General features: G+C 50.5%; 1 protein-coding gene across 4 annotated transcripts; it reads right to left on the bottom strand.

Annotated features, from left to right (window-relative positions):
• Positions 1–34,040: 34,040 nt before the first annotated feature.
• BDH1 (3-hydroxybutyrate dehydrogenase 1) lies at positions 34,041–63,095 on the bottom strand. 4 transcript variants are annotated; one of them, XM_008151623.3, is made up of 7 exons: positions 62,555–63,095; positions 54,435–54,561; positions 50,342–50,414; positions 49,493–49,603; positions 42,924–43,065; positions 36,019–36,171; positions 34,041–34,846 (listed from the first exon to the last, which is right to left on the bottom strand). In XM_008151623.3, the coding sequence occupies exons 2-7, from the start codon at positions 54,515–54,517 to the stop codon at positions 34,377–34,379; spliced, it is 1,032 nt and encodes a 343-aa protein (XP_008149845.2). In that variant the 5' UTR covers positions 54,518–54,561; positions 62,555–63,095; the 3' UTR covers positions 34,041–34,376. The 4 variants fall into 4 exon arrangements, with proteins under 4 accessions (XP_008149845.2, XP_054569825.1, XP_028016550.2 ...); XM_054713850.1 differs by lacking the exon at positions 62,555–63,095 and adding an exon at positions 61,763–62,344; XM_028160749.2 differs by lacking the exon at positions 62,555–63,095 and adding an exon at positions 61,103–61,267.
• Positions 63,096–70,892: the final 7,797 nt, after the last annotated feature.

Raw genomic sequence — 70,892 nt, 5'->3', positions numbered from 1 at the left:
GACATGGGTTCTAATCCCAGCATAGCATTAAAAATTGCTGTGTATCTTTGACTAATTCATTTAACTTCTCGGCATTGAACTTCTCTGGCAATTAAGCAAGCTGGTGTGTATGAATGTGTTTTGTAAAAGATAAAATACTACACAAATCCTTATTGTTAGAAATCATACAAGGACTGCTTCATGGGGTTGCTATGAGTCTTCTTTGAAAGTGCTAGTCAAAAGAAAGTTATTATTATAAAAAAATAATAATTTTTTTTATTTGGGAGTTCACTCCAGGTTTGTGGACCAGGGTCGGGGGCAAAAGGAGAATGTAGGAAGTAGGATGGTGATTAGAACCACTGAAACCTACCCAAGGGGGAAAAACAACAAAAGAAGTAGGAAACCAAGAAGAACTGCAGATGTAATAAAGGTTTATCGAATTATTAACAACTGAAGGGAAAATGGAAGCCCAGAACACACTGTATGAGGTTAACTAGAATTACAGCCGGCAGAAACATATTTCTTATTAAATAAAAGGAGAGCCTTTTCAGTGAGACAAAATCAAGTTCTCTACTGATGCTTATAAATCAATTTTTAAGGTAAAGAACTTGCTATCATAATTGTTCATTTTTCCTGCCACTGCTTGGCAGGGCAAATCTCATAAATTCACGACCTTTTGTGTTGGTACACATACATCCATCTTCTCAGATTATCTCTGCAGTTTAGGATCTGCCGTGCAAATGTGTACCAACACTGGTGAGCATGGGCTCCCATTATGTCCTTTTCTAAATCGGCCAAGAGCTTCATGAGATCGTTTCTGATAAACCTCATCAATAAAACAAGCTCCCTTTAAATATATCCCTCAAACTGAAGAAAAAGCGAGATTCCCAATTAAAAACAGCCACAGACCACAGAACTTGACAGTACATAAATGGAAAGTAGTTTAGTTTGCTAAGCCTGCCATAACGAAGTATCACAGACTGAGTGATTTAAACAATAGAAACTCCCCACCCCACCACCACCACCAGGGTGTGGAGGATGGAAAGACAAGATACAGGGCCAATAGCATTGGTTTCTATTGAGGCTTCTCTCCTGTTCTTGTAGTTGGCCATCTTTTCCCTGTGTCTTCACATGGTCTTTCTCTTTGTGCCCAAATTTCCTCTTCTTCTAAAGACACCAGTCATATTGGATTAGGGCCCATTCATACGACCTCATTGTACCTTAATTAGCTCTTAAAAAGTCTTATCTCCAAATACAGTCACATTCTGAGGTACTGGGGGTTAGGACTCCAATGTATGAATTTGAGTGTGTGTGTGTGGGGGGGGGTGGGTGTGTCATGATTCATCCTGTGAGAGGAAGGCACTCAGTACCTCATGTAATCTCTGAAAAAGCAAAAAGCCCCTAGGTGACCTCCACAGTGCCAGTGGAAGACGAAGACATTCACACCTTCTCCTGCACAAATTGCACACATCTGTAATATGTGCTTTGTCCACGCTTGGGGCTGTGTGTGGCCCATGCAAGGGCACAAATGGCACCATGCAGTACCTTTCAGTTGCAGCAGCCGCATGGAATGGGTCATGGGAGAGGAGGAGGGGTTTGTCAAGGTCAGCTGCGCTGGCATCTGAACAGCAGCTGCAGGAGCAGTGGGAGGGAATGGGGAAAGGAGAGAGGGGAGCCATGCAGCTTTACCAAGAACCATGTGGGTTCTCTTTCCCCTGACAATTTTGTTTTCCTAAAGGAATTCCCCCTGGCCAGGTAGGAAGCCAGGGAGCAGATCCTGAGTCCCTGGGGGATCTGATCCCCTTCCCACCCCCAAGCCTGATAGATGCCATCTGATGGGGAAGACGGAGGTGGAAAACACTGTCTCGTTAACAACAAGCTCTGCCCTTTCAGATTTCCAAAGAAATCTGCAAAGAAAAACAAGTGTGTTCAAACACCACTTCACCCCCCACCCCACCCCCCACAGCCGGGGGCCTGGGCCCCACAGTCCGGAAGCTCCTGATTTTCCTATGGGAACGGTGTCTGTGCTTTAAGGCATGCTCCACAGGGCCTGTAATTTTCCACCTGTGGACCTCCCTGACAGATACAAGCCTAAACAGGAGTGACAAAGGGAATCGGGGGAGCACAGCTTCCAGTCTAATGAAATAGGATCGCCAGGAGATGCTTGGCATTAAACCAGTCAGAACAATGACCAGAATTACTGAATGCCTCCTGTGTGCAGGCATTTACATACATGGCACAACCTAATCCCCTCACTCTGAGGGAGAGATCATTACCTTCATTTCACAGAGGAGGAGGCCCCAGGGCAGCAAGGTTTTTCCCCAGGACCAACAGCTATAAGTGACAGCGCTGGGGTTTGAAACAAAGCGGGGACAGCTGTTCACGGGACGGTGCTACCTCCCCCAGCACCCAGGCTACTGGTAGCGCGGCCCCTGGAGTCAGCACCAAATGGTCTTCCTTTCACCTCTGCCAAGGGTGGCCACGCAGGGCCCTGCTCAAGAAAGCACCTGGAAGGCCCATAACAAAGGGATATTGAACTCAAGTGTCACTAGGTCATGACAGAAGCCACACTGGGTCATGGGGTGGATGCCAGCGCCCTGGTTCCGGACAAAGTTACTGGAAGGCCCCGGAGAGTCCTGGCTGGATTAGTGACGTGCTGGCCTGTCGGCCACAGATAACCACTCAGATTCAGTCCTGCTGCGCGAGGGACAACGTGGACAGAATCGGATTTCCAGACCCTGAAGGAACGGCCCCCTGAGATCTATGGGGCCCCTCTTCTTCCCCCTTTAAAATGTCGGTGCTAAATCCAGAGACTTTACAGTGATTTCTAGTCTGAAACAGCAATTGAACCAAGAAGACAGAAAGTGTAGAGCAGTGATGCCTCACGCTGTCACTGTTCTCTTGGACAAACTGTTTCTCTGTCACATGCTTTGCTTCTCTGGCTGCCAAACTGGGCCAATAAAGCTGACCACCGCTTTCCTGGAGGGGAAAGGAGAAGGTGTTTACATTCAGCAGAGCTCGGAGCTCCTGGAGAAAAGTGTTAGCTAAACACGGTGCCTTTCAAATGGAGTCTGGGCTTGTTTTTACTTTCACTGCCAAACTCGAAGTATGCGGCGTTCCAGATGTGTCCTGTGGAGCTTTAGGAACCATTTTTATTTCCTGAGTGTTCTGAGAATGAAGGTACTAATGTGTTGTAGGAAAACTATGTATTATCTCTTTTTGAAATTTGGAAGCTTTAGAATGGTAAGGGAAAATCCGATTAAGAAGTCAATCGAGTCGTTAATTTCTATTCACACACAGACCCTCCTTCTTGGCAGGTGTCGATCAAAAGTTTATAGAAACACTGTCAATCTAGGGGAAACCCTGCCTCAATCTCTCATCCTCATGGAGAGTAAGTATTTATTTTTCCCTTTTCTTGATCAAAACTAGTTTCCTCCCCCAAAGCCCTTTCTAAACAGCATTGATTTTCCCTGGCTTGAACTGGCCATTAATAATGCTGAGTCCTCCGGAGTCCCTTGAATGCCTCGTCTTTGTTTGGGGTTGTATTTGTTTGCTGAGGCCTCTGGGAGTCTGCCTCCCAGCTGAAGGTGGGTAACCCAAGATGGGCTTTCAGGGTGATTCACATCACAGCCACATCCCAACCTGGGTCAGGGGGTGCGGGAGTGAGTTTGACTGAGGCTCACCCTACCCTCAGCCCCTCCACCTCCAACCAGGTCCAATCAGTGCCCGTCTCCTGCTCTCAGCGCTTTGCCAGCAGGCAGGCACCTGCTACAGAGCTCACAGGTAACCAAGGTGTGACCTGCTAACGAGATGAAGGACTGTCCCTGAACCAGATACTGTTTAGGGATCTCTAGGAACTCTCTGGCTTCTCCAGGGGCCACTTGTTTCAGCCCCAATCTTCACTGCAGCCACCAATTCTGTGCGGGTCCCAATAACCTTCACCTGGCCTGACCCAGGCCACACAGTTCACCTCCAGTCCTGGGGCTTCCCTGTTGATCCTGACACAAAACGCCTCCTGGACCACCTGGTGTTCATGCGCGCGCACCGTGGAGGAGTGGGGGAATTCACACTCCGTGGGCCAATGTCTCCTCCGGTAGATGGGAGCCAGTCGATACGTTGTTCTCTTCCTCCTCCAGACTGAGAAGGAATGTTGTATGTAGCTGTTATGTGGCCTCAGAAGATGGTCTCATAAAATGAGCAGTTGTAGTTTACACAGGCTGTGGCCAGCTGAAAATATGCCCTTCTCCTGGCTCTCCCTCAGCTGTGCTCCCCATTTCCCTTACTCCTGCTGCTTGGGATTGCCTCCCTGATAAAGCAGATATACTTAGCACTTACATCAGGCCTGCTTTCTGAGGAATCCAGGGTAGACAGTCCTTCATTAGTATGTGAGCATGTTAAAAGGGGCATCTAGAAGGAGGAGCTATTAAGACTAAAAAAAAAAAAAGGCATTCTAATGATGGAATCATGGACAGCGTGGTTGAAAGAGGGTGATGTCAATCCAGATTTTCAAAGAGAGTGTGTGTTGGGGGGAAAGGTGAAAAGGGTTTCCTGACCCAATATCAGCAAGTACGGAGGCTCCCCTACACCAACAAGCAATTCTCGAACCCCAGCAGGGTGTCCAAGAATTCAACTCAATTCTGACACTGTCCACCCAGAGGTAGAATCAGACTCCACAGGTTGAGGGCTCAATTCTATAAGATTGCCCCTGCTCCCAACTTCAGACCCCAGTGTGAAGCCCAGGTACCTATACTTCTGGCAACTGACTGTAAATCAGAGGGTCCTATGACCCCTCTTGGGGTCTGATTAATTTGCTAGAATGGCTCACAGAGCTTAGGGAACCCATTTACTCTCTAGATTACTGATTAATTACAAAGGATATTAAAACATACAAATCAGCAGTCCGATGAAGAGATGCATAGGGTGAGGTCCTGAACACAGGAGCTTCTGTCCTCTTGCAACTTGGGGAAGCCACGTGGAAGCGCTCAGAAAGAAAGGACCTCCTCAGAAAGAAAGGACCTCACTATCCTTCTGGGTTTGTATGAAGGCTTCAAGGTCATGACTGACTAAGTCATTGGCCATTGGAAATTGAACTAAATCTCCCGCCCCTCTCCCCTCCCTGGAGGCCCTGGGGGGTGGGATTGAAAGTTCCACACTTGTAATCACAGGGTACCTAAGGAAGGGGGCCCAAAAGTACCTCATTAACATAACAAAGACACCTCAATCCCTTTCAATTTAGGAAACTCCAAAGGTTTTTCAGAACTCTGTGCCCAAAACTAGGACTACAACCAAACATATATTCCTTATTATACATCACAATGTCACAAAAGGGGATAACGCTCTAGTCTCCTCTTCCTTCTGCCATTGCCTTGACCCAAGCTCCTCTCTGCCTGGCTGTGCTGTGACACACTTTCTTCCCGCTTGTACATTCTGCTTCCCAAGGTGTTTCATCCCAGAGCAACACCTGCTCCCTCTGAAGGAGGCTGCCTGAATTATAAATGAGCCTCCAACAGAGAAAGATGTGCTCCAGAGAGGGAAAGGAGGAAAACGGGTAAACAAGTGGGTCACCATGTTTCTCTGAGTATCTCAGGATGACGCAAACTTCACTTTCCCTTGGGCCCCTGGTTTGAACCCTGAGACCCTCGGGATGGTCTGCAGCCACCTTGACCACCACTTCCTTCACGTGCTCTGGGCTTCTCCACCTCCGTTCCTCCCCTCAGCCTCTTTCCTCTGCTCACGTGTGTCCCTTTGCTCTCCTGTCTCTACATGTCCAAATCCTCGGTGTTCTTCGGAACAAAGTGCCAGCTCCTCCAGGAAGCCTTTCTGGATTCCCAGTTGGGCTTGATCTCTCGGGCCTCAATCTTGTCCCTTCTTAACTTTCTTACCTCTGACTGTAAGCATCCTATTTGCAGGTCTCTGGCTAATTCTCCTCTGTGAGTTGGTCAGGAAATAATGAGGAAAGGCAGGAAGGAGACTCCGTGGCCCAGACAAGTGTCTCCTGAGTCTGGGGAACGCAGGGTCAGTGGCCAGTTTTCTTTGCTTCCTCTTTCGTGTGCATTTCAGATGTTGCTAATGACAAGTCTCAGTGGAAAATCTCAAATGTGCTGCTCCCAGGTAATGTGTTGCCCGAGGTAGTTCTCTCTTGTTGCCTCCCTTCACCTTGCTGAAAAGCCTGTGTGCCCAAAGCCCATTACTGACTCCAGTATGGACTTTGTAGAGAAAAGCTGCCCAAGGACGTGACAGGTGCTATGGCTGGGCACCAAGCGCCCAGGGGGAAAGAGGCTGTGCTGGGGGATGGGAGGCCCCTGAACCTTACTTTCTCCTCAGTCCTCCTCCCCAGCCCATACTCTTGTAGTTCCCTTTGAGTCTGCTCTCCTCTCCTTCCTTTAACACTGAGGTTTAAATCCATGGGGACTAGATCTATTGTCTTGCACATTTGGACAATACTCTTTTGCACATAGGGAACTCTCAAACATCTGCATTGAGTTAGTAAAGACAGACCATTTCCCTAATCCAAATTGCTTGAAGAGTAAGGAGACATGGGTGAGGCATATTGGAGATCCTAGTTGCCTTCTAGACCTGCTGAATCCTGTACTTGATGTGACCCAATAGAGTTGCCAGAATAAATATAGGATACTCTCCCAGACTCCTACCCCCTAGCACAGCACAGGAAGGTGGACAATCACGATCTGTTTCATAGTTGGGGAACCTGAGGCCCAGGTTGTTCAATGACTTGCTGCCAGAGCCGGGAATAGTGCTGGGGGAGCCAAAACAAGCCCTGGGTCTTAGGCTCCTGGTGCAATGCTCCTCCCTCCTGTGTAGCCCGCCTCCAGCTCAGGCCACTGGGCTCCAAATTAATTAGGCAACAATGAAGTCTTCGGAGGAAGCTGAAAGTGAGAGCAAGTGCCCTGAAGGGACTGGTGTGGGGAGAGCAAACCAGAATGGCATGTTTTCATTGATCTTTGATTGTGCCAATAACTGCCAGCTCCCAGGGCAAGCAGCTGCTATTACTGAGTCAGCACCCTTGGGTGAGACTAGGCCTGCCCAGAGTTCAGGCATTTCTGGCTCTTTTTATTCCCTCAAGTTCTTTGTGTGGGAAGTGGGTCTATGCAAAGCAAAAGGTTTCTGCTTTCTTAATTAGCCAAGCAGCTTGGAGCCTGGAGTCCTGGGAATACTGTCCAGGGTCACCTACAGCTCCTCCTCCCGCTTTCATTCAGTTTATTGTAGAATCCCCAAGAGACCCACTCTGCTGATGGAGCTAGATACAGCTCTGAAGATGCTGCAGGAAGCTTTGAAGCACAAATATTTTGTGAAGGAGTTTGAAAACGCTCATGCTGCTTAGCAAGTTTCTTAGCATTAGCAGTTATTCGGGGCCACCCAGGGTGCATATCCCTGGGAGAAAGAGAAGGCTTCCAACAGGAAAAAATAAATAAATTCTCCAATCCATTGGCTGTCTTGGAACAGTGAGAAGGACCCTGGACTTGGGAGTCCTCTTGCCACTGAACTCACATAGCTAGTGGCTTGCCTGCATCCACACAAAGATGTCTAACCCACATCTCAAACCTAACAGAACCCTTGATTCCCTCCCTCTCACCTCAATATGCATCTCCCCTAATCTTCCCCATTTAAATAAATGGCCTCATTATCTACTCCAAAATAAATGGTCTGGGCTTAAACCAAAAATCTAGATTCATCCTCAATTCCTGATTTTCTTACATCTCCAAAGCACATCTTTGGCTCCATCATCACAAAATATACTGAATCTGTTCATTTCTCTTCATCTCCATTGCTACCATTCTCTTCCAAGCAGCCATCATCCATTCGAACAACCCGTTTGGGTCTGTCCACAGCCACCCTGGCTCCATGACAATCTCTTTCATCATGCTAGCATAGTAGATGCTCAAAAAATATTTTGGGCATAAGTGAATATTTTCAACTGGAGTCAGTAGACTACAGTGAGCTGACTCCCAGAGGAGCAAATACAAGGGCCTAAGAGCTGAAGCTGCAAGTAGAAGGGAACCTGTAACTGTACGAAGCCAAAGCAACTCTCTGAAAAGAGAACATTCAGATAAACCAGTTATTTGGTATCACACAATTTTTTTTAAATCTTAAAACTGAATTTAAAATTTCCCCCACTGATTTCAGTAAGCTGGTCAAGAAGGCAGCCTGCAGTTTATAAATGCCTCTACCTCCATCCTGTATTTGACTTCTCACTGCGGAGTGGGCATGGTATTGGCTGAAGAGGCAGAAGCTCTGAGGGAAAACATGGCTTGTTCAGGAAAGAGCAGACTGGGATGGAGGCCCAGCCCAGTCAGACTCCTTGGCCAGTACCCCTGAAGGCAGCAACTGTGTTGGTTTCACAGGCCCTGGTCAAGGTCCACCAGACACAGTGTTTGTGTGGATCTGCGTGATAAATACTTGAGAATAAGGATGAGGACAAGATGGGAGAAACTTCGTTTAGCTTTAAAAGAATCTAACTAGCCAGGACTTGGGTATTCAGCTATAAGACTGATTCTATACATCAATTCCATTAAGAGAAAGAAGACTCTAGAGAGTGGTCGGCAAACTCATCAGTCAACAGAGCCAAATATCAACAGTACAACGATTGAAATTTCTTTTGAGAGCCAAATTCTTTAAACTTAAACTTCTTCTAACGCCACTTCTTCAAAATAGACTCGCCCAGGCCGTGGTATTTTGTGGAAGAGCCACACTCAAGGGGCCAAAGAGCCGCATGTGGCTCGTGAGCCGCAGTTTGCCGACCACTGCTCTAGAGTAACACCTTTTGAGGTCATAGCTCCATAGTATTTTGGAGCTGGAAGAACTGTGTTAGGTTCTGGGAAGAGCCCTTGTCCTCAAGAAGAATACAATCACCAGAGTGGGATTAAGCCCCCAAATGGCTCTAAGACAAAGCAGAACATCCTAAGAGTGTCACCAAAGTTTCCAAAAGCAAGTCATTTTAGCCATGATTCTTAAGGAAAGTTTCATGGGGGAGGGAAGATCCTTGTGACCTAGCTCCAGAGGAAAAAAGTGCAAGTTTCACAGGCAGAAATACATTCTGAGAAGAGGGAAGATCTTGAGCAAAGGAGACCAGAAACATCAGGGTGTGTTAGCAACATGGGGAACAGTGGTGACATGACCACAAAGTGAATTGGGACAATCAGCTCATTCTTCACAAGGACTCTTCAGTGGGAGTACCACTGGCTTGGGTTCCAGCTCCAGCACAGTCACTGATTCCCTGAGGGACCTCTCTCTCTGGACTTCTTGGCCTGTATCATCATCCTTTATAATAAAAGGCTAATATGCAAATCGACCGAAGGGGGGAATGACCGGTCACTATGATGCACACTGACCACCAGGGGGCAGATGCTCAATGCAGGAGCTGCCCCCTGGTGGTCAGTGCGCTCCCACAGGGGGAGCACCACTCAGCCAGAAGCCAGGCTCATGGCTGCGAGCGCAGTGGCAGTGGCAGGAGCCTCTCCCACCTCTGCAGCAGCACTAAGGATGTTTGACTGCCATCAGACATCCCCCAAAGGCTCCTGGACTGTGAGAGGGTGCAGGCCAGGCTGAGGGGACCCCCCCACAACGAGTGTACGAATTTAGTGCACCGGGCCTCTAGTCTATAAATAAGAGGGTTTTCCGAAGATGCTGAGTGAGGTTTCAACTTCTACAGAGCTGCTGCTTTGATAAGCTTTCATATTGAGCTGCCTGGTGAGACTTATTTTAAGAATGGCTTTTGTGCTTGAAAAATGTTTAAAAGCCACTCATCTGAGTAAATGAGTTCCCTCCAACTGTATAATTCTATTTCTGCTGCAGGCTTGAGAGTTCCTCTGGTTTGTCATTCAAATGAAGTATGACTCATTTAGGATTCACTAGGTCCCTCTGAATTGTCTATGGCTATATTAAGTCATTTGACCTGTTTTTAGCAGAAAATCCAATTTTTATTTATATCCTTAGGAGAAAGGAGCCTGGTGCAGCTAAAAGAGTCTTAGAAAGCAAGTCAGCAGATCTGGCTGGTTCCATGCTGTAATAACAAATGTCATTCATAATAAGCATAAATAAAAGAATGAATATTTGTTGACTAAATGCTAACTAGCTACCCCATCTGAGGAAGTCTCCCTGCCTCTCTGATATTTATTTTTACCATCTCCAAAATGCCTGCCTGGCCTGCCTTCGAGCACTTTTAGGAAGATCAAATGAGAGAATATGCTTGAAAGCTCTTTACAAACTGTGAAGTGCTCTATGGGTGTAATGTACCGGGTGGTGCTGAGGGAGCATGGGTTTGCGACAGCAGCTCTCCCTGGTGACTACAGAGGCGTGGTTTGACTCTGAGATCTCAGGAAGTGGCTGATTTTCTCAGACAAGCCTTTCTCAGCTTGTTGGTAAGAAAAAGGTAAGCAAAAATAAATTTAAAGCTAAAAAATAAAGACTCATGCTGCCCATTTTAGATGTTTCGTCTCACTCCAAGTCCCAGCTAGACTTCTCAGCCACAAGGTAATGGTAGAAGCCTAGAGGAAGGAGCCTTGGCCAAGACAAACTCGGGGGAAGTCAGAGGTGGAAGGTCTTGTTTGGCTTCTAAAGAGATGTATCAGTTCTTTGCATTGTTTGTGAGCTCAAGATGGGGCTTTTAAAGTTATTTTTGAATTCCTAATCAAAGCCACATCATTAGGCAAATAAATTAATGGGCACATTTTCTGTGTCAGTTTAAGGAAACACTAATTCTTCCATCAAACGTATTCATTGATAATTCATCTATCAAAACTTCACCAATGACATCTGTTTCTCTTTAGCCCAAACTACCATCCCCACAGGTTTCTTCGACCCTGCATTGCCGGAGCTATTTCACAGACTATTCAGATATGCTGGTCTTCTCAACCAAGGGGTTGAAACATCAAGGGACTGCAGTGCTACCTGGGAGGCCAGAAAGAATGCCTTCGCTCAGACACATTCCGTGGCTCTGGAACCTACACTGCTTGGCCTGGCTGAAGGTCTCTCCAGTCTGGCCCCATTCTGGTTGTAGTAAAGTTTACTGGCAAAAGTCCTAAGCTGAGGAGAGGAGACAGACCTCAATTCTTGTCTGCCTCTGCTCCTGATAGCAAATGAGCTTTAGCATGTCCCTTCTGTTGTCTGTGCCTCAGTTTCCCCGTGGGTCCAAGAAGGAGGTTGAACTAGTCCAGGCTCCATTAATTCTTGGGAGTGGGGAGTGAACTCTGGGGTAAGAGGGACGTTGAGACGACAGAGCAGTTCTGTTTTTAGCAGGTTGACATATTCTGAGTAAGGTTTCCTTTAAGAAGGATTCCATTTCTTAAAAAGAAAAAATGCTTGAAAAACATTGGCCTTCACCCCATGACTCTGAGGCTGTCCAACTTTCCTTCCCTCTGCCCCTGCAAGAACCCCTATGTACTCTTGCTGCAATGACTTTACTCAAACCCCCCCCTCCCAACGTGTAATGTTTGGACTCCAATTCCAGCCTCACCTCCTCCAAGAAGCCAACGTGTCAGCAAGGCTCTCTGTTTCTCCTGAACTGGGTGTACGTGGAGCCATGCCTGCTTTGGAGTGCCCCGTGCTGGGTGTCTCAATGTGCCTTACTTCCCCAAGAAACTCTTAAGACTGCTGGGCACAGGAACCAAACTCTGGCCCCAGCATCAATCCGGAGACACCAGGGATACCCAGTAAGTGTCCCCTGCAGGGGCTGAGGGAAGGAAAGTTGGGACAGTCTCAGAGTCATGGGGTGAAGGCCAATGTTTTTCAAGCATTTTTATTTTATATTTTTTAGCAGCGGAATCCTTCTTAAAGGAAACCTTACTCAGAATATGTCAAGGGGTACCCAGAAAGTGACATCACTGTCAGGGCCCTGAGGTTGGAGGCTGCTTAGAAGAGGATGCCTACCCACCCCTAAAGTGGGGGCAGTGAAAAGGACAAAGACCAGGTGGACTCCCAGGGCTGGCAGAAAGTGGAGCAAGTCTGAGACAACACAGAGCCATCTAGACCTGCTCACTCCCTTACTAGCTTCCCACGCCCCACCCCACTCCCGGCATGCCTTGGGCGAGGCTGCTGCTGCCCTATAGTCAGACTCTGCAGCTGCACTGCATTTCCTCCAGCTCCCTCTCCTCCTCTCCCTCCTATAAAGAGACAGACCCTGCCTATAATCCGTGCCTGCCCCTGACAGTGAATGGACTTGAGCGGGTCCCTTCTGCTTTCTGAACCTATTTCCTAGGTCCTACCTCACTGACTTTTCCAGAATTCTGCCACCCCTTTGCACATGCCTTGCTAGGCTCTATCCTGCCTGTGCCCAGGGTGCGTCTCTCTAGGCTCTCCTTAAGCTACAGCCCTGGGTCCTGCCCAACCATAGACATCAGCGGTAAGTTGATACCCTAGACCTAGCCCCTCCAGCAGGAGCGTTGGGATGAAGGCAGTCTTGGCTCCTCTGATGTTTACATCACAAACCAGGGGACCATGGCCCACAGGGTCCCTGCTGTGGAACAGCATATGCCTTGGGGTCTGAAGGTATCAGTGACTCTTTCTGGGCAAGAGCGACAGCCAGCCTGACCTGCTGACAGCATTGCCTAGAGCTGGCAGCGCTGAGAGGCTGATTGATGAGCGGCTCCCAGTGGCCAGCAGGCCTCCCGAGAGAGGCCTGTGGAGTGAGTTCCAGCTCTGCCACTGGCACCTGTGTGACCTTGGGCAAGTCCCCTTCCTGCCGGAAGCTAATTCCAGCATGTCATAAATGCAAGAGTTTCATCAAAAGGTTGGTGGAACTTGGAGACTCAGCAGGGGCTGAATCACATTTGTTATTGCCTGTTGGAAATGGCTAAGGGCATTTCCCCAAACCTGAAAAAGATGCATAAATGATTCCTTGCTGCCAGACAGCTGAGGGCATTTCAATCTACATGTTATTGCCTCCTGCTGGCCAAACACCTGAACAGCCATAGGCAGTTTCTCCCAAACCAACAATGCCTCTGTATACTGAACCTTAAGCCTTTGATGTGTATATCTACCTTGCCTTAGGACAATTTGTGTGAATAAAGAGCAAGGGGTCCAGAGAAACAGGAGAACTTGGTTCCTTTAGCTAAGTCTTCTCTGGCTCCCCAAAATGCCTTCCAAAATTATGTTTTGTCTCTGGACTCTTGATTAATTTACACACAGCACCTTCTCCAGATACCTGAAACCTTTCAAGATGCTGGATTAAGACCCCCGGCACCTCCCCTCCCTTTCTTCCTTTCTTCCTTCCACAAAAATTTATTGAGCATTTTCTGCTAGGCTTTGAGGCTTCAAAAACCTATTCCTGACTCTAGAGAATCTTGTAATCTAATCATAGAAGCAGAAACGTGAACCAATAACTATAATATTTTCCACCCGGTGCCTCAGTTTCCTTATCTGAAAAATGAAGGAGTTCCAGCCCTGACAATCCTCTCGATTCCAATGTTACTCTTTGATGCTCTCACCACATTAGACAATCTGTTCCCGCCAGCTTGGTGAAGTGGTTGGCCACATTCACAGGTAAGCCACAGGGAAGGGTTAGTCATAAATGGTGATTTGAATTGCATTTAAGGCAGTTTGCAGTGTGGCTTATTGTAGCCAACAGATTGCTGTGGTCTAGTTCTTGCTCTCCAAATTTCCATTCTCTCAGCTACTTCATCCAGCACACCATCCTAAAACTGCCAAAGATCATTTCTAGCAGGTCCAGGGGATCCAAGAGAGATTCTATTAAAGACAGATAATGCTGTCGGTGACTGAACCAGCACCACACTTAAGCTCCCTCTGATGGTTGGCCCAGGCTAGCTGCAAGCCCACTAGGTCTATATCTTTCCCTTCCTTGGCTCGGGACTGAGGACTATGTCTGGGTGAGTAGGAGGCTGGAAATTGTTCCACAGGATTTCTGAGGTCCCTGCATTAGGTGGCCCAGGGTAGTGCTTAACTAATGTTTTTCTGGATGGTAGTCAACCTCAGATGTTAGCTGGAGAATTACTTTCTCTCACATCCACATCTTTCTCTCTCACACACCCCCACACCAACCATCCTCTCTCTTCTCTGTGTCTCAAGGTGAAACCCAACGAAGGCCAAAGAAGACACCCAGGTTATTGGACACACCCAGGATGTCTTCACAATCCAACAGAGGCCTTCAGCCTGGGCTGAGAACCAGTAGCATAATGAGCTCCTCTTGGGAACAGGTGTCATTCTTCCAATTCTGTGTTTAATGTATTCATCTTGGTCACTTGTCTTTTCTTTTCCTCCACTTGTGTCTTCATGATATCTTCCAGAATTTGGTTTTCAAGGCCCTTGTCTTACATTTGCAATACCTGCAGAGGAGGTGGTCCTAGCCAGTCTAGCTCCCAAGAGCTAGTAGATCTAGTTCTCTAGCCAAGGGGGGGGGGCGGGCTGGGGGCACACCTTTCAAGTACACAGAAATGCAGTGACTGCCAGAGTATCGGACCAGAGACAGGGACACGACCTAGTAGTTGTGGAGCTATCAAAATTCTTGTGATGAAAAATGGATCTAGAGACTTCCACTACTAAATGTGCAGTGTGGCTACTGCCCATACTGTCCAAAAGGGAGCCATACCAGCTTCTTCCCTGAGAGCTTCCAGAGATGAGAGGGCCTGTGGAAGCTGGTGGGACAGAGTTACCTTTACCCCGCACACCAGCTGAACATCAGCCCTGGTCACCAGGAGCTGAGGAAGGCTCCAGGAGGGGCTTCCAGAGTGGCACTGCTGCACCTATGATATCCAAGTATCCAGCCTGACCAGTGGAATACCACAGGGTTGTATGTGTTTGGCTTTACTTTTAGCTTTGGAAGCTACTCTCATCTTCAATGGCGCTGTTGCTTTGCAGGGTAGCTTTGATTAGGCATAGAACAATATCTTGCAGTTTCTTCCTGAAGTTGCTGAATGAACACTGAGGCTAATAATGAAGTATGCCGGGACACTCTGAGATGCTGCATGGGTCCCGGCTGCCGGGAGAGTGACTCGCAGAGGAAACCCAGGCCTGCCTGGGAGGCAGGAAGGGTAGCATTTAGGAACTGATGGGTCCTGAGCTATGACAGACAGAAGCAGATGGGATGAGGCCCACAGGGACATTGTGTCGTTCTGGGGGTGACCTGAACATTGCCAAAGGCAGACAGAACTGTCAGGAGGAGCACTGTTCTCTCACCGGGTGGATTTTGCAAATCACTGTTTTCTTAAAAGAAAACTCTTCTGAATTCTGTCTGTAGTTAGGCTTTAGCCAAGATTTCTTTTAAAAATAGGGCACATTACATGGTTATTGAATTATCAAGCTTTTGTCAACATCAACATCATCATTATCAAAATTAGATCCAGGTGTTCGGCTGTGCAGATCTTTGCAACAAAGCAATGTAAAGGAATAAACACACTTCTTTCAATTCCTTGGGAATTTAGCTGAGAAGCAAAAAACAAAACTGATATGGATGAAAATGTTAAAAGACATGCCCCATATACACAAAATCTGAGCACACAACATCCTGAAGGAATAAAAGGGGAGGGTGCCTAAACTTCAATCAGATCTGTGTCCAGTTGATGATTATCACTTGGGCTGGTGGAGAGAGAAGAGTGGATTTTGAGGATCATTTCAAACTCTTTTGAGTCTAAATGACCCAGATTCAGAACTCTTGAGGACAGAGAGCATGTCTGGTTTGTGTTTGAACCCTCACAGTCCAAAACAGGGCTCAGCACTTAGGCTGTAATTTGATCATAAGAACTATTATTTTATTGTTGCTATAATCTCTGTTGTGAAGCTCCTGTATCACCTACGAACTATCCTACCGGGTGAGGCTGTCATAATGAGGAGCGATGCTCACAGACATCTTCAACTTACTTATGTGGGGAGTACACCATCTCACTGTCTGGAAGCCCTTTCCCCAGAATTCTATAAGCTGGGACAACTATTTATGAACCCCATTTATTAAGAGATAACAATTACCAATACAATGAAACAGATGCCTTAAAAATTTTTAGTGTTCTGATCAATTAATTAAATAAATGTACAGGGCAGAATAAGTTTTTACATCTACCTACCTTAGTCCTTTTGGGCTGCTATAGCAAAATACCATAGTCTGGGTGGCTCATAAACAGCAGACATTTATTTATTTATTTATTTATTTATTTTTATTTTTTAAATTTCTTTATTGATTAAGGTGTCACATATTTGTCCTCATCCCCCCATTCCCATCCCACCCCCCTCCCCACGCATGCCCCAACCCCCTGTTGAACTTAACCGTTGGATAGGCTCATATGCATGCACACAAGTCCTTTAGTTGAACTCTCCCCCTCCCCCCACCCTCCCCTATCCTCCCTCTGAGGCCCGATAGTCCGATCGATGCCTCCTTGTTTCTGGTTCTGTTCTTGTTCCTCAGTCTATGTTGTTCATCATTTCCCCTAGATGAGCGAGATCATATGTCACTAGATATATACTTATAAGAACTGAATGTGAGACGAGCAATAATATTTATGCTGACAGGCAAATGAATCAGTCTGTAGTGAGTTTCTTTCTGGACCAACAGTTCTTTTGAGACCCAATTTCAATGTCCACCAGTTCCTTATGTGTACATGTCAGCACTGACCCCTCAGCTCTGGATGGTGGACAAATGGTGGTAACGGAGGTCCGACTCCCTCTGGTTTGGTCTCGGCCGGACCCAGGGGCACGGCTTCACCCGGACTAAGGGGCACGTGGCCTCACCCATACCCAAGGGGCGCGTGGCCTCACCCGGGCCCGGGACCCAGCCTCACCCGGATGGATCCAGGGGCACACGGCCTCACCCGGACCCAGGATCCAGCTTCACCCGTACCCAGGGGCGCAAGGCCTCACCCGGACCCAGGGGCACATGGCCTCACCCGGGCCCAGGGACCCAGCCACACCCGGGTCCAGGGGCGCGTGGCCTCTCCCAGACCTAGGGGCACGTGGCCTCACCCGGACCAGGGGCGCGTGGCCTCTCCCAGACCCAGGGAGCAGACATTTATTGATCACAGTTCTGGAGGCTGGAAGTCCAGGATTAGGGTGCCAGCATGGCAGAAGGGGCTAGGGCAGTGGTCGGCAAACTCATTAGTCAACAGAGCCAAATATCAACAGTACAACGATTGAAATTTCTTTTGAGAGCCAAATTCTTTAAACTTAAACTTCTTCTAACGCCACTTCTTCAAAATAGACTCGCCCAGGCCGTGGTATTTTGTGGAAGAGCCACACTCAAGGGGCCAAAGAGCCGCATGTGGCTCGCGAGCCACAGTTTGCCGACCACTGGGAAGTCCTGTCGGATCTTTTATATGAGCACTAATCCCATTCGTGAGGGTTTCACCCTCATGACTTAAGCATCTCCCAAAGGCCCCACCTACTAGTACACAGCCTTTGGAGTTTTAGAATTTCAACATATGAATTTAGGAGGGGGACACAAACATTCAGGCTGTAACCGACCTCCACCCCACTCCACTGCCTTTTCCTAAGGCCTGACAAACCAAAGCTAGGCCAACTCAAGGGGAGGGAGAGCAGAGATTCTATAAGCACATCACTGTACAGGAGATACGCCAAAGAGGACATAGGTGGCCAAATGCCTAAGAGGCTGAGGGCACAAGGCAGTGGGAGCAGTGGGGTGGGAGACTGAAGGGGCAGATAGGGGTGGGGGTGCTGAAAGGAGAGAGGGCCAAACGCAAGGGGCCCTCGGCCTAGCTTAAAAACCTAGGGCTTCCTGACTGGAGTACAAGAGCCACTTTGACTTCCAATCTAACAGCCTCTGACTGGTTTGGAAGATACAACTCACACTTGAAGAGCTGTTTTGTGCATTTTTCTGGACTCCATGGTACAAGGATAGGCTAAGAATAAAATATATAAGAAACTGAACACTGCTCTTCCCTTTCCCTCTTTCCACTCCCAGATCCTGCCTTGTGCCCTCAACCTCTTAGGCATTTGGCCACCTATGTCCTCTTTGGCGTATCTCCTGCACAGTGATGTGCTTATAGAATCTCTGCTCTCCCTCCCCTTGAGTTGGCCTAGCTTTGGTTTGTCAGGCCTTAGGAAAAGGCAGTGGAGTGGGGTGGGGGTCTATTACAGCCTGAATGTTTGTGTCCCCCTCCTAAATTCATATGTTGAAATTCTAGAACCCCAAATGGACTTGTCTTATGTGCATTTTTCCCTTTCTTCCCTAAAATAAAAAGAATCCTATTGTAATCAGTTTCTAAAGTTGGTGTTCAACTCCTTCCACTTTTTCTGTGTCTGATGAGGCCAGTCAGTCGCCTGGGCCTTTCTAAGTGGACACTTGTGGGTATTGGTTGGGCAGGAGGGTCAGAGAAACACACAGCATCCCAAGCATCAGCCTCTCCTCTGCCCAGGGCACACACCCCTCCCTCCCCTGCCCCCCCAGACTTCGGCCTTCTCCCCTTGAGCTGAAGGTGCCTCGTCACTGCTGGTGGAGATTTACCCTGTTGGCCCCTGTGGAGAGAAGGGAAGAGGCTTATAAGTCATCACGAAGAAGGAAAAAGCAAGATTTGAGCAGCTGCCTCTGCTGGTCAAATTCAAAGGAAAGGTGTTTCGGGACCTATGAGTCAGGTGGACAGGCAGGAAGAAGAGAGCTGATGGCCAGTGGAGATAACACTCCTGGAAGTTCTGCTTCCCGCACCCAGGGCAGGCCCCAGGCTAGCTGGAGGGGCCTGGGCTAGAAAAAATATACCTGAGAGACAGCCCAACGAATTCCAAGGAGAGGTGGGAGGCGGGGCAGGGAAGCTCATGATAAGCAGTTCCTTTTGCAAACCAGGGTGAGCCGCTAACCTGGAATTGGGTGGGGAGAGAGGGACTACATGATATCAACTCTGCTAGTGAATTGCATTTTACAAAGCATGGTCACAACCATGGCGCCACAGAATAGGACAACAGACTTCGGAAGCCGTGCCATCATTGCATCACACCTATTTTACAGACGAGGAAACTGAGCGGGGTGCCAGCACTTGCCTACAGGGTGTTCCCCAAAAGAGAGAGGACCACTGCTTGGTGACGAGATGAATTCGTGCTACAGGGGAGCATACATCAGTAGGCATGCATCTGTAGTATTGAGTTTTTAAAAATATAAATAAAACATCAAACCTGAGATACCAAGGATACTGTTGCTTAGGAGGAGGCTATATTTCAAAAGTGAGTTTATTTAAAGTTAGCTTAAGTAAAGTATTAAATAAATAATGTTACATATGGTACTTGGTTTTGATACAGAAAAAAAACACACACCCTGAAGGTGAGAATCCAAGTATTGATGGGTGATGGAGATGATGACAGCTACCCATTTTATAACTTACTATGTGCCAAAGCCTTTACAAATATTAAATCATTTACGCTCACGACAGCTCCTTGGGGCTGGTACCGTTATCATCCTCATTTCACATAGAGGCTGGGGAGACTGAAAGGCATCTAGGTGCTCCGAACAGGAGCCGGGCTCCCCACACAGCTGTGAAAGCCCCAAACTAGGGGCTGTGATGCACGGGGGGGGGGGGGGGGGGGGGGGGATTGAGACAGCCTACGGGGTGGGGAGGGGTCCGTGTGCCCTTCCCCCTTCTGATGGAGAACTGTAGGAGCCTGGATTTCATAACAGCAGTACTTCCCGATGCAAATGAAGACAAGCCAGTGACAGCAGACAGCGAGGTGATCTCATTACCAGCTCCAGGTTTTCTGCAGTGAGCAGTGGCTCTGCCGCTTAGTTGACGGAAGGCCTCAGGCAGAATCCCGGCTAACTCAGCTGCAAGCTGGCCTTCCTGCCTGCCTGCTATAAACTCTTCCAGATGATTCCGGCTGGATTTATCAGACAGGTCCTCTCTGCATTAGAGGAGGGAGCTACATCTGGAAAATGCCTGAAGAGAGGAGAGGAGAGGAGAGAAGCTCCAAGTTCAAAGGCTTGCAGGATCAGCTCACCCGGGCACAGGAGAGAGGAAAGCAGTTCATAGGTCACCGGAATCCCTCAGCTGTGCTCCTTACTTTCTCACGGTGGTTAAAAATCGTCCAGCACACCCTCCAGCTCAGCCTAGTGCTTAAGGGCAAAAGCTTTGGAAATCAGATTCACCTCTCATTAGCCAGGTGGCCTTGCCTCTGGCCACCTGACCTGTCTGGGCCTCAGTTTCTCCATATGTAAAGTGGGAATAACGAAAGTGTGTTAAGTGCTCAGTCGTGATAGTTGTTGCTGCTACAATTATTTTCCCCCAGGATGGGGTGCAGGCTCTCACCTCTCTGAGGAGAACGAGCTGGGGTTTAAAGTCCAGGCTGATCTAAAGCAAAATAAATTTTAGAAATACTTATTTTGATGTAGTTAATGCCCCCATGATGATACAAAAGAGGCACACGGGCAAGTATACTAATTTAGGGAGACATTTTAGCCAAAGTTGAGAAATCAAAGTGGCCAAAGTTGAATTCATGATCTCTCCCCTCAGTAAATAGACTTCTAAGTATTCAGGCTGGAGGGGGGCTGGGTGGAGTATCAAGGAAATGACACCCCTCTTCCATTTCCAGGGCTAAACCATGATTTGGGACGGGTTGAACTGGTTACGCTGTCTGCTGTCACTGGCTTGTCTTCATTTGCATCGGGAAGCACTGCTGTTATGAAATCCAGGCTCCTATAGTTCTGAACTGAACGTGCCTCCCAAGCTGCAGGCTTCTACCATGGGGGCAGAGCCAACCCCATTAAGCTCACTGCATGGTGAGAGAACAAACTGGATCATACCTGCAGGGAGAAGTAACTAGAAAACCCAGAAGGCTCTGCAACACACTAGCCCAGTTTCTCCTCCTTAATGCACCAATCATATAAGGAGCCAGGGAGACAGAGCTCAGGAGTGTTACTCTCCTAGGAGTCCCTCCACCTGGAAACAAGGGGAGCGATGAATGAGTGTTCCCCTAACACCCCCCACCTGGTAGCACGAGTCACAAATCTCAGAGTCATCTTAGACATGGTCTCCCTCACCCCCTCCCTGCGCCATATGCTTCTTGTTACCAAGTCCTGTCAATTTCACTTTCTAATGATGTCTTAAATCTGTCCTCTTTTTCACTCTACATTACCTGGTAGCCCAAGACACTATTATCTTTCACCTGATCTCACATGCCCCTCATCCACTCTTCCTGTTTCTAATCTGTTTTCCACACTGGAGGCCCCAACTCCTTACTTTTTTTTTTTTTTTTAACAGTTCCTTGTCCTTTGGTAAAAACTAAAAATTCAAAATGTGGGTCCAATGTTCTGATGGTCTAACCCATACCTTGGGTGACATGATGTTCCCTCTCTTCGTAAGCGCTCCAGCCACCCTGCTTTCTTTGACTTCTGGGAAGAGACAACCTTTGTTTTGCTTCAGAATCATTTTTCTGTGCTATTCCCTCTACCTAAAATGCCCTTCCTTCCTTCCTTCCTTCCTTCCTTCCTTCCTTCCTTCCTTCCTTCTTTCCTTTTTTCCTATCCCCTCTTCTGGCTAACTCTCATTTATTCTTTACATCTTAACTCAATGTCACCTTTCCAAGAAAGCATTTTCTTTAGTAAGGAGAGCCGGTCCCCTCACTAAAGCATTCAAGGTTTTTGTGAACTCTCCCTTCAATGTATTTATCACATTATAGTTGCCTCAAAAAACTGTATGATTCTTTGATTAATACCTGTGTCCCCCACTGCACTCTAAGCTACATGAAGATGGGTCATCTTACCTCTCAGCACTCAGCACAGTCACTGGCACATAGTAGATGCCCAAGAAACACTTGCTGATTGGTTGGATAAGGGAGAAAATTGACCAGAAAAAAAGGTGCTACTCTAGTGGATGGCTTTGGAGATCAAATGCCCTTCTTCTGGGAAAGTAGGGCAGCCTGAGGACATGGGATAGGGGGCTTGTGTATAAGAGGAGACAAGGAGCACAAGAGCTGGCCTACAATCAGAGGCAATATGCTAGCAGGTCCACTGGCTGTACATAAAAAACATGATTAGAGCATCATGGGTGACAAATGGGGTAGAGCAAAGGAGAGGGGGCTCCTGGGCGACCCTTCTCAGATGGATGCACACAGGATGTGATACCCAGCTAGAAGAACAGAAAATACAGTTACTGGCAACGACCACAGCAAAAATCACCAACAATATTTTTCTGGGGTGTGGAACCTTACAGGTTGCTGCATCTGTAGGTGAGTGGAGAATGTCATTTTGTGGACTGCATGGCATCGAAATCCCCTCTTTAGTTTTGGAGAATCCCCATGGCAAGTCTTCCTTGGAGGCAGCAAGTTTTGTTCCCACCTGTTTCCCAAGCCTGGTTCTCTAGCCTTCCCGGAGAGTCTCAATGCTTCCCAACGTCCTTGAATACATTCCTTTTCTTCCAGAATTAATTTCTGTTGTTTTCAGCCAAGGACCATAACTGGTAGAGTCTGGGGCCAGGAGGGCAGTGGCATCTGGCCTCTCTGTGCAGCCAAGCATAGGGGCACCAAGCATGCAGCCAGACACCCCAGGTGTGGCAGGACTGCTTTGGAAACCTGGAAGTTAGTGGCTCCTCAGGAACATAGTCTTTGGGTAGAGTCAGAGTTCCCACAAATCTGTGAGTAGAGGCCACACCAGAGAAATCATCCTGTTGCCAGGATACACCCGTGGGATGGGTCACCCAATACACCCCAGACTGGTGGCCTGGGAAACACCTTGAGAGGTGGAGGCCCAGGGAACCCACAGTTGGCTCATGGCCTCGAGGAAATGCAAACCCTGCCCCTCCCGGGCTTCCTCGGACATGCCGTGCTTTTCCTGGAGACTGCACTCCGCTCATCTGTTCAAGATACTTCCCACTTCTAGGACGCTGGGTCCACTATGAAGACCAAAACATGGGAGGATGTCAGCAGCGAGCAGAGTGCACGTACCACACTTCCTGCTGCCTTGAAAAATAGGATGTCGGGGCAGGGTAGGCCCTCAGGCCATCTAGTCTCGTGCTCTCAGACGTGAGGGGGGCTCAGAATCTCCAGGGAACTAGTTAACAGTATGGGTTCCCACAGATTTCCCCAACCCACGGCTGGCCCACCAGACCTGGGTGAAGCGCCAAGTTTGTTGTGCACCTTCCTAGGCGATCCTAATATGAGATGTTTGAAAATAGTGATTCTAGTCCTTTATTCCATCTTACATAGGAAGAAACTGAGACTCAAAGAGAAATGTCCTCCTGGCCATGGCCCGCCAGAGAATCCATTGTTGAGCTGGACCCCAACCCCAGCCTCCTGGCTCCCGCTCCCCTGGACTGGCCAGGGCCAGGAGAGGGCATGGAAAGAATTTCTTCCCCAAGTCAGTTGCGTGACTTTTGTCCCCTAACAGGGCTCCCCCTTTCTGATTGTAAGAGCAGCAGCTTGTCATGGGGAAATGCCAGAAATAAGGATGGACACGCTGGTCTGATCTTTGTGAGAGAGGCTGCTGTGGCCTTCGCTGAGTAGGAAACCTCACAGCAAAGCCAGGGTTGACACCACAATCAGGACTTCCGCCGGACACAGTAGCAGCCCAGGTTCCAGGTCTGGGTCATCCCCCTCCCTGGGTCTCTGTCCAGTTTATAAAACACGGATAAAGCTGCTATCTGCCCTGCCTACCTCCCAGCCTCTGGCGTGAATGTGCTTTGTAAACCCCAAGTGCTGCCCAAGTGGGAGGGATTACAGACACCAGAGACGTGACCGGAATACTGATTTCCACTCAGAGTCCCTTGAGGACGTGCTGGGCCCGTCTTGGAAAACATAAAGGAAACTAAGAAACGGCCAGTGATGCTATTGGGAGACTCTCAGTCTATGGGCTGCCTGGCAGGGAGAGCCCTTCTGCTCGCACAGCCTCCTGTGCCAGGGGACTTGCCGCGGAGGAGGGCCTCCCTCACTGCCCAGTGCACGTGTGTTGGGGGTGTGAGGAGTCACAGGATCAGGGCCCTCGTACCTGTGGCCTGAGCCTGCCAGGACCTTCTGTTCGTCTCTTAAAGAGTCCTGGCTCAGGAGCCCTAGGAAGTGTTCAGAGGACCCCACACACAAAAGAAGTGATACCCCACATTTTCCTCCCTTGGCATGTTTTGGCTGTTAGAGCAGGTTCAAGGGAGTGGCTTAGCTTAGCCAGAGTACCTTTCCTCCTCACCACATCACGCCTCTCAGAACCACTCCCCCAGCTGACAGGAGTCCCAATTCCCCTGAAGTGATCAGGATGCCAGGATTCTTGCCCCATTCTGCCAAACACTTGCTTTGTCCCCTTGCTCAATCCCTTCATCTCTTTGAGCCTGTTTTCTCATTTATAAAGGGGAGGAAATCATCCTTCCCCTCTCTCCATTACTAGTTTGCTGTGTCCAACGAGAGCACATTGCTGTTATTATCTTGTAAGAGAAGAAGACAGAGGAGGCCTGGACCAGGAGGGGGGTGGGCATAGAAGGAGCTCCAACCCCAGGAGGCAGGAAAGCTCTGCAGAATCATTTCATTCCTGCCCCTGCTCGGGGCTGTCCCGGGGCAGTTGTCCTTTGCATTAGGACACCCCTCGATCCCCAGTGCTGCTCTCAGCCTGGCCACCCCAAGGGGAGAAGACATGTCAGACTCAGGGGCCTGTGGTGACTACGCCTAAAGAGAAGTTTTGAGTCAGAAACCTAAACAGACAATTCCTTGACACAAGTGTGAGGTCATCTGGGCCAGTGGTTTTCTTTTTTTCTTTTTTTTAGCAAAACCCTTTCTTCATAAGATCTTAAAGCAAACCCCTTATCAGCTACTTGAAGAACCGCTGAGACTCCAGTTTGCAGATTGGGAGAGTGAAGCTCAAAGAGAGGATGGAAATGTGACCAAGGCCACACACTAAACCAGTGGTTAAAACAAACAACAATTTAAAAACCACCTTCAGTGCCGGTCTCTAACCCTTGGCACAGGTGTCTCCAGCTCTGTGAGGCATCAAAGAGAAATGGAAAGTTCCTTCATTCCCAGGCTGCTCACACACCGGGAGGAAGAGGGCCCAGAAAGGGGGCGCGGGGAAACAAACGGGGCAATGCGCTGACACTGCTGCAATAAACCAATCTCCCTGGGCAGCAGGGGGCTGTGGTCTCCTTTGAAAACAAGAATGTTCGGCAGGAGGTTCCTAAGTGCTGAGCCCCCTGCTGAAATAAAGCAGAAGCAGGCCCAGCAAAACCGGACAAAAGAAATTCCTTCCAGCTGCCTTGGCTCTGCCTCCTCCATGGCTCCTCAGAGAGCTGGCAGCCAGGTTTTGCTGGTGGCCCGACCGACCGACCGCACAAGGGCCCCGGATGTCTTCCTCCATTAGTCACAGGGCACTTCATGAGCCGGGAGCCGGAGAGGGACTTTGGGTGGGCTTCTCGGGTTGGCTTCCTGCCATGGGAAGCTGACAGCCCAGGGTGGGATGCGGGCAGAGTCGACCCTCAGCCCTCCGCTATGTTAGTATGGGAAAGGTGGGCAGGGACTGAAGGCCAGGCACAGGGCATTATCGCGAAGAGATTTAGAGACTTGCCCAGGCCCCGACAGAGCTGGGGGAGGGGATCAGCCTCTGATGTCTGTCCAAGCGGCCCAGCCCAGCGGAGGAGGAGGGAGGAATGCACTCCAGCTGCTCAGCTGGGAGGGCGGGGAAGAGGCTGGATTGCGAAGCATCCTGAGGAGACTCCAGGAACCGGTGGGCTCTCCAGGCCACCGGGATGTGCCGCCTCCTGTGCCTGGTGAGACCCTGTCGGCACCTCTGGAGCTGCTGAGGGGGTGAGCCAGACGGAGGACAGGCGCTCCGGGGGACAGACAGGGGAGGCCGCGGGGGGCATCCTGTGGCTGTGCGCTGCTGAGGGGCTGTCTCCATTCCTCTGATCTAGGCAGTAGGTGTTGCCCCCAGATTAAAGCAGAGTTGCTTTCTGAAAGCAGCTGAGGTGGAGCAAAAGGCCCCTGGGCCTCAGCTCCCCAGGTGGGAGCTTAGGCTACCCCCCATTCCACTCAAGACCCCCACTTTGATCTTTACTGCACTGAGACTCTGCGTAAGCTGTCATTTAAACAAGAGACTGATACTGGGCGCAAGCTTGAGGTCCTCTTTCAAGTTTATTGTTCTCATTTTCACTTTGTAGTGCATGACCTTGGGCAACTTAAAAACCTCTGTGTCTCAGGTTCTCCATCTGAAAAATGAGAAGAGTAACAGTATGTAATGCACTTAGAAGGTGTTGTGCTGAGTCACAGTAGAAAACGCGTTAGGGATGGTTGTTATTGTTGTCATTGTACGATGAGGAAAGTGAGGCCCAGAGAAGAGAAGGGACTTGCCCAAGTGACAAGGGAACTTGGTAGCAGAAAGGTGAGCAGCGCCAAGGCTTCCCGACGATCTAGTGGAATCCGTTAAGTCTCAGACATTTCGAGGTTGATCCTCCATGGAAATCTTTGAAGATAAACAAAAGCCCCTTTGAGGGGTGTGGGATGGGAATGGGGGGATGAGGACAAATATGTGACACCTTAATCAATAAAGAAATTAAAAAAAAATTTTTTTTAAAAAGCCCCTTTGCGGGAGGCCACGCTGTTTAAGGGGCCTCTGGCACAACCTCTATGATCCTCAGAAGAGGAGGGGGGGTGAGGAGAGGAAGAGAGAAAGGAAAGGGGAGAGGAGGAGGAGGTGGAAGAAGAGAAGTCTTGAGTCCTCTTAGCTACTAAATAGGAGATGGTGCTTTATCTCGGCCTGTAACAAGATACCACAGACTGGGTGGCTTATAAGCAACAGAAATGTATTTCTCATAGTTCTGGAGGCTGGGAAGTCCAAGATCAAAGTGCCAGTATGGTCCAGTGAGGGCCCTCTCTTTGGTTCATAACTGGCACCTTTCACATGGTGGAGCCTTTTTTAAGGCACTAATCCCATTCCTGAGGGCTATACCCTCATGACTTAAGCACCATCAAAAATACTATAACTTTTGGCCTGGCTGGCATGACTCAGTGATTGGGCATGGACCTATGAACCAGGAGGTCATGGTTCAATTCCCAGTCAGGGCACATGCCTGGGTTTCGGGCTTGATCCCCAGTAGGGGCTTGCAGGAGGCAGCTGATCAATGATTCTCTCTCATCCTTGATGTTTCTGTCCCTCTCTCCATCTCCCTTCCTCTCTCTGAAAATCAATAAAAATATGTATTTTTAAAATACCATCATTTTTGAGGGTTAGAGTTTGGACATCTGAATTTGGGGGGAAAAAACCAACATTTAGCCAACAGCAGATGATCTCCCTGGAGATGCTCTTGAGGGGATAGCCTCATTAGGTAGAGGAACTAGACTTGAAAAATATTTCAAGTCTAAGAATATTTTTTGGAGGATAAGGACCACACTTTGGGTTGCCCAGGGTCTCAGCCTGACATATGGTCAATTTCAGTACAGTCGCAGCCTCTGCATCTCTCCGTTGCATCTAAGTTGAACCATAGCCCCCAGTGGCCCAGGTGAGGTCAGGGACGCTGCGGCCAGCTTGGTAGGGACCCTGCTCATTGCCTGAGAAAGCCAGTGCTTGCACGCAGCAGTTAAAGAGAGTCTGGTCCTGAATCCTGTCACTTTGTGGCTAACTAGCCAAGGTATTAAACCTAAGCCTCGGTTTAATCATCTATAAAATTGGGGTTATAAATCTTGCCTCATAGAATTACTGGGAGGATCAAATGGGATAATGCACTTCCTGGCACGTAGGAAGTGCTCAATAAATGCTTATGACTATCATCAAATGTGGCTTCCTGCCCCTCTGTGTATGCAATGTCTTCCCCATCTTCTGTCCAGCGGGGGCCTCTATTAGTCAGGATTTAGTAGCCTGCAAAGAAGTAATTCCAAAATAGGGATAATACAGAAAAGACAGAAGTTTATTTCTTCTCCCATAAATCTAAACGGGTGACCAAGAGTAGAAAGTAGTTCCCCAGTGTCTGGTATCCAGACACTATCTTGTAATGCCCATACATGACCTTGACCTCATGGTCCAAGATGGCAGCATCCAAGTTCCAGGCAGTAGAATGAAGGAATAAAGGACCCAAAGGGTGCTTATAGCTATCTCTTAAGGAAAGTTCCTGAAGGCTGTTGTACTACCATGTCTGCTTATATGCCGTTGGCCAGAACATAGTCACATAGGTCCCCTTTACCTGCAAGGGAAGCTGGGAAATGCCGTCTTTATTGTGGACAGCCATGTGCCCAGCCATACATTGGCGGGTATATTCCTGTAGAAGGAAAGGATGGATATCAGAGACCTGCAGCAGTGTCTGCCCCAAGCCCCTGGCTTGTCCAGGCCAGCTGGGCAGCTGGGAGCCAAGTACCTGAGCACTCAACAACAGGGATGGGATTATGCTGCTTCTACTCATCCACCCACAGTGGCTTAGTCTGCAACTGGGAATGTGGGAACACTAAGGGCACTTGCATTAGCATCAGCAGTCGCTCCTCCATTCGTATCAAAACCCCTGAAATCACGTCGTGCCTCCACCAGTTTCTTCCACTGAAACAAGTCTGTCATTCCTGCCGGTCTGCAGGGAAGTTTACGGTGCCCTTCATGACGTCATAGAACTTTCATCAGTTCCTAGTGGCCTGCTGTTCTTTACCGTTTCCTTGAAGGTGCCCTTGAGTCTCCATAAAGCGTGTGTTTTCCATTCAGCACCATGCTCCTTGTTCCTTACGGCAGGTCCCGCACCACTTTGTATACCTTTGTTCACACATTGAGTCAAAACCTTTGGCCAGAACACAGTATAAGAAGGAGAGAGAGAGAAACCCCAGCAGAGTAAACAACCTAATAACAGAACACACGGCCATGGCCGAGCAAAAGCTCACTGGCTGAGGGTCGTCCCAGCCAGGCAGTGGCCAGGAGAGGAGAGAGAGTGCCCAGTGCAGTCCCCCAAGTCAGCTCTCGCTGCCTGAGAGCACAATTTAAGTAGCACTGACACGGGGCGGGGGGGGGGGGGGGGGGGGGGGGGGGGGGGCAGTTCCTCCTGAAAGGGGGCTGATGTGGGTGTGAGTGGGAGTTGACTGCAGCTGAAGTTGAGAGCCCACTGCTATTTCGGAAGGAGCCCAGTGTGGTTACTCGGGGAGCTGTAATTAAGAGCATCTATAATTTGATGAGTGGAAGCAGCCTCACATTTTATAGAGTAATTAAGTCTCACTGAGAGAGCAGCACACGGTGTTTCGGGGACCAGCAGCCCCTAAGGTTATTCCCCATTTACACTCTCAGCTCTAGTACATGTCCACCGATGCCGAGGCCAGGATGGTCCTCAGCCGCAGTCCTGGGAATACCCCCTGACCCTGCACGCTCCACCTCAAGCCTCCATCAGCGCCCAGGCCACTGCAAGAGCCCACAGACACAGCGGACACACGGCCGTGCGGTGCAGGAAAGGCTCAGCCTCCCTTCTGCTGCTCTCTGCAAAACTGCGGGCCAGGAGAAAGTTGAGTTTAATGCTCCCCACACTTCACAGGCTACATGGCCAGCCTCTGACTGAGCAGAGTGCAGCCCAGCTCTAGGTCCCTGATAGGGAGACTGAGGTCGGCTGGGGAGAAAGGAAGGGGTCCTGGGGAAGGCCTGCGTTTCTGTCTTGGCTCTCCCACTTTCTTTGACCTTGAGCAAGCCGCTTGACCTCCGAGACTCCGTTTCCTCATCTGTAAAATGGGAACGTGGCCCTGCCTAACTCATAAGCTCTTTATGAGGATCAGATGAGAGGTACGTTGTAAGCACATGCGGTTAGTTGTGAAGGGCACATGCGTGTGAGGATTGTCAGCCGCTCCCTGCATTCATTAAAACCTCTCAAAGTTCTTGGCTGCGTGAGGGGACTCAGGGGGCCACTCAGCCTGGTGTGAGTCATCAAGAATGAGGGCTGAGATAACCACAGCTGAAACCTTCTGTTCGGACAGTGAGGAGTATGGAAACCTTGTCGAATGAAGACCTGGATCCTTTGGCCATTTCCAAAATATCCAGTGGACTAGTTGAGAATATTTAGATTGTTCTGTGTGGGTCCCCGTCATAGCCAAGTGCCATACGGGTTGTTAGAGGTGGTAGGTCTCAGCTCAGTCTTTGGATAATTTTCCCCCCACCAAGGAAATGGCATCCGAGGAAGTCATGCGTTCTTGGTCCCTGGAGGCTTCAGAGCCTGGCCATCTCCCAGGAGGCTGAGTTCCCCCTTTCCTTCTCTGAGGTTCTGGGGGGTCCTGGCAGCCTCTCCCAGCCCCAGTCCCTGGTGCGTACCCTATACCTCTGAAGCCACCACTCGGAAACCACCTTCTTCAGTGCCTGTAAACACCAGCAAGGCCTATGATGCTCAGGGCTTGTTTGTTTGGTCTCTGCACTCAGCCCCACAGCCCTCCTTGTTCCGTCTCCTCACCTGAGGATTCTTGAGCCCTGGGCTCATGAACCCTCAAGCCCTTTGGGGGCAGCTCCAGAATCTCTGCCCAAGGTTTGGGTTTCAGTGTCCCTAACGCCCTCAGAAATGCCCCTGACAGGGGCAGTGTTAGCCCAGTGAAGGCAGAGTTCCTATTGGAGGGTGCTGGTGGGTGCCTCCAGCACATTCTCTCCTAAGGAGTGGCACCCAGAGCCCTAGGAGAGGAGGGGAGCAGGAGCTGGCTCCTGTGGCAGCACTCTGTGGCTGTTCCTGTGCACGTGCTTACAGACTTTTCCCACTGTTACATAACCGAGGTATATTTTCCCCCCCTTCTTATTTTAGATCCTGGTACCATCTGCCCTGCTTTTCATGCATCACTAGCTCCAGGCTGCAGGTTAGATCTGGCTTGGACACCCAGCTCTATCCCTCACTTGGTGAGAGACTTAGAGTTGTCTGTTTCCTTAGGTACAAAATGAGATTCTGGCTCCACCCTCCCTCCCTCCCAGGGCTGCTGTGAGAATCGGTGGGGAGGAAGGGGTGTACTGGCTGTGTAATGTGCTCAACTATCCAGATGTCCCTGGTTGTTACCTGGCAGCCTGAGCCTGGTGTCACCTGAGCTGGGGGGGTTGGGGGGGGGGTGAGGGGGGTCCTGCTTGCTCATGCCCACACCTGCACCAGGTTTGCCCAGCTTTGCGGAGCTGGGCCCTGTTTGAAATACAGGAAGTGAGCAGGCCACACAAGGGGGGGGGGCGGGTCTTTGGCAGGCCCCCTGCTGTGGGCAGCAGAGGCACAGCCCAAGCAGCTTGTGGCCGGCAAGGCCAGGCAGCCTGTCACCTGCTCACAGTGCCTCTTGGCCCAGGGTGGAATGTCAAGCACATGCGCTCTGTAGCAAGGCATTGTCAGGAGGTCAGTGCAGGCTGAAGGCAGCAGGCCATGGGTCCCAGGGACAGAGGTACTCCCGGGCAAAGTCTGGGGTGCAAGCTGAGCCTCACCTGAGGCCCCTCCCACAGTTAGAGGCTTTGTCTACTTGCTTTCCCTCCTCTTGCCTGAGGCACCAATCGAGGCCCTGGACTGAGAGCCACTGGCTGAAGGTCGCACCACAGGCGTGCAGAGCAGGACCGGCAGAGGGTGCTGGACGCTCTCCAGCCTCACAGGCCCTGAGGAAGATCAAATGAGATCACGAATGCTTGGTCCCTGGCCCAGGGACCTGCTGACTGGGAGACGGGAGTGTACGTTAAGGGCCCAGGCTAGTCCCACTGGCCTGAGGCAGTGGGAGAAACATCAAGCCTCAGTGACCCAGGGAATCCTTCCAAGCGGTGGATGCTGGAGACAGTGCTCCTACCCAAGGCAGCGCCTGGAGAGTAGGACTGGTCAGGGAGAGCCGGGTGGCAGCCTTTGGAAGGTTTTGTCTCTCCCCTCAACCCCACAAGAAGGGGCAGCTCTCCGCAGACAATCAGTGAGGGCCTAGGTGCCTGCTGACCCTGACCCACCTAGTTCCCAGGGCTGTTGGGGCCACGGGGTAAGTGATGGTGAACAGCAGCCCTCCGGGGACTGTGACACTAATAAATCACTTCCCCTCCTGGGAACCACCACCTCCGTTCTGCCCACCTCAGCCGGCTCCTGTGAGGATCAAAACCAGACTCTGCACCTCAGCAGGCACTAAGCTGCCAGAACGTGAATGGTAAATGTGAGGTTTTAATTAGCACTGAGATTATCTGGAGGGGAGGTTCTCTGGGGTTTTCAATCACAGGGACAAAAATTAAAACTCAGGCAGCCTGCAGGCCAGCCCAGCAGTTCCATCTTTCTCCTGGAGACCCCAGCAGACTTGGATGCAGCTTCTCCAGTGTTCATTTTCCTGCTGACCCCAGCTCTGAGCGGGAGACCATCTCCCCCGCCTGCTAGTTCCTAGCTATCTATGCATTCCTTTTCCTTTAATAAAATTAAGCATGAGCCCTAGCTGGTTTGGCTCAGTGGGTAGAACACTGGCCTGTAAAGTGAAGGGGTCCCGGGTTCGATTCCAGTTAAGGGCACATGCACAGGTTGCGGGCTCAATCCCCAGTAGGGAGTGTGCAGGAGGCAGCCGATCAATGATTCTCTCTAATCATTGATGTTTCTATCTCTCTCTCCCTCTCCCTTCCTACCAGAAGTCAATAAAATTTTTTTAAAAAATTAAGCATGAAAATAAAAGGTGTAAAAATGCAATTCTGCAAGGCAAACTCTGTGAGACAAAAGGATCTTATTGTTATGTAAACATGATGGCCATCAAATGTTCCTCTCGGGACTCTAGGGAATTTCAGACCTGCCTGCCCTCGCTGTCATCCCTGCAGGCCTCTCGGCCTCACCTTGCGGAAGGGAGCTGGGACAGGGCAGCCCTGGTTGAAGACAGGGGGCAAAGGGACAAAGGCAGGGAGCATTTGCTTGTTGTGGGATCTGCTTCCCCTTGGCACTGCCTGAGCCCCGTGGTCCCAGCTGCCGAGGTTCTTCTGCCTTCTCCTAGCATCAGCTCCACATTGAAGCCAGACAGCTACCAGAGCCGCGGGAACGCTGTTGCTAAAGGGCCTTGTGTCTTTGTGCCAGTGGGGACCACAAACCCTTTGAGAGACCGCAGGCTTGCGTGGAAGCTCCCAGCCGGAGCACAGGGTGTTCCGGCGGCAGGTGCAGGGCGCCCTCTCGTGGCAGGCATGGCCCTTCCAGGGAGGACAGAAGTGCAGGGCTGTGACTGGCGAGGCTTGACACTCAGGACCCTGTCCTGGGCCTGCAGCCACCTGGAGGAGGGTAGTGCCTGGTTTAGGTCTGAACATCCAGGCCCTGGGAAATTTCAAGGAGGGCAGCCTTCAAACCCAACTCCAAGAAATGATGACAGACAGCCTATCAGTGTCCTCACTTCTTAATTAAAAATAAGGCCACAGCCCTCGCCTGTGTGGCACCAGGAGGTTTGGGTTCGATTCCTGGTCAAGGGCACATGCCCGGGTTGTGGGCTCAATCCCTGGTAGGGAGCATGCAGGAGGCAGCCAATCGATGTTGTGCTCTTCCATCGATGTTTCTCTCTTGCTCCCCCTCTCCCTTCCTCTCTCTAAAAATCAATAAATTGTTCTTTAAAGAAAAGACCACAGCAGGAAGGCAGGCCATCAATGAAGGCTACCCTGAGCCCTACAGAACAGGTGTGTGTGTGTGTGTGTGTGTGTGTGTGTGTGTGTGCACGAATGTGTGTGTGAGTGTGAACACCACATGAGGTAGACAGAGACTTGCCCCACCCTGGGGGAGAGGGTGCCACAGTGCCTGGCCTTTGCACCATAGCTCCTGCCAAGGATGCCTCAGGGGTTCCACTCCAGGCAAAACTAATCAGACCCAAACCAGAAACCGCCCTCTTAGCCAAAGAGTACCTCTCACTTGGTCTGTCCTAAGTCTTAAAAGAGGTTGGAGAAATCTCCGATGTAAATCTCCACAACATCCCACCCCCTTCACAGTCAGTGCTGACCTGTGGCCACACACACCGGCACCAGGGACATGCAGAAAGGTGCACCGTGGGCACATGAGGCTCAGGCGAGGTCACAGAGCTCAGAGGACTCCGCTGGACCCAGAGCGCCCTGGAACACAGAATGGGAAGCAGTTCCACAGCAGTGACAGGAACACGTGACCTGGACCATTCACAAGCAGTAAAAGGATTACTCATGTATCCTCTTGGGGTTGCAAATTCTTTGTGTACGAAAGAAAAGAATCTGTTCCCTTACTCCTGAGGCTGGCTTAAGGATCAAATGAGCTGAATTTTTTGAATGGGGTTTTGGCTTAAAATGTAAAAGATTAGGTTTCTGTTTTATAATAAATCTATTTTTAATATAAAGATATTTCCCCCAAATCTTTGTATGAAATTAACTCCAGAAAGACAGATGCACCATGTTTGCCCTGAAGTTTAGGGGCCCTGCCCACCACTCTGCACCCAATGGAAGAGGCCCAAGCCACTCACTGTGCACCCGAGTCAGGCTGGGCTACCCATTTCGGTTGATATTAAAACTGGTAGTGGGTCCTCCTGGGATGGTGGACAATCCACAAGTGGGTAATGAAAAGGTCACTATGCTCCTTCCTTCCCCCTTCCCTCCCTCCCTCCCTCCTCTTCCCTCCCACCGGGGCTCCCGACAGAGGCCAGCTAGACACTCCTCAGTGTATGTAGATCCTGTCGGAGATGGCTCCAGGCATGTGGGTCATGATCTGCATTCGCAGCCACCAGTAGTAGTCCATGGGATGGTAGCGGGTGTAGGGGTTGGCGGCCGTCAGGGCGTGGGTGACAGCGTCGATGACGGGGGTGGTGTCGGTGGAGCCACTGTTGCAGTAGGTCTCCATGGCGGCGATCTTCTCATCAAAGTACTTCTTGCCGTAGTCCTTGCGCACCACCTCGGGCAGCTCATCCCACATCTTATTGGCGATGGCCTGGATGCGCTCGGCGCTGTAGAGGCTGGTGGCAGCGATGAAGTTGCCGGGTTCCACCACACAGACCTTCACACCCAGAGGGTGCATCTCGTAGCGCAGGCAGTCAGAGAAAGCCTCCACCCCGAACTTGGTGATGCAGTACGGGGAGCGGGACGGGTTGGCCATGCGGCCCAGCATGCTGCTGATGTTGACCACACGGCCTACAGAGGAAGACAGCAAGCACTGCTCAGGGGGCACTGCCTGGGGGGTGAAGGGATGGTGGTGGCAGAGGGCCTGGGGCCTGGCATGTTTCCAGAGACCTGGCTAGAACCTGGCCTCCTGGCCCCTGATACTTAGTTCGCTGCCTGCCAGGCTGGGGCCCAGCCTGCACCACGCAAGGTCCAAGGGCCTTCTCATTCATAGTCAAGGCCAGCTCAGACCCACACATCAGTATCAACATCCCTGGCACTTTCCCGGCAGCCAGCTGTGCTGGGCAGGTCAGAGGGGAAGAAATGAGTGAGAAGCAGAGCTGCACATCAGGAGGGCACAGTAAAACGCACAAAACACAACTAAGCTGTGTCTCACCTCCCACGTTCTCCCACTGTATTTCCCCTCAAAATGCTACTACCTGGCAGTGCTGTTGGCAAGCAGGCAGGGGCAGGGGCAGGGTTCTGAACCTGACTTCAGGGCTGGGACATGTGGGCAGAGTCTTGGGCACTGGGAGAGAGTGATGACCTCGAGAGGCTCTCCCACAGGCCCAGGCTGGGTGTGCTAGACCACAGCTTCTCCCAGCCCTGGGGGCATGGAAGAGGCGGAGCCCATCCAGACTGACAGCCCAGGCAGACCTGGGACCCACTCACCCTGGGAGTGCACCCAGGAAAAGGCACAGCCCCATCCTGGGCACTGTGGGAGGCTCGTTTCAGAAACCTCTGCGTTGGAAGTCACTGAAGGGCTGCAGTCTTCTTCTGAAATCCTACAGCACCTCTGGCTCCATCCTGTCATTGCTGGGAGCTTGGGGTAGATCACATGGGTCTTCCCCTTTTTGCCATAATGGTTTGCTCTTCTAGGGAGGACATCTGAATCGGTGATTTCTTGGTGGTTTACTTACACTGGCTACCTAACATGGTTTGGGCATGTTGTCTGTACACAAGGGTGGCGATTTCTCCAGATTAGGTTCCCAGAGTGGGATTTGCTGCAGTGACGGCTCTACTTTCTGAAAACCACACATCCCTTTCCGCCTGCCAGGCCACGCCTCCTCCGCTCAACACCACCCGCAGGCCCTCGCACGGGCCCTGGGAGATGCTGGATCTGCTGAGACCTATTCCCATTCCGAGCAAAGATGAAAAGGTGGGGCGGGTCCAGCGGTCAGGAGGAAGGTCCCTTTCCAACTCACCTTTGGCCCTGCGGATGAGGGGGAGGAAGGATTTTGTCGTCCGCACGGTGCCCCAGAGGTTCACTTCCGCCACCTCCTTGTAGGTCTCCATGCTGGTGAACTCCACCTCCCCGAACGTGGAGATGCCCGCGTTGTTGACCAGGCCCCACATACCTGGATGCGAGGGTACAGAACGGAGGTCACCATGTGGGCTGGATCACCCAGCAGCCTGCAGCCCGTCCCCCTCCTCACTTTCAGCTTTTTCCCCATGACTTGCCAGCTTTGTGCCCAAGGCTCTTGGGACACCTTCTAGAGCAGTGGTTCTCAACCTTTCTAATGCCACAACCCTTTAATACAGTTCCTCATGTTGTGGTGACCCCCAACCATAAAATTATTTTCATTGCTACTTCATAACTGTAATTTTGCTACTGTTAATGAATCGTAATGTAAATATCTGTGTTTTCCGATGGTCTTAGGCGACCCTGCTAGCGGTTCTCGTGACCCACAGGTTGAGAACCGCTGCTGTAGAGCCTAAGACCATCGGAAACTTTGTGCCGACCTGGCCCACCTTTGTGTACACCTGGCCTGTGCAGGTAGAGAACACCCCTCAGCCTTGTGTGGTCCCACAGGTGCAGGGTCGGAGCAAATGGACACTCACCCCAAATGCTTTCATTGACTATTTCCAGTAAAACCAGCAAAGGGACAACTGGCTTTTATAGACACAGAACGCTGGTGCTAGAAGGCTCCTGGAGGTCATGTAGTCTGATCACCAATTTCAGAAACAGGGATACGGAGGCCCTGGGGAAAGGACTGGCTGCCGTGAGCCCAGTACGTTAGCGGCAGAGCCTAACTGGGGAGGGGGCAGTGAGGAGGCAGCCGCATTTTGCACACCCTCTTTGAGTTCGGTTTTTTGGGGTGCAAAGACTGGATGGGCTAGAGCCTCAGGACAGAACAGGGCCCTGCCTCTTTCTTATGGAAACCCTCAGGATTCAGTCTCTCCCAAGGCGCAGCCTCAGGGAAGCGCTGCTGCGGGGGGGGGGGGGGGAGCGGTAGGGGGTGGGCTGCCCCTTGCCTGTGGGAACTCTGGCCCAGCCTGCTTTCTGAGTTCATCATGGAGTTTGTGTAAATGACAGAGTAATTGGTCTCTGGCTGCTCCCTTCCGTGCTACCCAAATTAAAGCTTCATCAACTGACCTTCTCCTTCAATTATGGGAAATTAAGGACATTTATTAGGGAAAGGAAATTGCTGGTTAACAAAGTGCTCATGAAGTTCTCACTCCCACTCCCCATCGAAAGCTAAAGCCTGGCTCTCAGGTCTTACCAAGGACCTTGCAATGACTCAGCCACTACCACCCCCCACAGCTGCCGTCCCCTCCCCTCGGCCAGCCCTGCAGATTCCACCATCCCCTCCCCTCCTCTTCCCAGGAGGCCTCTCTCAGCCCCTGCCAAGGCTGACACTTCACTCTGCACCATCCTAATTGTAAGCCATCAATCCTCTCTCCTTTTTGCAACTTCAACTCTTCTGTTGTTCCTGTCTCCTTCCCTTCAACGTCGTACACATTAGGTGCTTAATAAATGTTGGAGAGGTGAATACAAATGCCATGTCTCCATATCCTAAAGAACCTTCTCTTTACATGCTACTCCCTCGTGTTATTCTCTGCTCCCCTTCCCTCCGAGGCCAGTCTTCTGAGAACACAAGCTACCCTCCCCAGTTTCCCATTTCCCTGCCATTCTGGGCCCCAGCCCTACCGCTGGCTGCTCTGGGTATCAAGGGTGCCACATGCTAATGATGCCCCTTGTCTTCACTCTCAACTTCTCCACAGTATGAGTGCTCCTGACACTCACTCCTCCCTTGGCGTTAATAATATCCAAGCGTCTCCTCCATCCTCCCTGCCACCTTTCTTCTACCTGCCCCACTAAGATACAGGTGTCCCCAATGTCCTGTCCTAGACCACCTTTCCTCAAACTATACTCACTGCTGCCCAGCCAGTGTGTCTGTGGTTGAGCATTGACCTATGAACCAGGAAGTCCCGGTTTGATTCCCGGTCAAGGCACATGCCCAGGTTGCAGGCTTGCTCCCCAGTGGGGGTCGTGCAGAAGGCAGCCGATCAATGATTCCCTCTCATCATTGATGTTTCTATCTCTCTCTCCCTTCTTCTCTGAAATCAATAAAAAAAAAATACATATTTTGCCCTAACCAGTTTAGCTCAGTGGATAGAGCATCGGCCTGCAGACTCAAGGGTCCCAGGTTCGATTCCGGGCAAGGGCATGTACCTTGGTTGCGGGCACATCCCCAGTAGGGGGTGTGCAGGAGGCAGCTGATCGATGTTTCTCTCTCATCGATGTTTCTAACTCTCTATCTCTCTCCCTTCCGCTCTGTAAAAAAATCAATAAAATATATATTTTTTAAAATACATGTTTTTAAAAACTACACTCAGTGCTTAGGCAGCCTCATTTTCTTTATGTTCATGGAATTTTCCAGCTGCTTTGTGTTCGACTCATATGGGACAGTATCACACAACCTAAAATAATCTTTCTTCCCTCTAACATCAATGACATCTGACACTGATACCCAAAAAGGTTTACTTGAAGTTGGCCTGTGAAAGCACACTGTGCCTGGATGATAAGCAGCGACAGTGTGTGGACCCAGGAGTCTCTGGAGGCCTCATGACATTCCTGCTGGTCTGGTGACAGCTGTGCTCCGTGTGGAGGGTCCGATTTACCCCTCGGCAGTCAAGGCTCTGTCCTAGCCCCAGTCCCCTCCTCCTGACAGGCACTTTCACCCTAACCACACCAACATATCAAGTTCCCAGCTGCCCAGCCCTGCCCCTCCTCCTTGTTAATAGCTTCACTTTAATGTTTGACTCCTCCAGCTTCTTCATTTCTCCCCCATCTAATGAGTATTGTTAACATTGCTGATAAAGATCAAAAGGACGGCTGCCAGGCCCTGAACCAAACATTTTGCATCTACTAATTCACCTGCTCCTCACAGCCGACCTATAAAGTAGCTATTAAATTGTCCCGTATCTGAGTGAGGCAACTGAGGCTCAGAGTGGAGAAGCATCTGCTCAATGTCACCCAGATAACATGTGGACAGGATGGATTTGGACCCAGCCTGCGTGAGGACAAAGCCCTCAGGCTTAACCTTGTGCTGTGACTGGCTTCCTCTCATGTCCCTAGAACCGGCGTCTTCTATCCTGTTTCCACGGCATAGTTTGGGTCCTGTATTCCTGGGAAGCTTCTCCCAGGTCTCCCTGTCTTAGTCTCTCTCCTCCGCCTCCATCCTGATCCAACCGCCTCAGCCCGCGTCTCCTCTCAGTCATGTCCTGCTCCGAAGGTTCCCTTCCCTAGTGGGGTATGTGAAGTATTTTCCAGGCTTCTCTCACCCACTTCCACTCCCTTTCAAGTACTCTGCCTTCTCTGAACAGCCTGCCATTCCTCTGACATCAGGGCCCCTCCCACCTCTGCTGCTTCCTGGCCCTGCTAAGGCCCCCACCCCCCACCCCTCAGTCTGAGAGCAGCTTTTCGTTGAAATGCTGCCCTTGCTCCTGCAGCAGCCAGATCTAGGTATGAGCACTGGATGGCTCCCAAAGCACTTTTCCCACTTCACAGATGGGCAAGGTGAGGCCCACACAGGTGAATATACAACCCTCCTACTTCTAGTAAGAGGTGAAGCTCCCAGTAAATCCAGTCTTCTCACTCCCAGACCCAGGGTGTCCCAGATACTAGGGCCTTCCCTGCCCGTGGCATAATACCTCCAGTGCTATAACCGTTCCTCACCAGCTTCCACTTGGCTGGCCACCAACCACACACTCCTCCTACCAGGCTGAACCCTTTCTGGTGCTCAGTACACTACCAACTACACACCAAGTACTCACTCAGTACATGTTTACTGACTGGGAGGTAAGTGGTTTCAAGATCAGACATGCTCACAGCCTGCCGCTGGCCCACTCCCTCGGCCTTTCCCTGAGGAGAGGGGGTCACAGGCTCCAGATGCCCAGTCCCTCGGAGTCCTGCTGGGGAGCAGAGGGGCTGGTGGCAGATGGCTCAAAGTTCTAATCAGACAATCCCCTTCATCTTACCTCCCCCGCCCCCCCGCCACCCCGCAGGCTGGCTCCCCTGGCTTTGGCAGCAACTGTTCCATAGAGCCAGGGTGAAGGGCACCAAACTCGCATCAAAATGTGCTGTCCGCCGAAACCGGTTTGGCTCAGTGGATAGAGCGTCGGCCTGCAAACTGAAAGGTCCCAGGTTCGATTCCGGTCAAGGGCATGTACCTTGGTTGCGGGCACATCCCCAGTAGGGAGGTGTGCAGGAGGCAGCTGATCGATGTTTCTAACTCTCTATCCCTCTCCCTTCCTCTCTGTAAAAAAAATCAATAAAATATATATTTTTTTAAAAAATGTGCTGTCCATTCGTCTCCTGGGAGCTTCCTGCCTGGGCAGAGGGAGAGTCAGAAGCACCACCCCTTTAGGAACCACAAGCTAGTCTGAAAGCTCTGGGAGGGCGCCACCTGGAGTTCAAAGACAGCATTGCCGGGAAAAGGGGAGAATTCCAGCTGTTCTACCTACCAGGATGACAGCCCCGGAGGGAGGGAGGGAGAAAGGGGGGGGGGGGGGGGAGGGGGAGGGGAAGACCTGCACAACCATATATGTCACAGATTTATTTTCTTTTCAGACCTAAAGACCTCCAAATATGTTCCCTTCCCCCCCAAAGCAGACTGGGTTAAGTGAGGTCACGTTGAGTAGTTTATCAACCCTCACTGAAATGGGTCATCAGGAAAAGCTTTATGCCTCAGGGATGGTGCTGGGGTTTGAGCGCCTCCCCCTTGTGGCTCTGGATTCACTCTGCCTTGTAGGTAAGGCTAACTGCCCAGGGAGTGGAAGCGGACAAGGACCGGGGCCCTGAGCGCCCCAAGACCTGGAGCAGCTCCATTCTATGCTCAGGTCTACAGCGATGATTCCTTTACACGGGCATTTTAAATCACTACACACCACAGGCCAGGATGAGTGGCTTCATGGTGCTGACTGCAGCTGTTTCCCTCCCAGTGGTTTACAAAGGCCACATCCCAGCTGCCAGGGAAGGCGGGAGGGGAGGATTCGCCGAGGGGGCAGGGCTTGGGGGGAAGCAGGCTGCACCTTTGGACTGGTAATCATCCTAACGGATCCCTCCTGCCTTTTCTTGATGGGACAGAAGCCCTGGTCTGCCTGTTAATTACTAAACCGATGTTCGGGAACTCACAGGCCTCTCCTCAGAGAGCAGGGGGGCCTGGGGATGGCCTGCTGTGGGGTGGGGGTGGCACTGGGCCGACACAGTGACCAGTCAGTGACAGGCTGGCCGCCAGAGCAACAGCTCCTCTGACAGCCTCACAGCACAGGGGCTTCTGAGGAGCCGCTGGGGCCGCAGCATGTCCCCTGACTGATGATGCTCAGCACAGTGCCCGGCACTGGCCCTGGTCACCCCACTCTTCCTTCCCGCTACCAGCAACCGAAGTCACTGCTCAGGAGAGCTGTCCCCAGCCCATTCTGTGGGGGAGCAGAGAGCTGAGGCATAGCCTTCCTGCCTGGGCTGTTGGGAAGCTCAAAGGTGAATGTCATAGATGAAGTGAGGAGACCGGACTGGCTTCCCCCCGCAGCACCATCACCACTGCGTTCTACGTGAATGGCGTCCCCTCCCCTCTGTTGTACCACAGAGCCCCTCCCATCAAGGCCCTCGTGGGCTGAACTGGGAGGACACGTGAGTCCTTATGTTACGGAAACCTTCAGCATCATGTGCCCCTGTTGGCGACTGTCCCCCAAACTTCCTGTCCCTTTAGCTTCTGGGGCCACTATACCCAACCTCTCTGACAGTTGTGTCTCTCCCTTCTCTGGCACCTAATTGCTCATGTTCCCCAGCAGACCCTCCTGGCCTCTCTCCCACTCCTAGTCTCACCTCCAACCCTGGACACCTGAACTCCAGCCCAGATACTCCCCCAGGGTGTCCCTTGGGCACTTCAGCATCTCCACACCCCTCAACTCCTCCATGAGGTGTACCAGGTGTCCAGGAGAGAGGCCTCTTGTCTCTCCCTCGTCCCCACATGCATGTCACCAAGTCCAGCCAGCTGTGTCTTCTCAATACTTGAATCTGATCCTCCTCTTTCCCAATACTCATGGCCCTAGTTCAGGACTCTTATTCCCACGCTGTCACCACAGCCCCCAGGGCAAGCTTTCACGAGTATGACCAGGTCATTCTCCTCAGGGAAATCCCCTCAGTCGCTCCTACTGCCCTCAAGAGAGTGGCCACCTCCCTTGCCTGGCACCCAGGCCCTGGACCAGCTCCCTTCCAACCTCATTTGCTGCTGCCACTTCCACCAGACCTGACCCCTGACTTGTCCTCCCCTGGCACACCTTGTGCGCTTCCCACCACTATTCACGCTCCCCCTCCTCCTGGAATGCCCTTCCCAGCGCTCTGCCACAGTCTGCCCTAATGGACCCCTTCCTCACCTCACCCCAAGACTGGGCTATGTCCCCCTCTCCTGTGCTGCTCCCCGAGAGAGGACATAGAAATCACCTGAGTCAGCCTCCCCCCCGCCCCCCGCCTCCCCAATAAACTGTGAGGTCCTCAAGGACAGGGACAGGGACTATGTCTTGGCCATCTTTGTGTTCCCAATACTTCGGCCCACCACCTGGCTCCGAGTGGGCATTCAGAGGGCATTGGCTGAATTGGCCTGAACAGAGCACATCCATTCATCACTCCTGTAGATTCTGAAATCACCTCTGGCTTTATTTCCCATTCCCTGATTGTGTTTAATTCAACCCACTTCCGCCTCCTGTGCAGGAGGAAGAGCTTGAAAATAAAGAAAGCAGTCTTTTGGCAGGATACCAGCAAATAGAGGGTGGTGTTTAGAAAGGGCTCCCGTGCAGTACCCCACTGCCCCCAGGGGCCCCCTACCTTTCTCAGGGTCCACCAGGCTCGAGCGGACAATCTCCACCGCTTTCTCCACCTCCTCGGCTTTGCAGACGTTGAGCTGAACAGTTCTCAATCGATCACTCTTCAAGCTGTCCAGTTCCTTGGCTCCAACATCCCCTTTGTCCTGGGAGGAGAGAGGAGCTGCTTCACGCCCCTGCCTCTAGGACGAGGACCAGAGCCCAGGCAGGGAGCTGCCCAGTCCCGGCCTAAGCCTGGGGCTACTCACAACTGCAGGCCCGCCTGGCCTAATCCCTGAGCACTGATGGTGTACCAAGCACCAAACGACGTGCCACAGACACAACCACGAGCCCCTAAATCCTCACCGGCAGGGTCATTCTCTAAGCAGAAGTACAAGGGGAGACACTCAGGAGTGGAGCACAAGTCTCGCCTCTCAAAACGCCCCTCCCCCCAGCTGTTGTTCACATGTGTATGTGAGCCCAGGGTTGCTTAGATTTTTAAACTTGTAATTGGGATTTCTGCATGAAAGCTCCTAATTTTTTAAGTGTTGGCAACTTATTTGGATTTTCTAAAAAAAAAAAAAAAAAATACGTGGCCAAAACACATCCACCCGCCACCTGTGACCAGCAGGCTGCCCGTTTGCCACCTCTGTTCTAAGCCGAGGCCCTGAAACCTGGAAGTTGGTAAGTGGCCAGGGCCAAGCTCTGCTGCCAGTTTGGCCACTAACCAGGCTCTGTGCACTCAGGTGCATCCCTCAACAGGTGCCCGGTTTTTCCAGCTGCCGTTAGTCATAACGACATCGCCGCCTGTCCTGACCTGCTCAGGTTAATGGAACGAGGAAATTGCACTTTTAAAAGCCCATGAAATGATAAAGCACTATGCAAATTCAGGTGTTATTACACATGAGAAAAGTATCGCTCACTCAGCAAACATGTCTTGGGCCTCTGTGCTAAGTATTTTGCTAAGTACTGGAGACACAAAAACAAATATCTCAGCCCCTGTTCTCAAAGAGTCACGTTAGGGAAGGAGGCAGATGAGTAAGCACACAGTACAGGGAGTATTTGCTGCAGGAAGCCTCGTGGGAGGTGGGGGGGCTGCACAGAGGTGGGGTGAGCAGGGGAGGCTTTTCAAAGGCACTGACAGCGGAAGACACGGCCAGAGGTGAGAGGGTGCTGCCAGAAGCCACGGCAGGGGGAGCAGAGGCCTGAGGACGCTGTGGACATGAGGCTGAGAGGTGGGCAGGGGTCTGTGTGGGCAGCTGCTCGGGGGTTTGAATAGAAGCAGATGTCATTTATTGGGCATTTACTGCGCTTCCCGTTGTGCTGGGCACTTGACATGCGTTATCTCGTTAGCCCTCACATCAGGGGCAGGCTGCATTATCACCTCCATCTGTCTATGCCCCATATTTTCACAATAGGCATGAGCTACAAACGAGGTGAAAATTAAACACTCAGTCATCACTTAATTGGCAGTGATTTCCTCCATGGTGCAGGGAGCAGTGACGCATCTCACACGAGGACAGGAACAGCTGCCAGAGGATGAAGTGATAAGAGGAATGCCCACGCTCAGCCCAGGCTTGCCCGGGGCACAGACAGCTGGCACTGAACCAGTGGCAGAGCAGAAAGCACAAGGCGGGTCAGCATGTCGGTGGAGGGTTCTCTACGGGGTAGTCTGAGTCTCGTGGAAGTGGTTTGAACGAGGAGGACTCGAACCCCAGGACCGCAGTTCAGTGTCAGAGGGATGCACGGTCAGAGGAGAGAATGGTGCAGGGGCCGTGTCAAATGGGGTCAAAGGTGAAGGAGATCATCATTCTGGAGAGAAGACGATGGCAAGGGAGCCAGCTGGTCCTACGCAGCCCAGCAAACAGAACCAGGGCCAAGAAGGCAAATCGGGCTCACAATGAGGAGTGACTTTCGGAGTCCAGAGAAGGCACGGCCTGCTCAGGCGGTATTCAGACAAGGATGGTGGAGGTGGGGCTGGGACAGGATGGGGAACGTGGTGCACAGAAAACCCCTCCTCTAAGATCTCTTCCACCCCTAAACTGCCATCCTCTCCAGGGAGCCCACCCCCCGTTCCCAGTGTCCCTCTGAAAAAGCAACATGCTTGAGTCTCTGCGCACCCTGGCACCAGGAATGGCAGCGACACCCAGAGTCATGTCTGCACAGAGCAGCCAGGTGAGGCTCGATTCGTGCAAGGCTTGACTCTGAGCCCCCTGGATGTGCCACCTTCCCAAATGACACGGCAGGTGCTCCATCTACAGAGGGGCAGCCACGCCTGCGGTTTCTGCTGCCATTTCCTCAGAGGGCTCCAGAAGAGAATTCCCCGGGGACGCCACCTTCGAGGCCAGAGGCTGGAGGGGCGGGTGCCACAGACACCTCTCTTTTCCACACACAGCACACGGGCACCAGGAAAACATGACTTGTTTTCGTGCAGTCTTCATATCGTGGCCCTCAAACGCCCCTCGAGCTGAGCCCAAGCACTCTGTGTCTCTGAGGGGGAGCTGACATCAACTTCCAATAGGATAGATTCCAGCTGAGTTGCACGAGAGATACCCGAGTGTCCTTTCCTCTTCCTGGTATCTTTCAGTAACTCCTGGACCCGACCCCTGACCTCTCCCCGTGCCTCTGGCCAGCATGGAGCCAAGGCTCCCGTGTCCTCGGGGAACCCCCTCACCTCGGTCAGGGGGTCCACATGGACTTAGGTTGGCAGCTTGGCAGCTAAGAGCTTTCTCTCAAAGGAAGCTGGGGGTTCGTCTCACAGCCCACAGCTTCAGGCTCAGCAATTCAGGCCCCCAGGAGGGAAGCCCCACCTTCCTACCTTCACCTGACAGACCTCCTCAGGAGTCCTCACTCATCTCTAGGCAGCCTGCGCACCCTGCTCCTGACAGCCACCTCCACAGCGAAAGGGACTGTTGTCTTGCCCCAGCTGTTCAAAGGAAACCTTTCCCAACGGCCCTCAGCCTGCAGGCTGCAGACTAGGCGGCCCATCCCCATCCTCAGGCCCAGGCCGCACTGCCTAGGCCACACCGCATCCCTGGCTCCACATCTGTCTGCGGCTCAGAGACGAGCTTTCGGTCCTGCTGTGTTGGTACCTTTGTAAAGGGGCAGTGCCTTCTGTCACTATCCCTTTAAACTTCATCTGTAAGCTATGTTTTCCACACCTGGATGCAATTTCAGGCAAGTCTTACAGTGTTTCCACTCATTCTCAGATAATAGAGAGACTCTTTGTTTTGGCACAAAGAGTCCAGTTCGGTCTGCTAATCAGGTAACTCCAACCCAGCGTGGGTTGAAAACCCAAACCCTCCCTCAAACTTGTATCCAGTTTAGAGCCTGCCCTGCCGCAGGCCTGATGGAGTGTGGGAAGCCAGTGTGGGACGCCAGGCAGCAGGGGCAGAGGTTGTCTTTCTCACTATGTTCTAGGTCCTTCTCCTCTCTTATTCCTTAATCTCAGACCCTCCCAGGGTTGGATCCAGAGGCTGACAAATGAGGGAGCAAGACTACAGTCTTCTGAGGGTGGTGCCCTGGCTGGCCCTCCCTCCCTGGGGCACTTTTGTGGGTTCCGAGAAGATCCCTCCCCTGGAATCTCCTGTGCCCTTCCTTCCTCCTACTGTGCATCTTCTCCTTCAGCCAGGGCTTCCGGGAGCCACCCCTCTGGTCCAGTCGCATGGACCCTCTCAGAGTTTCACTGGGCAGGTGCCCTTAAGACAGTGGTCGGCAAACTCATTAGTCAACAGAGCCAAATATCAACAGTACAACGATTGAAATTTCTTTTGAGAGCCAAATTTTTTAAACCTAAACTTCTTCTAACGCCACTTCTTCAAAATAGACTCGCCCAGGCTGTGGTATTTTGTGGAAGAGCCACACTCAAGGGGCCATGTGGCTCGTGAGCCACAGTTTGCCGACCACGGCCTTAAGATGATCCCAGGAGCTCTCCCATTATCCACATCAGGTTCAGGCAACAGTGTCCTGCTCAGGCAGAAGGACAGCCCTTCCCCTATGCCAGTGGTCAGCAAACTGCAGCTCTCGAGCCACATGTGGCTCTTTGGCCCCTTGAGTGTGGCTCTTCCACAAAATACCACATGCGGGCGCACACACGTACAGTGCGATTGAAACTTCGTGGCCCATGCGCAGAAGTTGGTTTTCGGCCTGGGTGAGTCTATTTTGAAGAAGTGGTGTTAGAACACTCAAGGGGCCTAAGAGCCGCATGTGGCTCGTGAGCCGCGGTTTGCCGACCACTGCCCTATGCAGCTCTCTCTGCACTGCTTCCAGAAGAGCCACTCTGGCCTCTTTCTTGGGCCTTGCAACTTCTTCTGGTAAACATGAACACACCATTCTGTGGCCTCAGACTCCAGGGCACAAATGGTAAGCTCTCCAAGGAGTTCTTTTGAAACCAACTTCATTTTACTTGAGACCAGACGGAAAATACCACAGCACACTACCAACTCTGTCCAACCTCTCCGCCTCCAGCACCTCAATGTGTTACAGCAGTGAGACAGGTGATGGGCTAATCCTGGCAGAAAGGTTTCACAGTCTCCCAGCATTTATTGTTAGTGCTCTAGCACCTCAAGGCGGGGTGTAAGGACACTCAGCACTTGTTACATGTGAGCATCTTGTCACACGTATGACAAACACTGTGATGAGAGAAGCAAGCCTAGGGTGTTGTACTCGTTACAGGAGAAGCAGCAGGAGGAGCTAGCAGAGAAGATAGAGAGAAAGGTGTCCACAAAGTCAAGAAACAAAGTGTTACAAACAAGAGTAGTATGGTCAAGTCGGCTGGTGGGTTGAGTATGGCATGGTCTGGGAAGTGACCAACGGATCTGGCATCCTTGACAAAAGCCGCATCAGAGGCATTCAGGGCCCCTCCTGGTCTGGTCCTGCCCTCCTTTCCCAGCTCATCTCCTCTTCTTCCACGAGTTCCACGAGGGCACTGGGCTTCAGCCACGTCAGATCACTGGCAGTGTCTGGATATGTCACCTCCATCCATCACAGGGAACTCCTGTTTGTCCTTCCAGATGGCGATGAGATGCTACGTTGGCCCATTGAGCCTTCCTTATGATCCCGGAGAGAGGCAGGAAAAGAAGATGGGGGTGAATGTGGTAAAGGGTGTGTTCAGTTTTAAAGAGGGAAGAAAGACCTCACTAGGAAGGTGACATTGGAAGGAGGTGAGAGAGCAAGTCTTGAAGAAATCTGGGGAAGAGGAGGCAGCCACGCCAAAGCCCAAGGAGGGTGTGTTAAACAGCAGGAGGCCTCTGTGGCTGCAGCCTCCTGAGTGAGGGAGAGGAGTGTGAGGTGAGAGTGGCAGGGCGGGGGGCGTCAGGAGAGGAATATAAGGTTTTGTATCAGAGAAGGAGCCCAGAAATATAAACCCTCACATGGTTTTTTTACAAGGACCATTCAATGCAGGAAAGGACAGTCTTTTCAGAAATGGTGCTGGGGAAACTGGATATCCACATGCAAAAGAATAAAGTTGGGCCTTTACCTAACACCATATACAGAAATTAACTCAAAATGGATCAAGGACCTAAATGTAAGACCTAAACAATAAAACTCTTAGAAGAAAACATAGCACAAAAGCTTCATGACATTGGATTTGGCAATGATTTCTTGGATATGACACCAAAAGCATAGGTAACAAAAGAAAATAGGCAAACTGGACTTAATAAAAATTTTTAAATTTTGTACATCAAAAGACACTACCCTCAGAGTAAAAAGACAATACCCAGAATGGGAGAAAATGTTTGCAAATCATATATAACTGATAAGGAATTAATATCCAGAATATATAGAGAACTCCTAAAACTCAACAACAACAAAACAACCCAATTCTAAAATAGGCAAAGGACTTGAATAGACATTTCTCCAAAGAGGATAGTATGAATGACAAATGCACATGAAAAGATGCTCAACATCACCAATCATTAGGGAAATGCAAATCAAAACTACAATGAAACATCACCTCACCCATATTAGGATAGCTACTATCTAAAACCAGAAAACAAGTATTGGCAAGGACGTGGAGAAATCAGAACCCTTGTGCACTGTTGATGGGAGGTAAAACAGTACAAGTGCTGTGAGAAACAGTTCGACAATTCCTCAAAAATAATAAAAATAGAATTACCACATGACTTGAGTATTTCTACATCTGGATATATGCCCAAATGAATTGAAAACAGTATCTTGAGAGATATTTTACACCCATGTTCACAGTAGCATTATTCACAGTAGCTAAAATGTGGAAGCAACCCGAGCGTCCATTAGCAGATGAATGGATAAGTAAAAGGTAATATATACATACAATGCAATATGATTCAGCCTTAAAAAAGAAATTCGGTAAGGTGTTACAACATGGACAAACCTTGAAGACTTTACACTAAGTGAAATAAACCAGTTACAAAAAGACAAATAGTGTATGATTCTACTTATATGAGGTACTTAGACAATGTGAATATATTTAATATCACTGAACAGTACACTTAAAATGGTTACGATGGTAAATTTTATGTTACGTGTATTTTACTGCAATTAGAAATAACAATGTACAAACCAATGACTATGTGTGAAGGACAATGGTGACAAAGAAGACCCATCTCTTACCTTCAACAAGCAGCCAGCAAACACAAGGAAGCCTTTTGAATGCAGATGCTTGGCCAAGGAGAACCCAAATCCAGAGTCGCAGCCTGTGACCAGGACGGCTTTGCTGCCGACCTATTGTAGAAGTTTAGACCCCACGTTAGGAACCAGGATCCTGCGTGCAGAGCGACCCGTCCTCCTCTGGGCAGTAACAACTAGTGCTTCCGGAGTGGACCATGCCTAGGCCTCCCTGCCTGGCATTTTCCGTCAGGAGAAGCACCATAGTCTAGTGGGACAAGCTTGGACTCAGAATCAGGAGACCAGGTTCTAACCCAGACACTGCCACCAACTAATAATGTTGCTTGAGGTCCCCTTTCTGGACCTCGGTTTTCTCACCTGCAATCACCATTATCACAATCATCACATCATTACTTACCACGTGCAAGCACTGTGCATGCATGATTACTATATGGAGTTATTATTAGAATTGGTACAGAAGGCAGTCAATCGATATTTTCCTCTCTTAATTCTCATAATAATTGCATATAGTAATCATGATTATTATATCATGCTATGAATGAGGAAACAGATATTTTTTAAATGCCCAACATACTAAGTGATAGAAATGGAATTGAAACCAGGCCTGCTGGGTTCTAGAGTCTAAACTCTTAACCTCTAAAACTCATTTGATGGGAGGTTTGGGGGGGTGGGAGCGGAATGTAGGTTAAGAATGTGAGAAAGTGGCTATAAGAGTCCTGGAAGCTCTGAAGCCTGGTACTCAGAAGGTAGCTCAGGGCCCAGGGGGCCAAGGGGGCCCAGAGGGAAGGGCTCTGACCACCTGGCTGGTTCCCAGGTAACTGGGCTGCCACTCACCGGGTTCACTGCATCAGCGTAAGTGCGACGACCCACGGGGACGAAGGAGGCGGAGTAAAACAGCAGTGTGCGCCTGCAAGAGAAGAGGAAGCCATGAGCACAGGCTGTGGACACACCTAGACCTTGTTCCTGGGCAGAAGCAACTCAGAGTACCGTACCCTCAGCCACCAGTGAGCAGCACTGACTGTCCCCCGACCCGGAGCCCCTGGGGACATCCTGCTGGTACTACTGAGAAAGAGGTCCTCTTTCCTCCAGGGTTGCTAGGCTGGTAGAAAGTGGGCCATCAGTGGCAGTGACCATTTTTGCCACTGTGTAGGAAGAACTTTCAGGTGATAGAGCTTTGTTAACAAAGCCTTCTGCAAATTCCACCCCTTAGCCCTTGGGTTTTATGCTGCTTCCTGATAAGGTTTTTTTTTTTTTAATTCTTTATTGTTTAAAGTATTATATATGTCTCCTTTTTCCCCCATTGAGTTTTTTATTTTTTTAATTTAACTTTTTATTTTGAAATAATTATAGATTCACATGCAGTTAAAAAAATACTAGACAGAAATCCCTGTACCTTTCACCCAATTGCCCCTAACGAAATTTGCAAAACTATGGTACAATATCACAACCAGGATATTTACAGTGATGCAGTGAAAATACAAAACATTTCCATCACACAAGGATCTCTCCTGGTACTCTGTTATAGCCACATCCACTTCCCTCCCACCCCACATCCTCTTTAACCACTAATCTGTTCTCCATCTCTATAATTTTGTCATTTCAAGAATCTATATATACAAAAGCCTAAGTGACCGTTACAACCAAACGACTGGAATGACCGGTCGACCAGTCGCTATGATGCGCACTGACCACCAGGGGGTAAACACTCAATGCAAGAGCTGCCCCTGGTGGTCAGTGCATTCCCACAGCCAACCTCCCGCGGTCCTTCCCTGTGGCCGGCCAACCTCCCGCAGTCTCTCCCTCCAGCAGCCAGCCAACCTCCTGTAGTCTCCCCCTGGCTAAGGCTCCGGGCACCGAAGAATCTGGGTCCAGGAAGCCTGTAGGAGGAGAGTGACCCCGACGCTGATCGAGACAGAGTAGCAGCTCGGAGGTGGCAGAAGGAGCAAGGCAAGCAGCCTAACTGTAAAGACGTAAAGCACTACCGCCATCTTACCTCTGCCACCGCACCATGCACTGCTTGCCCTTCTGCCCCCCGACAGTGTGCCACCATTGGCCAAAGTCAGCTACCTATCATGCTTGGGGGTGGAGCTCTGAGAAAATGTGTGGCTGAGGTAAGAGAGATGACATGTCTGTGTCAGTAACTCTGGCCCAGGGAGAGTGAGGTGGCCTGAGCAGGGGCAGCGAAGCAAAGTTGTATTTCCATCTCAGAGCGTAGCTGGTGTTCAGGCCGTTTTGGGTGCTTTGTCTGTGGTCTTTGCTTGCCACTACCTCAGCACATCTACATACCACCCCAACCCCACCATGCACGAATTCATGCACCGGGCCTCTAGTCTATAATAATCCTACCTAATAATAGAGTAATATGCAAATTGACTGTACCTTCGCTACACCCACAAAAGCCACACCCACCAGCCACGCCCACCAGGAAACCGTCACAGGGACGCTGGGTGCGGCTGAGCCCAAGGCCGGGAAAGCCTCGGGCACCAGTGGGGAGCCTGCACGGATCGCAGGCAACCACCGGGGGTTGGCTCCTGCGATCCGTAGCAGGGACGCTGGGTGCGGCTGAGCCCAAGGCCGCCGCCCAGGGCCAAGCCCCGACCCTGAAAGAAGGCAGAAGGCAGTGGCCACAGCCAAGGCCTGGATCCCCGGTGCCGGCAGAAAACTGGTGCAGGCAGCCAGGTGAATGAAGGTCTATTGCACGAATCTTCGTGCAAACGGGCTGCTAGTAAAAGCATAATATGCTAATTAGACGAGATGGCAGAACAACCTTCCGGACGATCTTCCGGACAAAGCCAGGGCTGCAAATTTTGTGCATCAGGCCTCTAGTCTGTATATATAAAAGGCTAATATTCATGTTCTTCCAAACATATTTATTGGCATAAAAAATACCTATCAATATTCCAGCTGCTGGAACTTTGAATTTAACCTAACACTTTCATTCCTCTTAAATATAAAGAAAAAAGGTATTAGGTTTCCTGGCTCTGGCTGCCACAGAGGAAAATGAAGTAGCAAAATGCACTGAATCCCCTTGGGAAAGGCAATCCCAGAGCTCTCAACAAAGAGCTGCTTGTTTCATCTGTACTTACTTAGCTGTCTCTAAACACACAGCAGGTCAGTGAAGTCTCAGGACATTTTAGTTAGCTGCTTCATGTGTAAGGTTTGAAAAGAGGAGTCACCCAGGTGATCAAAGTAGTAAGACACATCAATGCCGTGTGCCTCCCGATGCAATGCACTAAGACACACCTCACCTGGGTGGCACCTTCCAAACATGAATACCTGAATCCAAACACGAGGACATCACACAAACCCCAATGGAGAGACATTCTTCCAAAGTGTCAAGGTCAAGAATGACAAAGACTCAGGAACTGCCCCTGATGGGAAGAGAGGAAGGAGACATGACAACTAAAGGCACTGCAGGGCCCTGGTTTGTACCCTGGACCAGGAAAGGTCCATCCGTGGGCCATCTGACAAAATGTGAATCCGGTGTGTAGGTCTGTTAACACATATCAGTGGTAATTTCCTGGTTTTCATGATTGCACTATGGTTTTGTAAGATATTAGGTGAAGAGAATAGAGAAGCCCTTTGTACTACTTGGGCAACTTTTGTTATCAGTTATTTCAAAACTAGAGGCCCAGTGCACGAAATTCCTGCACGGGGGGGGGGGGGTCCCTTAGCCCAGCCTGCACCCTCTCCAATCTGGGACCCCTCGAGGGATGTCCGACTGCCCGTTTAGACCCTAACCGCTTCTGCCTGCCAGCCTGATCACCCCCTAACCACTCCCCTGCCAGCCTGATTGATGTCTAACTGCTCCCCTGCCAGCCTGTTTGCCCTCAACTTCCCTCCTCTGCCGGCCTGGTCACCCCTAACTGCCCTCCCCTGCAGGCTTGATCACCCCCAACTGCCCTCCCTTGCAGGCCTGGTCCCTCCCAACTGCCCTCCCCTGCTGGCCTGATTGCCCACAACTGCCCTCCCTTGCAGGCCTGGTCCCTCCCAACTGCCCTCTCCTGCTGGCCTGATCACCCACAACTGCCCTCCCTTGCAGGCCTGGTCCCTCCCAACTGCCCTCCCCTGCTGGCCATCTTGTGGTGGCCATCTTATGTCCACATGGGGGCAGGATCTTTGACTACATGGGGGCAGCCATCTTGTGTGTTGGAGTGATGGTCAATCTGCATATTACTCTTTTATTAGATAGGATAGAGGCCTGGTGCATGGGTGGGGGCCAGCTGGTTTGCCCTGAAGGGTGTCCCGGATCAGGGTGGGGGTTCCCTTGGGGCATGGGGCGGCCTGGGAGAGGGGCCTGTGGTGGTTTGCAGGCCAGCCACTCACCCTGGTAACCCAAGCGGAGGCCCTGGTATCTGGGATTTATTTATCTTCTACAACTGAAACTTTGTAGCCTGGAGCGGAGCCAAGCCTTCTGCTCGCTCCGTGGCGGCAGCCATTTCTGTTGGGATTTATTTATCTTCTATAATTGAAACTTTGTAGCCTTAAGCAGAGGCCTGGGCCGGCCAGGGTGTACGGAAAGCTTGGCTTCCTCCATCGCCGGGAAAACCCAAGCCTCCCTCCTGCTCTCTCAGTGGCCGTAGCCATCTTGGTTGGGTTAATTTGCATACTCGCTCCTGATTGGCTTGTGGGCGTGGCTTGTGGGTGTGGTGGAGTGATGGTTAATTTGCATATTACTCTTTTATTATATAGGATAAAAAGGTAAAACATCTGATAGAAGATATTCTTCTGTGCCCTGTGTGCCCTGGGAAGGTCTCTGTCTTCTGAGGACACCTTTGAGTTTCCTTTGCTGGTCGAAGGTGGGTACTGAGTGTCACCTTGAGAGTCAGGCCTTAGGACCACCTACATCATCCATGTGTGAAGAACTCTCTCTGCTTTGCCCAGAGAGTGTGGCACTCAAGGCCACCTCTACCCTTTAGTTTCTTACCTTGCTCCATTTTCTCTGTTAGAGAAACTCAGGGTTTTCCCGGGGAGCTTTGACAGGGGCCTGGAGAGGCGGGCGGTCAGCATTGTGGCCACAAGAGGTAGAATGACGGGCCTCCTCCTGGCGGGTTCTGAAACACAAAACACACCCTCAGCATTGCCTTGTTGCCTACAGAGGTTTAGGCAGGAGTGGACACTTTTCTTCCAGGTTGTGAAAGCCGAACTGAGCCCTGCACGTAGGCAGCCCTCTCCTGCACCTTCCTCTCAAGCTGTAGCCTCACGTGATAGTAAGTCAGGAGGAGGGGACGTCTAGAAACCTGGGTCCTGCTTCTGGCTGTACCACCAAGCCTGGACCAGTCATGAGGAGGGTGGACCAGACCTGTGATCCTCAAACCTATTGGAGGACCCAAGGACCTACCCTCTCAGGGAGTCCCACTCCATGAGCCTCATTCTCCATCTGTGTTCCCCATTTCCAGCAAATCATCCATCTGTGTGACCCAAGACATCAACCTTCTATCTCAATTTGGCCACATGCTTCCTAGGCAGCTTTTCCAACTACACTGGCTCTGAAGCTAAATTCATCAGTAACTCTGAGGCTAAATTCATCAGTAACTCATTTTAGCATGGGGACTGGAGTTATTAAATAAGACTCACTTTAATCGACCTAAATTAAAACACACACAGTCTCTCCCACCACCCTACCACCCCCTTTCAAGGTTAAATCAACCTGATGGCAACAGGGCCCAGTAGACTTGGTATCTCCTTAAGGCCCCTCAGCACCGTGACTATTTGCGTATTATTAAGTGTGGATGAGGGTGTAGATTGTTTGCCTTCCTGTTCTGGTCAGTTGTTAGGATAATTCTTTCTGGCCTCAGGGAAGGAAGGGGAGGATGGGAGGGAGTGAAGCGAAGCAACCACAGTGGAGAGATGTTGCTCTTTTCCCGGTGAACTGTCCCAGCTTCTCCTTTGCACACCTGCCTGGGGTTGGTTATATACTGGTCTTACCAGTACACGTTTCTGCCTGGAAGGCAGCCCCTCCCCTACCCTTTGCTATCACCCAAACCTAACTGGGCTAACAGGTCTGTAATAAGTTCACTAACTAGCCAACCACTGCAAGTTCACTGCAGGAGGCAGGTAGAGGTTTAATCTGTTTAATCCTCAAGAAAGAAAAACAAACAGGGATCTCTAGGCTCTGCTTCCCCTCCCACTCCTACTCACCACACCCCATTGCCAGCACTGCAGGCAAAGTATGTGACCCCTCACCTAAAAGCCTCCTTCCCATGCCTGTTGAAACACCCTCTGCTTCCCTACCTAACCTTGTCTGGTACCGCCCTCCCCTGTGCTCTCTGCACTGTAACCACACTGACCTTCTGGAAGTTTCTGGCATATGCCAAACTCTTTCCTGCCTCAGGGCCCTGGCCCTTGTTCTTCCTCAGTCCAGAAGGCTGAGTCCTTCGGACCCTTCAGACTTCACAGAGGATGTCCTCTAATCCCTCATGCAACACACAGAGGTTCTCTCTGTAAGATCACACTTCAATCCAAAAATACCTTGTGTCACTACTTTCTCTTCCCCTTCTAGGTCATAAGCTTGGTGAGTCCAGGTACTTTGTCCATCTTGTTCTCCACTGAACCCTCAACCCCCCAAAATGCCTAGAAGAAACCTGACACCAAGGAGGCCCTCAGTGAGTCTCTGCTGAGGGGGGACGAGCTGTGTGCTCACGGACCCCAACCCCCTCCATCCAGACGGGGCCTCCATGGAAGGCCCGTGCCAATGATGCCCAAGCCAGACTCCGATCCTTTAACTGGGTGACCCAGCGGGCCGAGCACACACCTCCTCTCACCAGAACTGGAGTCTGAGGTCACCACCACTGGGTGATTTCAAATCCAACTGTCTATAATTAAAGCCCCTTCCATCCCTCAGGCTCAGTACTTGTGGCTTTGAATTTTATTTTCCTTAGAGTCAGCAATATCTAAAAGTGCTGCGAGAATCAAAATATTTTAAAGTGCACAAAAGCTCGCCCGCCTTGGAAAGTGTACTATTCACAATATTGTGTCTTATATGCAGAATGGCAGGCTTGTAAATCTTTTTCTTCTTCTTTTCTTAAGTTTCTTAAATGTGTTGCTATTTTCACTCCAAACACAATATTGTAGGCAATGGAATTCCCACATACTCTTTGGGGTTCTTTGTCATCTTAATGCCTTGCGCTGGGCTTCATTCTCTGTAAATACTAAGTTCTCAAACTTGAAATACCACTCACTTGCCTTTTGGTTTAGAATCAGAAATGGTTATGGGAGGTAGCTGCTGAAGAATGGCAGAGCAACTGTTGGGGTTGGGAGACCGTCTCCTTAGCCGTGAACTCAATTAGCTACCCCAGGGAGACTCGGCACAGGGGGGTTGACTCCCAGCAACCAAGTTTATAAGGTATTATTGCAAAATCAAAATGCTCACATATCAATCTATAATCTGGGTGAAACGTATCTAACACTAAGAACATTTGGGTCTGCTCTCACTCAAGGGCACCTCCTTTCCATTTTCAATGCATGGCCATGGGTAACCTGTGGAAAGCATGAGGATCCAGCATGCATCCTTGTCCTGATGCTGGGCTCCCTTGTTGTGCTCTGACAGGGTCAAGGTGTCCCTGCAAGGGACAGACATTCCCAGTACTGACATCCTCAGAAGAGGTGGGACATCATCAAGAAACAGGAACATGGGGGGCAGGCCTTGGGCAGGAAATAGAAGTCACTTGTTTCTGGACGTGAAGTCTAGATGCGCCTTGGCACTACCAAGTGGGAAGGGAAGGCCCTGTCCCACTGGAGAGGCAAGCTGGGTTTAGGCAGGGAACCATCCTAGGCAGGGACCCCACACTAAGGACCGTAAGACGAGCAAGCTGTGTGAAACTCCAAGGTCTGGCAACCGGCAGCCTCTCTTCCACGTGGCTGCTTTGTTTGCCAGTCTAGTGTTTTAAATGGCAATGTAACTAGGCAACTACATTATGCTGGAACTCATAATACAAATAGTTTTCACTCACTATCTTAAGCCTACCCAGATCGCCTTTGTTAACTGCCTGGACACTACGGGCATTTGAGTTTGAGATCCCTCACTAGATGGATGTATATTGTCCTTTGGCTATTTCCCTTCTGATTGCTTATTATAATCTTGCCTAAAAGTTCCAGCTCAACGCAGCTATGCATGCTAACTGCACAGTTAATGGGGCTTCCTTGAGGCTGTTAGAGAATTTACCAGGTGACTGAAAAATACACAGGGAGTACTCAGAGATCCAGGATAAACCCATTTATTTTCAGATGCACTAGTACAGGGACTCAGGGGGTCAGTTCTCCAAATCCTGAGTGAGTGAGTGAATATGGAGGAAGCGCTTCCCTTTATACCCTTTGGTGTCTTTGTTTTCTACCTGTTTCCTAACTACCAGGCTTTTGTGGTGGCCTTCCACAGCCCCTCCTGAGTCAGTTAGAATGGGGACGTTACATTGTACCTAAATGCCTGGTCTGGGTGGTGCCAGTGACCTCCCCTCCAGCTAAGCTGTTACATTCTTTGTGTATGGCCCCTTTGTAAAATGGGAGTATTCTGGGAAACAGGTTCTGCAAGACAGGACAGGCATCAATGGAGTTAATTATCCGCTAGCAAGAGTGTGTTAGAAGGCAGGTTACTGGCACAGATGCAGATTGCTAGGCACCACCACCCCCAGCTCCCTCCCCAAAAAAGTCTTATATTCCCCATCAAGGCCACACAAAAGGCAACCTGACAAGTTTTAAAGCCCTCATTCAAAAAAGATGCCTGTGATTCCTTAGAAAAATAACTATTGTGGAACAAAAGTCTAAAAGCACTATCTAGGAACATTAAATGATATAGTGGACATTGTTCTCACTACCATCCTATATAATAAAAGCCTAATATGCTAAGTGTCCGACCATTCGTTCGACCAGTCGCTATGATGTGCACTGACCACCAGGGGACAGATGCTCCGACTGGTAGGTTAGCTTGCTGCTGGGGTCCAGCCGATTGGGACTGGGAAAGACGGGGCTGGACATGCCCTGGAGCCCTCCCACGGTCCCTCCCCGGCCCCAATCGGCTCTGATTGGGACTGGGCGAGACTGGCGGACATGCCCTGGAGCCAACCTCCCACAGTCCCTCCCTGGCCTCTAAAATGTTTCTTCTAATTAATTTCCTTTCAATGTGCACAAATCTGTGCATCGGGCCTCTAGTTTTATCATGAATACTGTGGTGACTCTGCCTGTGTTTGACAGAGAGCCTAGTTAGGCAAACCTAACACAAACATTTGGATTAGCCTGAGAGACACTCTAGTCACCAGATTAGACTTACTAGTAGGTGATGGCCAGTTCTCCCCAAAGACCACTTCACAAACACTCTCTGCAGTGGTCTCTCCTGCTCACCTGATGCCTGTCCTCTTAGATCTGCCTTTCACCTGCATGCAGCTATAGTTGGTCAGTGAGACCTCCTCCCAGCCATGAGGTACTGGGTTTGGGAGAGACACCTGACCCAAGATGAACCCATCACTCTGTCCCCTGGCACTGTGAAAGAATGCAAATCAGCCTCTGAAGGGCAGGGACATGTGATCTGGCTGCTGGAGTGGAGAAGGGGGCAGTTATGCTACACTGGGCCTGATGCCACAGAGATACAGAGATGGAGAAAGCCAATCTGCAGAGAAAGAGAGAAGAGTCAGGCACAGGGTTCCATGGAGAGAGAGAGAGAGAGAGAGAGAGAGAGAGAGAGACAGAGAGACAGAGCCTCTTTCAGCAGGTGGATCCTGAGAAAGAAAATACCAACTAAGAAGGGCTTCCAGTGGCTAACTGGGCTCAATTTAAAAAAAAAAAAACACACACACAAAAAACAAAAACAAAAAACAGAGCCTAGCAGCCATTTCTACACAGAGGCCTCTCATCCAAACTGCAGGTTAGGAAGAAGCCTGAACTGAACAACCTGGCTCTGTTCTGAATTCTGTTCTTGCCTTCTGAGCCAGCCCTTATAAAGGAGTTTCTGGAATCCTATTTCAACCAATAGGACTGAGGCTTTCCCTGTCCAACTGGAGCTGCACAGTTATAGCCCCATCAGCATCTTCACCAACCAATCAGAGCTGCTCCATTCAGGGCCTCTTGGACCAATCAAACAAACTGAGAGGATTTGGAGTCCTCATTTGCATTAGGTCAGACCAATCAGGGACCAGGAGTGGGGATTTCTGTCTATATAAGTCAGCTCCCCTTTGGCTCTGGAAGCACCTTTCCCTTTCCACTGAAAACAAAAAGACTGCTTCTCCTCAGCTGAGGCTGAAACACTGACATGTTTAGCCAGAGCACAGTAGAGCTGCCACACCAGAGAGGGGCTGGCCCCAGGGCTGCCTCACTCCAGGGCCTCCTAACAGCTGTACTGCTTCATAATTGAGCTATACAACAATCGAGCTGCTTGCACTGAATAAAGTTTCTTTCTTCACCCCACTCCAAACTTGGTGTTGAAATGACGCCAACCAGCGGTTGACAGACAGATCTGCCTATAAAGCACTGCTGCACTCCTGTCCTCCAGCTCTGTACATGCCGATTAAGCAACTTAAAGTTTCTGTTACTTGCAGCCGAAATGATATTGGCTAAAACACACTGAAAGCAGGTTCTTTCTCGGGTCATTATTATTAATTTTTAAATTTGCTCCATATTCTGAGAATGCCATGATGTAGATCTTATAATGGCAATAGGAACATGGGCCTCCCCCTCTGTACTTCTTGATTTGTTACCCGAGGGAACCGGGTCCAATTACTCAATAGGTGCCAGCCAGAAGACAACTCCAAGATGATTTGATGAAAAGGAATAAACTTTATTGCAAGCCGGCAAGCAAGGACACTCCAGGAGTTCACTTCCCAAAGTGGCATGTCCCCAAATAAGGGATCAGATTCATCTTTATTCAGGGAAATCATGAGTAAAATTCCATGTACAGGCGGGAACATTCCTGCGCATGCGCAGTTGGAAAACATGTCTATACATGCATTACATATTAAAAACTGGTGGAAAATCTCCGCCCCAGGGAGGAGAGTTTAGTATTATAATGAGGGCATAACGAAGTGGTCAGAGTCTAAAAGTAGAGCCTACTATGATTTGCTGACAAATTAAATGTAGGATGTGAAAGAAAAAAGAATCAAAGATATTTTCAAGATTTTGGTGCAGATGAGTCCAAGTGACATTAGTCCAACTGACAGACGAAGGGGCCACTCAATTCATAAGTACTTACCACGTTTCAAATCTGAGTATACAAGCTGGGAATTCTGATCCTCACTGGCCCCTCCAAATTCTATTTTCAACTATACTTTTCCCACCTACTTATTATATCATTTGCTATACCCTCACCAAGCCCTTATACTTTCCAATTTCCAGGCCTTGCTCATCCCATACCAAATCTGACTTCTTCATCTGATTAAGTCCTAACTGATTCAAATTAACACCTGCTTCAACATGCCTTTCCTGATCCCCTAAAAAACAAACAGACAAAACAACCTTTCCCCAAATTAGCATCTCACCCCTTCCTTCTGTGCCTCCTAACAGCACTTACCTAGGGAGGGTAAACATGGAATATATTTGCTTGCAACCATCCACAGCCCCCATGTAACCACTAGGCCCCACGTGGACCATGAGTGCCCCACAGATAGGACTCACGTGTTGTATCATTGGTTTCTGGTTCTACAGAATTCTAAATTCTGGTGCTTGACAGGAAGCAGGCGCTCTATAGAAGTGTGTTGAGAGAGAATATGAAAGCTACACACATTTCAAAGGACCGCTTCCCCCCGCAGCCCGGGGTCTATGCCTTATGCAGGGGCGGGATCCAACGCTTGGGTAGAAAAGTACATTTGCTACGTCATAAAGGATCCCGGCAGCGGAGGATTAAAGGCGGCTCTGCTGCCTGTGCCCTCGCAGGGTTAGACGGTGACTCCGCATCAGCTGACTGTGGTCAGATTCTGGCAGACCAGCTGGAAAAAACCGTGCGGAGCTCCACGACGTGCGCAGCGTCAGCCCCTCCCCCGACAGGGACGCGCACCCCTGGCCCCCTCTGGCCCGAGCGCAGCAAAGCGCGCGCCGCCGGAGGCGCGCAGGCGCCGCCACCTCACGCGGTGCCGAGCAGCCAATCTTAGGGCCACCTTCCCTTCCCGCCAGCACGAGTCCGGAGCCTGGGGGGCCAGGGAGGCTCGGCCGGAGCCGCGTTCCCATTGGCTGGAGCGGCACCGCCCAAACAAAGCCCCACTGTACTCCGGCCACGCACCCCTTGGCTTCCGTCCCCATCCTCCCCCCGCCACCCTCACCCCAGCATCCCCGGCTTACTCCCGCGGCGCCTCCACCTTCCTCGGTCCTCCGACCGCCCGGACCTGTGGTCTGTCCGGTACTCCAGCTACGGCCGGCTGGGCTCGTGCTCAGGGCGGCTGGACCGGCGGCCAGACCTCAGTCTAGCATCCTTCCCACGGGCGCAGCAGGGCGGGCGGGAGCGCTCACCACCTCCGCGACCGTAGCGCCTCCTGGAAGGCACGGATGGGGAGGAGTGCCGGGCAGGGCAGAGACACGGTGGAGCAGGGCGCGGTGCCCACAGCCCGCGCTGGAAGGCAGGACTACAATGTGACCTTGGGCGGGTTCCTTTCCTTCTTGGAGCCGGGGTCCCCTTATGTAAAATGCGGCAGCAGGGAACGATGAGTCGCGGGGGCTTTTATCTGGGAGCCTTGGGGCCGCTCGTTCAAGCTGGGCCTCCTCCTGCAGAGCACCTTGTTCCTAACCACGCCGGGCGAGGCTCCCGCAGGGCGGACAGAATGCCCGGAAGGCGGCGGGTGGGGACCATCCGAGGCTGAGACGGGCCTGAGCGGGATCAGTCCATCTTCCCACCTTTACTCCGCCGCGGCCACAGGGCCGGCCTGCAGGACGCAGGACTTCATGCCTCCGCCCCCCTCCTCCCCTTCCCCCAACCCGCAAACCGGCGACCCGGCTAAAGGGCCGCACAAGGACAAAGCAGGCTGAGGGCGCGGGCGCGCCCCACCCCGGCGGAACAGATGCGGGCCCGTCCTCTAACCCCGAACCAAAGGGGGTCGCAGGGACCCTGCCTGTGGAGGGTTCCGCTGAGGCACTCGCCTTAATCCGGCGCTGCACGGGTACCCGCGCTCCTGGCTTGGCAGACGGACGCGGGGCGCTGCCGCCGTGTCCTTCTCGCAGGCCGTCTACCCGCTCGCACTCCGGCGGCCTCCGCTACCCGGATGCGCCGAGACACCTAGGGCGCCCGCGTTCCAGCTGCGCGGGCGGGTCCGGACCGCGGGAGTCGCCGGGGCGGGGAGTGCTCCCGCGCCACCGCTCTAGGCGCCGGGGCGTGTGGCCTGGCAGCGCCGGTGGAGCGTCCCCCCAATCCTCCAGCGCCCAGCTGCCTGCTCGGCGCCCCCTGCAGCCAGTCCGCCTCAGACCTCAGCCGGGCGTAGATCTCACCGCCCGCCCCCTCCAGGAGCCCGCCCGGGCCAGAGAAGGTGCTGCTTCAGGAAGTGAGGACGCCCTGGCGAGGAGGAGGCTCCTTCCTGGTCCTAGGCGTGCTTGCTGTCTTTAGAGCTCACCAGGCTTGGTTGCTTTTTAAATGTGTCTTTTGATCAGATGAAATTTGTTTAAAGATTTGCTCCGACGGGTGTTTAAAAATAATGGAATAGCACAGCTTCCCAGAGTTTCAACAGCACAGCGTCAGAGGACAGGCGGCCCCACCCCCGCCAAGTCTGCAGAAGAAGAAACTGGCTGAGGAGGAAAGGAAGTGATCCGGGCACGTGATTGGCAGAGCTGTAGCTCCAAACCGCGAGTGTCTTCAAGGCTGTGTCTTCTTTATCCCCAGCTCCTGACCCATGCAGCCTTGTGTGAACGAAAGAAGCCACCTGCTAACCTGACAAGCTCAGGGGAGGCCTGTGTGGCAGTCTTGAAAACTCAGAGACCTAAAATAACCACAAAAGATGGTCTGAAAATTAAATATTTAACTACAAACAGGTTATAGTGGGCAGTCATTCCTAAGCTGATATCTTCCCTGACAAAGATCAACTTAGATCTTCTTTACTGAGCCATTTGCCTTTTTGCCTCTAAGATAACGTATCTGTGAGATGTCTGGGTAACTTGTAACTTCCTTTTTACCCTGGACCCCTCAGGGCACAACAAATGGCACCGGGACATTCCCTCATTGTTATTGTTATCAAGTTAATTGTCAACTGTTAATTACGTTAAAGTATCCTGTATCCATCTCTGTAAGAGAAGCACATGTCCATCATTTCGCTTTTCACCCTATCCCAGAGGTTTCCCCGCTTTGCTTTGTCCCACCTCCCTAATCTATCACCAATGGATTTCATGTAACTCACCTACGTCCCTTTCCTTTGATTTCAATGTATAAAAATAGATGTAACCCTGCATTCTCCGGAGCATCATCTCAATTCATTGAGGTTCTGCTTCCCGGCATATGTCGACAGTTTGGCTCAAATAAACTCACTAAAATTCTTTACAGGTTTCAATGTTTTTTTTCGTTAACACTTGAAAACTGGGACAGTCATGGAGGGAGAATGCACTTGGTTCTCTGTACCCATTTCACAGATAGACTCAAGCCAGAATACCTGCCTCAGTACAGTGTTTCAAAGGAGTTACCCTATGCCATGGCCATCAATAATAACGAATAGCTACATTGAGTCACCGGGTTACACTTTTAGGATTATGCATTGCTGGAAGAGCAGCTAATTACAGGAGCATTCATATCCCACATAGAAAAACCATAGGTCCTGACTTTGGACTGAGAAGTAAATGGAAATATAGTTCTATTTATGGACGACAGGAAAAGAACGATTGAACTGCCTGTGGTTACATCCGACTCCTCCTGTGGCTGACCTCATCTACCCAGCCAGCTTTGCGGAGGTAACCAGCTGCATACAGGTGCAACCCAAAAGCACCTTGCCTCAGCTGCACCTCCTGTCTCCTTGCCTCAGGATTTCTCTGTCACTGCAGGCTGGGACCCCTGCCAGAACCCGGAAGTGTAAAGGAACAAATATCTCATGGGACCAACTTTGACCAAGTCAGGCAGGGGCTGGTGGAGAAATACTCTCCCCTTCCGTTCTAGTGGGCGATTCCAAGATACATTCTATATAGCTCCCAAGATGATGGAGCCCCAGTTGCCCATGGTAGTGCCCATCTTGATCAACTCAGTAATGCACCCTTGGATTGCCTTTCTCTTTCCCTCTTTGCTTGTTGGACTCTTCAGAGTCCATCACTCCTGTTCCTTGGGGTTCATCCCAAAAATGAACTACCTGTATACAAGTCCTTGTTCAGGCTCTGTTTGGGGGAACCCAGATTAAGCCATTAGTTAACCCAAAAGCGGCATCTCAGTCCACCTGCCAGGCCTCATTCTCACCAAATTAATTCTGCTAACAAGGAATTTATTTGTTCAGTTTGAGCTTTTGCTCCTTTTCTTTCTCAGTTGCCCTGCCCTCCAGGGCATCACGAATAAGCTCTCCGAGACAGGCAAGTCCCCTTTGGAGACCTCCCCCTGCCCAGAGGGTCACAGTGTTTGCTCCCATCCCTGTATCAGCATCATACTCTCCCAGGAGAGAGGGCCAGCTGAAGGGCTGGACTAGGTGAGAGTCTCACAAAGCCATTCTCAGCCCCACCTTAAACCTCTCCACCCCTTTCAAGGTCCAGGCTGCTCACTTTGAAAGTGGGAAAACAGTTCTGGGATTGAACGTGGAAGCAGAAACAGTGTAGGACCCAGATTCTGCCCAACAGGGTCCATGCCAAGATTTTGTCTCCTTCTTAGCCCCTTCCTCCCCCCCTGCCCCATTGCACCATAAAAGCAATTTCTCTGCCTGGATAAGAGGTTTCAGGCCAGGGTCTTAGGTACTTAGCACATTTTCATCTCATTTCAACACTAAGAAGGTGGGAAGTGGATATGTACATGTACATAAGCTAAATGAATTGTTATAAGTCTCCTGTAAGTCTTCTAAAAAGGGTTCTTTTGACAGGGTTCAGGACAGGCTTTGTAAAAGAGGTAGCATCCTGGCAGACTCGGTTGGAATGTAGTGCCTTCAGAAGATCCCCCTGCCCAGAGAGCCGCATTGTTTTCTCCGGTCCCTGTATCAGCTCCTAATTGCCTCCTAGCACACCCCCTTCTTGAGTCCCAGCTCAAGCTAGTCATTGCCTCGTCTTCCTAGGCCCCATCTCTCCCATGCTAGATCTGGCCCTGCCCCATTTCTGAATGCCCCTGGTCTTCTCCCCCCTCAGTGTTAAGCATTGAATGCCAGATGGAACAGGGAAATCCTGCCAAGAGCCAGCCACCTGGAAGCCCCACGTGTGCAGTGCTGAGTTCTGCTGAGGGATAGAGAATAATAACACCATCTACTTCTGTACCAAACCCACAGCTCTTCTGCTTGTCTTGACGCAATTGAGTTTTCTTAAAAAATAAAAAATAAAAAAATTGGTGGGGGTGGTGGGTGGGGGAGAGCAAGAAATCTTACCCTTAACCTGCAGAATTTTAGAAGTATCAAATGGCTTTTTCTATAATTGGCAGCGAAGGAAAGAAAAGGCCCAATGCATTATTCTAAATCAGCTATGAGGGTCAGAATCCAGTGTGCTGAAAAGAGCCCATGATCTTCACATGACTGTAATACTGAATTCTACCACTATGAGAACTGGAGGCCCAGTGTGTTCCCTGAAGTGAACGAGCAAGGAAAACCAGTGTTGGGACCTTAAGGGGAAAAGAGGATCTGCATCCCCACTGCCTTTCTGTCTCTTGACTCATCGATTTAATTCACATGTTTAAGCCACAAAGTTGGGGGTCATAGACTAGAAATATAAGCAAAGTTCTTTTGAGGTAATTGGGATCTTTGAAGAGGGGAGAATATAGGGAGGTTAAAAAACAACTGTGTCCCCATCTCTGTTCATTCCACCCCAAACTACAGCAACCCATAAGACGCCCTTCCTTCCTTCAGTTGACACGGATTGAGCCTTTATTATATGCCAGGCATTGGGCTTTGTCTGGAAAGCCATGACATCCCAGTACAGGTTCCTGTCTTCAGTAACACAGCCTGGCAGTTAGTGACTGGCTGCTGTGCCCCAGACACTAGGCCAGGTGCCTGGTGTGCATTATTTCACTTAATCTCTGCAACAGTCCTGAAAGCAGCCCGAGATTATCTCCATTTTGCAGCTGGGGACGTTGGGGCTTTGGGGGGTTGAATAAGTAGCCCATAGCAACACAGCTAGGATGTGGCAGAGACAGATCACACCCAAGTCTGTCCCACTACAAAGACGTTTTTAAGCACACCACCAACTGTCCTATGGTTCTTGCTTTGAAGGACAAGGATGAAGGTCCACATTTACAAGGCTATTTGGAATACAGAATTTTGGTAACCAGTTGGGCTTTGTTTCTGTGCGTAATCTAACAGAAGTTGGAATTACTTAGAGATTACATGGAAACTTCTTTCAATGAGGACAATACAGGTGCCATGATCTGATGCCCTCAATAGGAAAAGGAAATATAGGTTCTAATTGGTCATACAAACTTTGAAAGACAAAAATACGGGACAAGATTCTTAACCCTTAAATCTGATTTCATATTCTGAACTTCAAATTCTATTTTTTCAAAGAATATGGAATATGTCATAATAAACTTTTAAAAGCCAGGATACAAAGCTATATACTTATCTAATATATTTTCAATATTTTTCCAATGAATGTATATTATTGATATTTTCTGTTTATTCTACAGGAACAGAGCCTGCTGTTTCAAAAGGGAAATTGAATTGCAAAGCTGCTGCCTCTTGTTTTGGGTTGCCAGCACCTCCTCCCAAAGGCCCATTTGCTCCTCACCAACCCTGTCCTCTCACACCAGGCTCTTCCCAAGACTACTGCTGAGAGTTCTCACATTCCGCATTCTCTTACCTCGGTGGGCTGTAGCAAGGCTCCCTCGGCACTCTCTGGCACGCAGGATCCTCTCCAGGCAAGTTGCAAGCCAGATTCACCTGGAATCCTCTTAATTCTCAGTTAATAGGGGGTAAAAAGACACCCCAGGAGACCTCTCCCAGGCTTTATGTGTATTATTTCAATGCTTGTCTTTAGCTGGGAAGGGAAATTCTCACACTCATGCTAACCAAAGCCAACTAATGATACAATGCAATTTTCGGAGCTCTGAATGTTTGTGTGTTCATCATTGAGGCAAAGTTCAGCTTTGTAACTATTTGTTTTAAGTTTAAAATGTCTATGAATTTGGCCCTCTGACAAGCAGAGGGTCAAAGGCAGGTGGCACTACTTGGGGACACATAAGAAAAAATGATGCCAAAGGGCAGCTCCAGCCAATTCCATCTTGAGCTCTCCCTGCCCGGTATGTGTGGGCATAAATGAGCCCAGGAACTGACCTGAACAGAATGAGAGTGCCCTGACTTCACATCATAGTATTTAAATTATGGGACATCAAGGAGAAAAATAAACACCACAAGGACTTTGTCTCCCCTTCTGGGGAAAGGAATAGTCCCTTGGTTAGGCCACAGGGCCCAGATATTCAGTCAAACATGATGCAGAATCAGGACCTGAGAAAAATTTCAAAATGGCCAGCGACTTTGGCCAGGCTCAGCTGCAAGAAGATGGGGCCAAAACATGCCCCTTGAACATCACAGTGGAGGTAAGGCGGAGAATATCTGAAATACAGCTCCTTAGGGCATCTTTTAATATTACTATACCCTGTGATTAAAGTCAGTGGAAATTTACAACAACCAAATTCTGGCAGGACTACTAATGGCCTAAACCCTCCATGAATAAAGGTTTGGGTGATCCCACCAGGTTAAGAACCATGACTAGCTGATGGCAAAGGGACTATGGAATGGGCATTTGGAAAAAGCAGTTATAAATACCAGCTACAACCATGTGACCAGTTACAGAAACAACAACTAATGTCACGAGTATTTCTTCCTTATTTTGGGGGGAGGAGGGTGTGTGATATCTTTGTTTTCTTTCTTCTCTTATCACCTTATTATGTAACATGAGATGTTTTGACTTTATATCATATATATCACAGTGTTATTGACTTTACATCATAGTATTTAAGTTATGGGATATTGAGGAGAAGAGTAAACACCACAAGGACTTTGCCTACTCTTCTGGGGAAAGGGTTAGTCCATTTTCCGTTGTATACAGGATAGTTGTATCATTTTAGCTGGAATTATGCCCTTATTATTTATTGTCTTTATTTGGAGATTGAGTATGATTAAGCTGATGTGTATGGGTGCCAAGTTGACAAGGAGTAGACTGTGATGGTTAAGTTTGTAAGTCAACTTGGTTAGGCCACAGTGCCCAGATATTCAGTCAAACATTATTCTGAATGTTTATGTGAAGGTGTTTTTGAATGCAATTAACATTGAAATTGGTGGACATTGAGGAAAGCAGATTACCACCATAATGTGAGTGGGCCTCTTCCAACCAATTGAAGGTTTTAATTGAAAAAGGCTGACCTCCCCAGAAGGAGGGGGAATTCTGACAGCAGATCACTTTTGGATTTGAACTGCAACTCTTCCCTGGGTCTCTACTCTGCCGGCCTGCAGATTTTGCATTTGTAAAACCTCTACAATCATGTCAGCCAATTCCTTAAAATCTCTCTCTCTCTCTCTCTCTCTCTCTCTCTCTCTCTCTCTCTCTCTCTCCCCCGCCTCTCTCTCTTCCCTCCTCATTTTCTCCCTCTCCCCCTCTTTATCCTTACACATAATACTCACCCAATGTGGTCTGCAGCCCTGATTGGATTCTGAAACAACACTGAAATAGATCCTTCTGCTGCAGAACCCAACAGCAGCAGAAAAGGTCCTTACTCAGGTCAGAGACAGGAGGTTCAGTCGCAGGCCAAGCTGGGATGTGGCAAGCCTTGCTTCTCAACGTCCCCATCTCCAGAGATCTCTGTGCCCATTGCCCTCCAGGTGCCCACAGCCCCGGGAGAGGGACAGACACCAATGCTGCTTATTCAACTCCAGGGCATCTGGGGCCAGATGATGTGACAGGCAAAACCATGAGGTTCTGGGAGGTTGGAAGAGGGAGATAGTCCTTCAGGTTGGGGCCAAGGAGCAGGCTACAAGGAGGAGGTGACTACTTTGAATCTCAGAGTCAATGATAAAGAGAATATTTTTCCACCAAATTTTTACTTTGGGGAGAAAAAAGATGGCGGCGGAGGTGAAAGGCTGATCTGTTGCCTCGCATGGCAGTTTCGGAAATACAACTGAAACATGGACTGCTGAGGGTGGCGACTGCTGCTCGCGTCTCCCCAGACCGGGCAGATGCTCCCCTCAGTCATTACCGCAGCCGGGGCCATGGGCTCGTGGGGGCCGCGGCTGCTGTGGCGGCGGCCGCGGACTCCGAGCAGCGGCTCTCGGTGAAGAAAGAGACCATCTTTCTGCAGGAGGGGCTCACCCGCGCCACCGACCTGGCCGAGCTGCGCACTGAGATCCTCGGGGCCCCGGACGCCGCCAACACCAATTTGGAGGATTCTTAAGAGATCTCATCTTACTTTCAAGTCCTCTAGCCATTTTGACGGAGGAGAATCAAGAGGATGGCTGGGCCGCGCGCAGCGGTTTCAGGGGCGCGACTGGAGGACGGAGCGTCTGCAGCCCAGAACTACAGGAGAGATTTACAGCTAAGAGGGAAGAGGAAACCAGCGAAATCGGAGGGGACAAGGTGCGGAGGCGCGTGGCTTGGGCTGGTGGCGGGGGAAAGGGGCTTTTGTTCCAAACTTAGGGGAGATTAGCTCTCCATCACCCTGAAATCCAGCTTCTGGGGACCCGCGGGAGACCCAGATGCCTGCGGGGAGAGGCGGGACTCTTTCGGAGGTGCGCCCAGCAATCAGTGTTTGCTGCGCTAGAGCGCGGAACGAGGGGACTTAGAAACTTGGAAGGCAGAAGGAGCAGATTCGCAGCCATTGTGGCTCGCCGCACCATGGCCTGTTGGCGCCCTGAGACCCCGCCCCACCCTGGGACCCGTCCCGCCCTGAGACCCGCCCCGCCCTGGGACCCGCCCCGCACGTTTTGAAGACCCGCCCCGCAAGTCTTGCAGGCACACCTATGCTCCAAGCAACGGCTTATGCATGTGGGTGGCCTGCCCTCTGGCAGTGGACCAGATAAACTGCTGTTCTAGTCGGACTGCTCCAGGGCCACTCAGACAGAAGGAGGAAACTACAGTTCTTGCTGTAATCCCTGCTGAGTGCCTAAGGCAGTGGCTGATCTACGCCCCATTGGGGACCCAGAAACGAGGGCATCTGGTGGTCTGTGGGAAATGACACCAGACTTCAACCACGCACATAAGGGACAAATCCAACAGGCAGATTCAGTGAGCGCCAAAGCCTTGCTGCACCAAGACCCGGCCCATAGAAGAGTCTCCTGCACAGCAACTCTTCCTTTATAGACAAAGAGAGCCCTCCCGGTGGCACCAGCAACAATCAAGACTT

This window comes from Eptesicus fuscus, chromosome 3 (genome assembly GCF_027574615.1).
Source record: "Eptesicus fuscus isolate TK198812 chromosome 3, DD_ASM_mEF_20220401, whole genome shotgun sequence".
Taxonomy (NCBI): Eukaryota; Metazoa; Chordata; class Mammalia; order Chiroptera; family Vespertilionidae; genus Eptesicus; species Eptesicus fuscus.
The sequence above is the reverse complement of the archived record's forward strand: the minus strand, read 5'-3'. Positions and strand labels throughout refer to the sequence as shown.

Excerpts from the sequence above, each read along its gene's own strand:
- BDH1 (XM_008151623.3), bottom strand. The coding sequence starts at position 54,517 with ATGCTGACCGCCCGCCTCTCCAGGCCCCTGTCAAAGCTCCCCGGGAAA. Across the intron at positions 43,066-49,492 it reads TTGCTGGCTGCTTGTTGAAG|GACAAAGGGGATGTTGGAGC; the intron begins GTAAGAGATGGG and ends CTCTCCTCCCAG. Across the intron at positions 34,847-36,018 it reads CCTCATCCGCAGGGCCAAAG|GCCGTGTGGTCAACATCAGC; the intron begins GTGAGTTGGAAA and ends CTTCCTCTGTAG.